Here is a 72,089-nt window from a genome sequence, read left to right as displayed (position 1 = left end):
GGTTAAAACTAAAGTAAACTAGTGGAAACAATTAAAAAAAACTACTGGCTCACAAAAAAAACAATAGCAATTAAAAAATGGTCAAAGTTTACAAATCACATTCATCAAAAATTTGTTGATTCCCAGATTATTGTAACCAAATTTTCAGAGGTCCAACACAAAGAGGGGATCCTAAATGTAGAAAGAAAATGGAATGTTTAACATATATTTAAGCTATAATATTCCTGGAAAAATCACTTCACAGAAAAATATGTATTAAAGAATGGAGTATAATGACATTTTCAGAGTCCTGAAGGGAATAAAATAACACCCAATATTACCACATCCAGAAACTTTGAAATCTCCTAGAAATAAAGGACAGGCTAACACTTTCCTATAGAAATAAAAGCTGTGGGATTTTTTTTTCATTTTAGGATTTTTTTCCTTTTTATTGAAAATAGATTATTTTCACATACACTACATCCTGATTATATTTTCCTCTCCATCTGCTCCTCCCATTTCCTTCCCACATCCCTTCCCATCAGGATCCATTCCCTTTCTGTTAACCAGATCTATTTTATAAAAATGCTGAAGGGAACTCTTCAGGAATAAAGAAAAGCATATTAATGGGCAATGTATAAGCATATGAAGGCAAAAAATTTACAGTAAATGAAATGTATTGTAAAGGTAAGAATACCCTAAACATTGTAACCATGATGTATTGTTTTTTTTATTTTTATTATAATAGCTGTGGTAATTGGCTAAGATCTTTATAACATAAAGTGAGAATATTAGAGTATATAAACACAAAATTAAGGAAGAGGATTTAAACAAATATTTAGAACTGTTTCCATTTGTAATCAGTGTAATGTTGCTTTCAATTTCAATCAATATAATTATGCATCGTAGAAGACTCATGGTAACCACAAAGAAAAATCCTGTGACAGATACAACAACAAAAACTAAAACACATTGCTACATAACATTTTTTCAGAAATGCAAATGGAAGATAAGAAGAAGGAACAAGCGAAAAACAATAGAGAAAAGGCAACAAAATATACAAATAAATCACTGTATTAATAATGATAATAGATGTATACGAATAAAATTCTCCATTTACAAAGCAAAGAATGGTTGAATTAAATTTGAAAGGGGCCAAATATATGTTACAGAAGACCTCCTTCAAGAGACTTATCCACTCTCCATGGCTGCTGAGGTCATGGATCCTAGAGAAGTGACTGCTGGTACTTCCCTAAAGCAGTATATTTCCTAAATGTATTCTAAATACCTATCTTTATATCTACAGATAAGTGTAGTTTTCATCCAACATCAAAGGAGCTTCATTTTACAACAGATGGAGGTCATATCAGAAAGCCACAACTGATCAAACTTCAGAGAAAAATTGGTAGCAGGTAGCATCTCTAACTGATACACTATCCCATAGCTAAGGGTCATGAAATTCCAAGAAAAGTGGAACAGAAAGATTGTAAAAAATGAGTACCAAAACATTTTCCAATATAATAGACATACATAAAAAGACCTGCATCATGTAAACTCTGGCTGACATGTCAACTTGGCTAGAGGAAATCTCATAAGGACCTACCTGTAGATGAAGATAGGTAATTGCTTGCTTCTAGGACAAGGATGATCCACTCCAGGGAAGAACACTCTGATAGGTTATACAATCAAACGTGTGTGTGTGTGTGTGTGTGTGTGTGTGTGTGTGTGTGTGTGTGTGTAACAATTATAATTAAAGAAGAAAGGTCATGAAATTTGAGAGGGAGTATGCAGTATGAGGGGTTAGGGAGAAAGGATAGTATAGTTATGATTCAAACACAATATTATTTATGAAATTTTCAATAAGCATAAAAATTAAAAGATAAATATATAGACTGTAAGTATAAAGGAACTGGAAAAGATTGCACAGGAGTAAAACCAAAGAAGCAACAAGAGCTCTATTTACATACTCCAAAATCTTCTGTAAGCTCAAACTAGAAAAGTGAGACAAGACTTTTTTATATATTGATAACCTGATCAATTCAACCTCTAAGTATATCAATAATCCAATATAGAATATAGAAAACCAATATTCATATACATATAAGGCTAAGTTAACAGTAAGTTAAAAATGGACGATTTACAGAAAATGTCATAAGCCAAAGTATGTTTACTTCCATGAGTTCTATTCAACATTGGACTGACAAGTTCCAGTGTCGTCAATTTTGAAGGATAAAATAAATGGAAAAATGATTGAAAGTCAAGAGACACTGGCATACCCATGTTTATTGCAGCACTATTTCCAATAACCAAGTTATAGAAAAAGCCTGAGTGCCATCAGCATATGAACAAATGTGTTACATATATACAATGAAGTTTTATTTAACCATAATAAAAAATAAACTTCTATCATCATTTGAAGGAAATGTATGCAATTAGATATTGTATTAAATATGTAAGATGCAGAAGGAAAAATATCACATTTGTTCTCATATAGAGATCCTTGAAAATTAGAGGTGTGTGGTATGTATGTATCTATGTATGTATGAAAATAGTGTAACTAGTTGATATTTGATAATATTTGGGAAATCAAGACAGGATAAAAGTCAGAAGCAGGATGGGGAGACAGAGATGGCAATAGAGGTATGATCAATTTATATAATACACTTTACATGAATGAAATGTCTATCTTTTTTGTTTTATTTAATTGAACAATGTCTGACCTTTTACCCCAGGAAGTCTTGGAACTCACCATGTAGTCCAGACTGTATTTAGATTTAGAGAACTTATAGTAATAATCTTGTCTCAAGCTCCTAAGTGGCAAAATTACATGCATGAGCCTTTTTGCCCGGCACAAATGAAAATATCTTAATGAAATACACAATGGTGTACAATAAATACAGGCTAACATAATCTATAAAAAAGAAAACAAAGAGATAAAACTCCCTATAAACATGTTTTGTAATTGTACATATGGAAAATCACAATATTTCTTTTCTTTCTTTCTTTCTTTTTTTTTTGAGACAGGGTTTCTCTGTGTAGTTTTGCACCTTTCCTAGAACTCACTCTATTTCCCAGGCTGGGCTCAAACTCACAGAGATCAGCCTGCCTCTGCCTCCTGAGTGCTGGGATTAAAGGCATGCACCACTACCACCCAGCAGAAAATTACAATATTTCATGAATAAATTCCACATGATTTCTACAAGGCTGAAGGACATAGAACAATACACAACAGCCAGGTTTAAACCTATCCGTGAGAAATGAATCCTACGAAATTTCAGAAGACAATTTAATTCACAATAGAATTCAAAAAGTAAACTTTAAAAATACTTATTTGAGAAGTTCATAAATACATATAACATATTTTGATCATACACATCCCTGATTGTTACAGGGTGCCCACCAGAAGTGACTACTCAGACATATCTTATAGTCAACTGAAAGTCTTTATTTCAGCCAGCTGAGTATAGACTCAGGTATTCAAACCTAAGTGTATCCCCAAGCATTTAGACCAAGGGGCGTTTATCTTGCTTAGCAGCTGCAGAAGCAGGTTTGTACAAGGGGGGAGTTTAATATAAGTTACAATAAATTAGCTGGGGCATCTTGGCTTCAGGTCCTAGGACAGAATTTGGTAATTTTCCACAGGATTCAACTTGGAGGAGATAAAATTCTATTTACACCTGGTTTGGCCTCAGGAAAAATACAAGATGGAGGAACCTCTGCACTGTCTTGCCCTGTAACACTCCCTACAAACTCCTCTATCCAAACTGGATCACTTCCCCAGTCACCTCCAAACTTCACAGTTTCTGCTCCTTCTCCCACTCCTTCTCCTCCCCCTCTCCTCATCCTCCTCCCTTCCCCCTCTTTTTCCTCCCCCTCCTATTCCTCCTCCTTCTCCTCCTCCTACTACTCATTTTCCTCCTCCTCTGAGTCCAATTAGAGTTTCTCGAACACACATTGATATTGGACAGAAAAAGGGACATTTTAAACAACAAATTTATGCAATTTTATACCATGAAAAGTAGATGTCTCAAAAAGCTGCAAGGGACTATTGGAATATCGACAAAAATAAGTGGAAAGGCACCCTATATTGTTGTGTAGCACTTTCCTCCAAGACTAAAACCTGCCATCTTGGAAGGAAATTTTCTATGACACGGGATGTTAAAGAGGAGGTTAAACAACATGATATATCGACATACAGGATTTTTACAGGTTGGTGAAACAACATGATGTCCTAAGAGCAGGTGAAACACTCCTACAGAAAAGCTCCTTTAGCTCAGGAAGTAAACAGCTTAAAATAGCTTCAAGTAGTACCTGAACCTGAGCATATTCACTAGGTATCTCACTCCCCAGCATATATAGCAGTAAAGACTGATGAGAGTCATGTTCAGAGAAAGTAAGACACCTGGAAGATGTTCAGACAGAAACAACTGTCTGTAGAGTGTACTCTTCAATCTGTTGAACTGCCTTCACATTGTTCCGTGTTCTCCAAGTTTCTAGCTCTTGGGATCTGTCACCCATGCTGGGATGGACTTTGAGTAATTCCTGTTCCTCTGTGTAAACCCTCACTGTTTTTCCTGTAACTGAAACAAAACTCATTGGTTCACCAAGTTGGATTTTGTAATGTCTGTGTTGAATTCTGCCATGGTTCCCCATGTTGGGTAAGTAGACTTTTGTTCATGTCTCCCCAGGAATAGTGCCACACAACATATGTTCATAAATGTAAGGCAGTGTGGTGAAGATGGAAATAGATTCCTTAGTGTTATAATGATCCTATACAATTATGATTGTGGTATCTACACTTTTTAAGCCAAAATAGAAAGCTTGATCTTAAAATTGGTATGGAATGTCAAAAGATGGATAAAAACCAAATCAACACTCTAAATGAAGCTCACAGCATATTCCCACTTACAGTTTTTAAAAATACTATAGTAATAAACAGTGATGCTTTCACAAGTGTAGACACATACATGAATGAGATATTGAAAGTCTAGAAGTAGAGACATATTTAAATCCCCCCTTTTAAAAATAATTATCAAAGAATGTATATTGAAAAATATACCATCTACAACAAGACTACTTTGTTAACAGGATAGTTACATGTAAAAGAGAAACGTGTGGCTATCTTCCATATATCAGATGATTAATTAGAAATGAATTAAAAGCCTAAATATAATTGCTGAAACTATAAAGGCTTTAGAAGAAAATAGATATTTATCTTTGCTATATTCAATTGGGCATATTTATGACACAAAAGTTTTATTAATTTATTTATTTTCTATATCAGCTGCTGCACCCCTATCCTCTCCTCCCAGGCTCTCTCAACCATTGACCCTTCCCATCCCCCAATTCCCTCCTCTTCTGTCTCTATCCAAGAAAGGGCACTTCGTTTACGAGTATCAAAAAAACATGGCATATCAAGTTGCAATAAGACTAAGCACCTCTCCATGTATTAAGGCTGGGCAAGGTGATTCAGTATGAAAAGCAGGGTCCCACAAGCCAGTAGAAGAGTCATAGACAGTCCCTGTTGTGGTGATATAGAGGAAAATTATTGAATATGAATATATATATATATATATATATATATATATATATATATGATAGGATAATAGGGTAGATTATTGAATCTACTCTGAAAAGAAAAAAAGAGAGAATATGGATACGATAAGATAAAAAGATAGATTACTGATTCTATTTTTAAAAAGCAACTACTAGTTTTAAATATTTTATATTGGATTGGATTTTTGTATATTGTATACAAATTGTGTATATTGACACAGAGTTGAGATTATTTTTGTTGGAACACAATGTACATGTATTTCTACTGTTGTTCAATATATTGTACCTATACAGTTCATTTAACAATGTAATGTACATTGCTAGTCTTTGAAAGTTATTATTACTACTAATTAGAATATAAAGAAATGAAAGTAGTTTGTTATTACAATCAAACTTGTAGTCATATTAGGTATGTTTTAAAGGTCAAACACCTGTCTATCTAAATCATTTTTGATCATCTTCAAACACTTCAGAGATCTACAAAATATGTCATTTAAACTGTTTTAATAACACAGATTCTTTTTTGATGGATGGGAGACGTATCTGCTTCTGGGAGCACCAATCTATTTCAGAGAAGATGATGGGCATCAAAGAAACTCCATATGGAGTTTACCTTCTTTGTGGCACAAAGGCAAGAAAGTGCCTTTGTCTCAACTGCTTACAGTATGCTGTACAAATGGACCAGCAGGACACAAAAGAAAGGACTGCCAATCCTTGTCAAGACAAAATAGGATAGCCCTTTAGAAAATCCCGCTTCACAGAAAAGTCTGTTAGATATGCTAAGCCTATAAGCCAAAGATGGATGCCTCAACATTGCAGAAGAACCTTGTATCCAGGCAGCCAGCTGTTTCTGTCATTTCTCACACTTTTGGAAGTCACTTGTTTGCATTTCCTGCTCACTCAGCTAATATTATTTCCTTCTTGGGTCTCTGAGGGAGTTGAAGCTTAGGTAGTTATAGTTTTCCTTGTTAACAAACTCAGAAAAGAAGCTCACTAAAGAGGTATAAAGTGTGTAAGCTTGAAAGACATCAAAAGATAGTTTTCAGTTGGTAATACAAGTTAGGATAGAAAATGAATTAGGTACAACATTTTGCATTCACCAAAATAAGATAAGCAATAGAGTATTTTTTCTCTATTTGTCAAATGTTCATGTAATTTTTGACTGTATATATTATATATACTTATTGTACTTATTATATATAGTTTTACTTATATTAGTTATAGCCTTCTTTTATTATTTTAGACAAAAAAGGGAAATGTGGTGATATATTGTGTACCCTAATAAAATTTAGCTGAAGATCAGAGAACAGAACAAGCCACTAGATTAAACATAGAGGCTAGACAGGAGTGACACACATTTTAATCCTGGGACTTGGGAGGCAAAAGCCACCTTGCACTATATGAGATTGACTCAGTCTAGGAGAGAAACAGAGCCAGGCAGTGGTGGCACTTGAGGTCTCATGCCTTTATTCCCAGTACTAGAGAGTTGAGACAGGAAATGATATGGTGGGCAGAGAACGGTATGTAACACATGAGGAGATAGGAACTACAAGCCTTTTCAGCTGAGGAAGCTCATTTGTCTAGATTCCTATTGGCTGAGGCATTTTATTTTTAGAGAATTTTTTTCTTTTATTTTACAATACTATTCAGTTCTACATTACTATTCAGTTCTACATAACAGCCACAGATTGCCTTGTTCTCCCTCTTCCTGCCCCCTCCCCTTCCCCCCCAGCTCACCCCCATTCCCACCACCTCCAGATCAAGGCCACCCCAGAGGACTGAGATCGACCTGATAGACTCAGTCCAGGCAGGTCCAGTCCCCTCCTCCCAGATTGAGCCAAGTGTCTCTGTATAAGTCCCAGGTTTCAAACAGCTATCTAATGCAGCGAGCCCAGGATCTGGTACCACTGCCTAGATGCCTCCCAAACAGATCAAGCCAATCAACTGTCTCACCTATTCAGAGGGCCTGATCCAGTTGGGGGCCCTTGGCTGAGGCAATTTTAGGCTGAGGATTTGGTGAGGTAAGAGGTGGTGGCTGTGGCTTGCTCTGCTTCTCTGATCTTCAGGCAAAGTTTATTAAGGTACAGAATATATCACCATACTCTGTTCCTGCTGTTAGGAGTCCCATAAAAGGATCAAGCCATACAACTGTAACATATATGCAGAGTGCCTAGGTCAGTCTCATGTAGGCTCCCTGGTTTTTGGTTCAGTATCTGTGAGTCCCTATGAGCACAGGTTAGTTCTTTATGTAAGCATTCCCATGGTGTCCTTGACTCCTCTGGTTCCTACACGCCTTTCTCCTCCTCCTCCTCTGCAGGACTCCTGAGTTCTGCCTACCTAATGTTTGGCTGTGGGTCTCTGCATCTGCCTCCATCAGTTGCTGGATGATACCTCTCTGATGACAACTGGGCCAGGCACCAATATGTTCACAGGAGATGGCCAGATCAGGCTACTTATCCACTAATGCTAGGAGTCTATGATGGGGTCCTCCCTGTGCTGTGGGATAATGCCCTTATACACTGGTTTAATTAAGTGCTGATTGGCCATTAGCCAGACAGGACTATAGGCGGGGTAAACAGACAAGGAGAATTTGAGGAAGAGGAAGTCAGGAGTCGCCAGCCAAACACAGAAGAAGCAAGATGACAAGGCAGAACTGAGAAAAGGAACCAAGCCATGTGGCTAAACAGAGATAAGAATTATGGGTTAATTTAAGTGTAAGAGCTAGTCAGTAATAAGCCTGAGCTAATGGCTGAACAGTTATAATTAATATAAGCCTCTGTGTGTTTGCTTGGGGGACTCGAGTAGGAGAGATTTGTCCCAATTGATGGTCAGCTGGGACACAGGAAAACTTCTAGCTATAGGGTGAAATGTTCTGCAGATATCTGTCAGGTCCATTTGAGTCATAACATGTTAGTTCCATTATTTCTCTGTTTAGTTTCTGTCTGGATGTTCTGTCCATTAGTGAGAGTGGGATGAATTTCCCACTATTATTGTGTGGGGTTCTCGGTATAATTTAAACTTTAGTAATGTTTCTTTTACAAATGTTGGTGCCCTTACATTTGGGGCATAGATGTTCAGAATTGAAACATCATCTTGGTGGATCTTTCCTTTGATGAATAATGCCCTTCTCCATCTCTTTTGATTAATTTTGGTTGAAAGTCTATTTTTTTAGAATTAGGATGGCTATATCATCTTGCTTCTTAGGTTCATTTTATTGGAAAATCTTTTCCCAAACTTTTACTCTGAAGTAATATCTATCTTTGATACTGAGGTGGGTTTCTTGTATGCCGCAAAATATTAGATCCTGTTTTTGTATCCAACCCAGTAGCCTGTGTCTTTTTACTGGTAAATTGAGTCCACTGATATTGAGGGATATTAATGACCAATGATTGTTAGTTCTTGTTATTTTGTTGTTGGTGTTGGTAGTGTGTGTGTGTGTGTGTGTGTGTGTGTGTGTGTGTGTGTGTGTGTGTGTGTGTCTTTGTGTATCCCTTCTTTGGGTTTTGCTGATATGAGATTGTCTATTGCTTCTGTTTTTGTGGGTGTAGTTGCTTTCCTTGGGTGGGAGATTTCCTTCTAGTGCCTTCCATAGTGCTGGGCTTATGGATAGATATTGTTTAAATTTGACTTTGCTATGATATATCTTGTTTTCTCCATCTATGATGATTGATAATTTTGCTGGATATAGTAGTCTGGGCTGGCATCCATGGTCTCTTAGAGTCTGCAAGACAGTCTAGGCTTTTCTGGATTTTAGTGTCTCCAGTGAGAAGTTGGGTGTGATTCTAATAGGTCTGACTTTATGTGTTACTTAGCCCTTTCCCATTGCCACCTTTAATTTTTCCTTTGTTACGTATATTTTGTTTTGATTATTATGTGGCCAAGGTTCTTTCTTTTCTGATCCAATCTGTTTTGTGTTCTCTAAGCTTCATGTACTTTTATAGGCATATCTTTATTTAGGTTGGGAAATTTTTCTTCTATCATTTTGTTAAACATATTATCTGGGTGTTTTAGTTGGGTTTCTTTTCCTTTTTCTATTCCCATTATTCTTACATTTTGTCTTTTCATATTTTCCCAGATTTTCTGGATGTTTTGTGTTAGGAATTTTTTGTATTTAACATTTTCTATGACTGATGAGTCTGTTTCCTCTATTGTGTCTTCAACACCTGAGATTCTCTCTTCCATGTCTTGTATTCTTTTGGTGATGCCTATGTCTGTAGTTTCTGTTTGCTTACCCAGATTTTCCATCTCTGGGATTACTTTCATTTGTATTTTCTTTACTGATTTTATTTCCATTTTCAGGTCTTGAGCAGTTTCTTTTATCTGTTTTTTTTCCTTGATTTTCTTTGAGGGATTTATTGATTTCTTACAATTTTTTATTTGTCTTTTCCTCAATATCTTTAAGAGATTTGTTCATATCCTCTTTAAGGACCTCTATTATCTTCATGAAGTATTTTTAAGGTGATTTTCTTGTGCTTCAGCTATGTTGGATTGTTCAGGTCTTGTTGTTGTAGGATACCTGGGCTCTACTGATGACATATTGCTGTTTCTGTTACTGACTGTGTTCTCACACTGGCATTTAGATGTCAACATTTGGGATGATTTTAGGGCTATGTGTTGAATCTTGCATTTGTCTTTGTTGGGTGGATGTTTTGTTTCTTGGTTTCTCTTTCCTCTCTGGTGTTCTGGCCTAAATGTTCAAGGGTTCTGGGGACTAGTATGTCTTCATGTTCAGTAGGGTGTCCCCTCTGGGTTTTTAGGGGTTAAGAGTCCATAGGTTTGACTTGGCTTTTGCTAAGGTCAAAGTCCCCTTCCAAATTTATAGGTCAGGATATGGAGACCAAGGGAAAGAATGCAGACTAGGGTCCCTAGATCTAGTCTGGCCTCTGGGATCCCTAGGACCAGCCTGGCCTCCAGTACAGCTGTGATAGCTGGTATCCCTAGATCTGTCCTGTGCTCTAGTAAGGCTGAATTCTACTGAAGTTTTAGGCATGGGGTTCCTTGATCCTGCCTGGTCTCTGGTAAAGCCAAAACCTTCTCCCAAAGGAGTAGGTCAGGATATGGGGCCCAGGAGTGGGGGTGCAGTCTGGAGTTGTTGGACAGGCTTAAAGGAATTTAGTGGGTGGTGGGTAGTGTCTTCCCTTGGGTCCTTAGGACTGCTTTGGCTTCCTATAGAGCTGCTCTCCAGCTGGAGGCCCTAGTGTGAATAATCCCAGATTTGATTTCATCTAATATAAATGTTTCTGTTTAAAAAGGTAACATTATGATAGTGAAAAATGGTAGAAAAACTGCAAAACATAAACTATAAGATCTAGTATTTAGAACATGTCATGAACTAAAACTTTAACAAGAAAAAGTTAAAAGTTTCAACTTTAGTAATGTGAAATGACATGTACAGTCTTATTCTCAAAGATACACAAATGAATTACAAGTGCATTAAGATGCATATTATCACTATTCACTATGAAATGCACATCAAAATCATGGACTAGTGAGAAATAAGCCACAAAAATATCTGAAGTCAATCCTAATGCATATAATGAATGGATAACATATAACGTTTTTCCACATAGAAATGGTCTTGTAGTAATGCATAATAAATCAAATAGTGACTGAAGAGATGTGAATTAAAAGGAAATATCATTGAAGAGATTGGCTGCTTTCCAATTAAATTGAAGATCTATAATAAGGAAATTGTGGAGTTCTACTTCACACAAGTTTGAGTAATTTTGATTCTTCTCAATGTGCTCAAAAGAATAGTGCATGGTTGGATGGTGGTGGCATACTACTTTAATCCCAGTACTTAGGAGGCAGAGGCAAATGGATCTCTGTGAGTTAAAGGTCAACCTGATTTAAAGAGTTAGTTCCAGGACACACACACCCAAAACCTGTCTCAGAAAAAAAAAAAAAGAACACAGCTTTATGCCAGAAGAGGGCATCAGCTGTCACTATAGATGGTTGTGAGCCACCACATGTTTGCTGGGAATCGAACTCAGGACCTTTGAAAGAGCAATAGATGCTCGTAACTCCTGAGCCTACAGGATCCCCATGAAACAGGACAACAGGTTATCCAGGAGGAGTCTCAGTATCCATAGAATAGCAGAAGCCAGACAAATTATCCATTGCAAAGAACACTTACAAGAAAAGATGTATGGACTAAGGGGTATACTATGCGTATATGACTTAGTGGGCCACATTACAGCCTCCACACCAATTTTTCTTTATCTAATTTCTCTCCTTTCTTTCTTTCTTTCTTTCTTTCTTTCTTTCTTTCTTTCTTTCTTTCTTTCTTTCTTTCTTTCTTTCATTTTTATGTTTTCTTTTTGTTTATGTTTTATTTGGTTTTAGGCTATACTTTTAAATTTTATTTTGTTTTGGGGTGTGGTCACAAGGGCAGAGGATAGAGGTGAGGGGATGGGGAAATGAGTTGGATTGGTATGCATGATGTAAAAAACTACAAAGAATAAAGAGTTAAAAAATAGAAGAATGTTTGTACATATACATACATGCATACAGTAACAGTTAATAAGAAAAGAGGCCATAGATTTGAAAGAAAGCAAGGAAGAGTATATAGCTTGGAGGGAGAAAAATGGAAGGAGAGATACGGTAATTATATTTTAATTTCATAAATTAACATTATAAAAATTATAAAAAGAATAAAGAATTTGGAAACCAAAAAGAATAAATCATTTAAATAGTCAATTGAATACATCATTCACACAAAAACTACAGTGACATGTTATTTTCAACTTTTTCCCTATTTACTTTTATTGTTGTTGAATGTTTAGAATGTCACTGGATACTAAACAGGGTGAGTCAGTGGAAACCATGTGACTCTTGAATGTTAAATGTGCTAGACTTAGACATAAGCACAGAGTATTAAAACTTGATTCTGATAGAGAGAATTTGGTGGGAATTGATACCAATATTGTTCTGAGGGATCCTGTGGAGAAGTATTGAACTGATTTGATAGTTTTTGTACGTTTGCAGCAGACTCTGCTTCAATAATCCTTTTCACTTTCCCCATGTGAGAAGAAGATAATAGATGCAAATGCATAATTCCTTAAAGCTTTCTGGTAACTTTAGCTTTTCCATTCTTCTTGACTTATATTAACAAAAAATAAATTAAACCCCAGGAGGAAAACTTAAATGCTTTTTTAGAAAAGCTGTATGTCCTAGTAGAGAAAGCAGAGATTTTCAAACCTTTTAGAACTTTCACAATATTATTCTGCTTGATTCTTTTCCCAAAAAACTCCTTACAAAACATTTGATTATTGCTGAAATTATTTTTGTGCTTGAATAAAAACTTTGGAATTATAAAAATGAATAAAGAAGAAAATATTAATAATCTATAATCTTGCATTTTTCTTGCAGTCTGCTTCTTCAATACAGTCAAATTAAAATCCATACAAAATGTTGTATATTGTTTTTCATTTACCCATATTTTTAAATGAAATTTAAGACACCATTAACATCTATAGAATTTGAGATTTAATTATATATGGTATTATAGCATAAAGGATGAGACTTAGAGAAAGAATCAACTTCAAGGAATAAGTTGTCAGAAGCTAAGATTTGGAAATGAATTTTTCCAGGTTATAAAACATTATTCATTTCATTGGGAACTCCTGAGTTCAATTAGTGCTAGCCATATGCACATCGGTGTGGTGCCATTGACTGGCACATAGACAACCTAGTAGTGTCTATATTCCCAAAGGGAAGTGAGCCTTTGTATTGGTCAGGATTCTCTAGAAGAACAGAACTTATAGAATGAATATGTATATAGAAATATATATATATATATATATATATATATAGAGAGAGAGAGAGAGAGACAGAGAGAGAGACAGAGAGAGAGACAGAGAGAGAGACAGAGAGACAGAGGAGGGGTGATTTATTAGAATGGCCTACAGACTGTGATCCAACTAGTTCAACATTAGCTGTCAACCAGCGGAAATTCAAAGAATCTAGTAGCTGTTCAGTACAGGAAACTGGATGTCTTAGCTGGTTTTCAGTATTTGTCAGAATCTTAAAGAAATAGGCTCTAATGACAGGGAAACAATGGCCTTGCTAACTAGATTGAGAGCAAGCCGGCAAAGAGACAGCAAGCTTCCATGTTCCATATCCTTTATATAGGCTGTCAGCAGAAGGTTATGGCCTAGATAAAAGATGGAATTTCCTACATCAAAAGATATGGATTAAAGATGTATTTTCCCACTGAAAGATCCACATTAGAAGTGGGCCTTTCCACTTCAACTGATTCAATAAAGAAAATTTTCTTCAGAGGTGTGCCCAGCCATTTGAGTTTTAGTTAATACCAGATGTAGTCAAGGTGACAACCAAGAAAAGAAATCACTCCTTCTCTTCTACAGCAGCAAATAACTTCCATTAAGTCCTCCAGATATAGGGTCTTGGTAGCTTCTCCTCCATCCATACTGACATTGTGACTGTCGGATCTTGTGTAGGTCTTTTACAAACAACCTACTACAACAACAACTACTACTATTGCTATTAATAGTAATAAGTAATGAATAATTATCAATAAATAGTAATATAAATAAAATAATAAAAAAGAGGACATGAAGTCAGGATAGAGATGGATTAGGGAGTCCCAGGGAAATTGGAAGGAAGGAAAGTGAAGTGGAAAATATCAAAGTACAATGTATAAATGCATGAAATTTTGAAAGAAATAGCAAAAATTATTATTAAGACAACATCTGTTTTATAACTAATTGTTAAAGGAATCATATCAGATTTTCTACTATTTTTAATCTAGACAAGGGAATAAACTTTACTTATGGATGAACACTATTTAAAATAAAACCATTCCAACATAGATGCCTACAGTTTGTAGGTTTGCAATCAAATGTTTAGTAGGATATCCCATGAATCATTTACCAGAACCAGCCTTCATTTTTACAGGAAATACAAAGGAAAATTAATTAATGCTATAAATAAGATTAAGAAGATAAATTGGATGAATTTTCCAAGGTATTTGCTCCCCAGCATCAGAATGTATTTTCTGATTAGATATAGATGTTTTTGAACAAGAACAAATTTTCCTATTTATAGGGGAATTTTTTTAGTTTTGAATTTGTACAATAATAGAAAAATAGAAATCATTAGGAATTTACTGTGCATAATAAATAATAAGTAGGCTCAGACTTCCTGTAGCTGCTTCAGAAGAAGCAAGAAATAACCAAATTAAATCCAAGACCCTATATTTATTGACCCCTCAATTCTACATTCAAAAAATAAAATAACACTGTTCATTTGTTTATTATGGGATGCCAATATTTCTCCTACAGTTATTTTTTAAAAATGCCCAAGATTGTGTGAGTCCTATGAAGAAATAAAAGCAAAGTGAATATATCTTAGATGTAGGCAAAATCAATGGAAGCCTCATCCAGCATCATTAGTTCATTAGGAGAGATCCTTGGAGAACACTCAGTCTGTATTAGTAGCACAAAATAGTTATATTTAAGTCAGGAAAGCATGTACAGAAAAATACACAAAAGTTTTCATCTTATTTTCTTTATGTGGTGATGTTTTTATGAGTTGCATGAATATTTTTTAATTTTTCCATCCAGGCTTAAACATGTTCACCTAATATAAAATTGTGATGTTGCACTCTGCTTTAGTTTTGTTTTTATTGCTGTAATCAAGTGTTGTTACAAGTACAAACCACGAGGAAAGATCACCAGATTCATAGTTCCAGGTTAAAATTCAGAATTATAGGAGGAGTAGCAGAGGAAACTGGTGACATTACACTCACAGTAAAGAGAAGAGTCAAAGGGAATAAATGCACCCCTTCTCCCAGATTGCTTTGTTCATTCTTAACAGAATTCAGGATCCCTTGCTTAGAGAATGATGCCATTCACAGTGGGAGAACCTTCCCACCTGAATTGATGTAACTAAGATAACCCCCCACAGATATTCCCACTGGCCAACCTGATACAGATAACCTTAATTGAGAATCTATTCCCAGGTGATTACAGCTTGTCAAGTTGACAAATCTAAGCATTGCTGTGTCTGTAGATACAGTTAATACCTGATTTAAAGTTGTGAGTAAAGATCCTTTCTGGAAGGTTAATGATTTACAGAAAAGTACATTAATTACAGTATCATAGGAGAGAAAAATAACAAAATAATCATGGATTTATAAATGAGGCAAAGAAATAATAGCCTAGATTCATTATAGCATCTTTTACTGAGTCCTAGTATTGACTGCCCATCAGAGTCTGAGAATGTGTAGTAAAAAATAATAGAGATATGGTTCCTGTCATGGGTTTTTCCTCACTTGATCCATTCTTATAAATGCACACTTCCTTGTGTTTAAATAAAATGCTGATTTCTATTTAAATGTGTTTGTACATGATCCACCTGCTTTCTTGCTCTTTTAAGTCATTCACCTCCTGTCTCACAAGTTCCTTTGGAACATTTTGGGAAGTGGTATTTAAACTCACCTACTTTGCTTTGCTTTTACTTCACTGCCTTTAAGTCTCATGACTCACAACTTCAGTCTGGGATGAGAAAAAGGAACTAGGCTACAATTCTTAAATGTGACTCATTTTTTGTACATGATTTCCTTACATATTCCATATTTACTCTGACACAACTTGTACTTCTAAAATAAAATGTGTCTCTTGTTCCCTTTTGCTTTTCATGTCTGGTAGAGAACAGACTTTTCTAGAAAGACAGGTGGTGGTTATTCATTAGGGCTTATTGGTGACTAAATGAAACAGGGTGTTTAATTACTTGTTTGCACTGTGGTGGGGAATGATTCTTACAGTATTGTTATGAACATGGGCAAACACAGAATACCCAGCACTGGACAGAAAAGAATGATAACAATAATTATTCATAGACACCGATAGCCTGTGAGTTATCATCATACAAAACTATGTTAACTTTGCAGTTGAGAAAAGAATGGATATTCATGAGCTTTGTAGTATTAAAAAGATGAGGCATCTCTGTTGTAGAAGGTGATTGAATTGCTCTGCATTGTTGATAGGGAACTAAAATCTGATATTCAGAGACAATCAAAATATTCTTCCTCAGGGAAGAGCACATTTATTGGTTATCTAATACCAAATGATCAGTCCTAAAAACATATATGCAAGTAACATTATACAAACTGAGCATGTTATATTTAAGAATACATATGTATGTATGTATTTTATAATCTCAAAAATAAAGAACAATGTCTGGTCTCCTAAGTAAGTAGAATTGTTTGGCTAAGGAACCCAAGAAAGACTGTGGAAGAAGCACTTGCATTAAAACTATTATCTTATCATTTTTCCCACATATCAAAGAAGTACAGCATATGTAATTAAAATAGAGCCACTGATGCCTTTACATCAACTTAAACCTTGGCAATATGATGGACTTACACAGAGTAGGAGGTGCTAGGAGGTGGTGGCACACGCCTTTAATTCCAGCATGCAAGAGGCAGAGACAGGCTTCCATGAGTTTGAGGCCAGCTCAGTCTACAAAGAGAGTTCCAGGACAGGCTCCAAAGTTACAGAGAAACCCTATTTTGAAAAAGCAACAAACAACAAAACAAGACAAAACAAAAAGAGTAGAAGGCATGACTCCTTTCAAGAAAATGATGCCATTAACAAATAGGGAGAGGATGAAATTATGATATGGCCATAAAGACAGTGAACCTAGTGAACCTTAATTATGTACTGTCCTGTGACTAATGAAGTCAACATGTGCAGAATTGGTAAAGAACATGCATATCCACAAATGGCATGCATTTAGACTAACAAATGCCTATGGCTATAGTAACATCCAGAATTTTGTACATTTGCCGCTTTGTAATTAAAATAGGAATTATTTAAGAAATAATGTATTTTACAATTAAATCTGTTGCTGAGGGCCTATAAGGGAAATTGAATTGAACTAAAAATACCTTATACAAAAGTAAACACTGTATGTTGCAATAGCTGATATGAATACCTCGAACATTATTTCCATTCCTGGATCTCTGTGTAAAGAAGAATGTTCTGTTAAGGTTTTATATCATGGCCTTACTTTACATAGAAATGCCTGTTACATTGATATATATATATATATATATATATATATATATATATATATATAATGTGTGAAGAAGTTCCCATGTTTCTTTACATAGTAAGAAATAATAACTTTTAGACAATAGTCCAAGAATATAAAAATGTATATGTGAATATAATTACTAGCTCTGATTCTCCTTTTCCTTAACCTCTAAAGGTATTAAGTGCATGTGCATCAAAAGAGGTCTCATTAGTAATACTAATAAGTAATAACATTAATTAATGATAAGCACAAAGAGGAAGAGTCTGATAAGAGAGGATGGTGCGGAATGGATATGATCAAAAGGCATTGTTAGCCAGCAAGATTACTATTTATTTATTCCCAAACTGAGGCATCTGGTGAGAAAGTGATTGAATGAAGTTTTGTTAATAGCCAAGAGAACATAGTTAAGGACCTGGTACATCTGTAGCAATATTCTGATTAAGTGATGAAAAAAACAGTTCTTCATAAATTGCATCTACATCCATTTATCCAGGTATATGAGCATTCTGTTATACAGTTGAGTTAATAGTTGCAAGAGGCGATATTCACAGACCCTATTACTCTCTGAGGATCTACATGCAGTTAATGATTTTTGAGTAAGGGGAAACATTTTGTGTTCAGTATTGTGGCCTCTAGCAAGTTGTCTATGGTCCTATAAATAACTGATTCCTTTATCCATGTTCATGTAATTAACCCTCATTAAATCATTCATTGGTATAAACACACACACACACACACAGAGAGAGAGAGAGAGAGAGAGAGAGAGAGAGAGAGAGAGAGAGAGAGAGAGAGAGAGAGAGAGAGAGAAAGGGGTCTAGTTACTAAGAGGAAGGAAATCAGAAACGGAAATTGATAAGAGAAGACAATGGGGAATGAATATCATCAAAATATATTATATTCTTGTAAGACATCATCATAATAAATCTCATTATTATGTATAATTAATACATATTAATAAAAATCTTAAATGTTAAAATTTGAAAACTTCATCTTCAGTTAATTATTAAACTATTAGAAAAGAACTTTCAGGAATGAAATGTATGACATCATGAAAGAGGTTGAATTGTTTCTCTTTTATGCCCTCCTATCACTGTAACATGAATTGCTAAATGGTCTTATTAATTAAAAAAAACCCAGAGCCAGATATTGGGGTAAAAGCTGAAAGATCAGAGAGGCAGAGCAGCAATCCACTAGTTCTTACCTCTACGAAATCCTCTGCTGAAAATAAGCAAGCTCCTCTCTCCACTCTGCCTTATCACTTCCTCTCTCTGCCCAGCTCTATCACTTCCTGTCTGCTGTACAGACCTCCAGACCTTTATGGTTAACTAGTGGCTAATTTCCCCTTCTGATTTTCAGGCAAGCTTTGTTTGTTAGAGCACAAATAAATGTCACTACATATCACCATAAGCTGATACAGAATTTAGAATCTATGCATAGAAAATAAAAAGAAATTTACCAGCTATAGACTTAGTCAGTGCCATGATTCTTCCTCTTAACCTTGTTTTGAGAAATATATTTCTATTATTTATGAAAAATAGTATTCATAACTTTCATATATCACAGCAGGTCTAGAGATTTTCGAATGCATGAAAGATCACTAAAACTTTATAGATGGAATAGGTTTAGGGGCCTTAGTAGAAGTGCCTAATGAATAGCAATTTTAGCATATTATTATGTGTTTATTAGAGGAAGTGTCATTGCCCTTGAACTAATTACCAGTAAAAAAAAATACATAAATGAGACTGAAAGAGAGAAATATATTGCTTACAAGAACCATCAAATAAGCAGCAAAGATGTTTGACTTGGCTGGTTTCATATTGTGGTGCTAAAATTGTTAGTAATTGTGTGTTGTGAGTGATAACAAAGTAGTAGCTTTTGGTATGTGAAGTGATTTTTATGTATTTAGCCAGGATGAGATGACCCACACATTAAATATGGAACCATTGTCCACCTACTTTGAGTGCTTTTGTATCGTAAGTCTGAATAGGGCTGTCAAAGGATTTTTTTCTTCTCAAAGCATGGCATCCATGTTATGTCATATATGTGTCCTTCAAGAATGGTAAGTGAATATGGTTAAGACACTGCCTTTCAATATTGTATGATACTGCTGCCTAGGATGTGAGCCTCCAGCAGTGCAGGGCTCAACGGGAATCCAAAGAGTCAGGGTGTACTATGACTTTTTATCTGAAGGGGTTAGGGAAAAAGACACTCACACACTCTCTTGATGCTTTCCTTCAGATCTTTTCTTTATTCTTCTTTTTCATTCCCTAGTCTTTATTTTCCTGGTGATTTCTTTCTCTCATTCTTGATGTTTTCCTTCTAACTCATTTTAACTCTATCTTTATTCTTTCCCTTACAGCTTATATACCCCAGCAAAACCTTTCAGGCAACATAAAAATTACAATGTGGTTACATTCTGTTTTTCAAGTGAATTATTACAATTAATACAAGTAAACAACAGGTTGTTTTTCATAACACGTACACGATTTTACATATTATAGGTGTAAAACAAATTATCCAAAGAAGCCATGTACATTAATACCCAAGCAACTGGTTATAGATTAACAGTGTGTAAGCAAGCAAGCTGCATTTTGCAGTTACAAAGAAAGGACCAATAACTTTATTAGTAATCTTGAAAGGTAATCTTATAAGGAATCACAAATCTAAACTCATATATGAAAAAGAATCAGTCAGCACTACTTTAAATTTTTGGGGTACATACCCACTCATCAGTAGTTTTTTTATATCAGGAGATTGAGGGCAGAAATGGGTACAAGGAATTGATCATCACCTTTAATCATTAACCAACCCTAGCAAGATTGGCATTTCAGCTAACGATAATTAGGCTTTGTTTTTGTTCCCTGACCTTAATAAGTTCTTCATTCAACTATGTGTCTTTCTAAAACTTTAGATTGTCATCTTGGGTTTTTAACCTCAAAGCTACTTAACAAAAACATCTTAGTCTAACTTTAAATTATTTTCAAAACTTCAATTCAGCTATGATGCACCCCAAAACCTGTGAACATATCTCCCAACATTAAGATTAAAAGAATTTGGGCCAGCCTGGCTCCTGGGACTCAATTGTTTTCTTTAATCATTAACCTGGACTGTGATCTATGCAGCTCATTAGGTGAAATTCCTGTGCCCTAGCTGTGTGACATTTCCTTGCATATATTTTTATTCATCAAAACGTTGTATAAACTAACATTATTATTATCAGTTAAATAGTACAGCTTAAGAAGAAATCATCTTCCTAATAATCCGCAGGTAAAAATGCCCAGTAGAGCAGGACATTGCCATGAAATTAAACACACTACATCACAGGGAGTGGGGATCTCCCCACATCCATTGACACCATGCCAAATGTCAGAGAAAGATGGCAGCAGCAAACATGTAAAGAAGCAAAAGGCATTCTGGAGTCCATGATCTCAGAGCCTTGCCTATCCTAGATTTTTCCTTCAGGGTTTTATTTCCTGGTGGGCCAATTCCCTGAAGCCAATTGCCATCTGTTGCTCCTCTGACATGGCCACTTGCAGTATGATGTAAATATTACTTCTCTTTATATGTGAGGGAGGCTTTTGACAGAATGTTGATGAAAATGCTATATAGAATATATTGATTATACATATATATATGAATATATATATATCAATATATACCTGTATATGACTATAAGAATTAACAATTTTAATAATAGAGTATATGGGACATAAATTCTTTAATTTATGTGACCACATGTTTAATGTTCTAATATGCTTTACAGTGTATGTCATTCAAAAAAAATTTTTTTTTGTTTAATAACAGAAAATCGGACTGTCAGAAGGAAGAAATGTAGAAGTAATTATCCTTTCACTTATAAAGTTTAGTATAATGGATTTCATTCCTTTACATGGAAGCCTTGATTTATATTGGGACTTATTAAGTATTTTATCTGGGGATAGGGTTCATCAAGACACCCTTTTTACCTAAAGACTTAAGAACTTTGAATCATTGCATATTGTGTCAAAATATTTATGCCCGTTATAAATATTCTCTGAAAGTAGGGTAGCGGGCACCATGAATATCAGAAATTTAGGTATGTAAGAGTTAAATTTAGCAAGGTCCATCTTCTGAGTCTCAATATTGATTCTGGCTAACAAACCTTGCTAATTGATTAATTTGGATAGATCTAAAGATATTGCAAACTCTTTGTTGCACAGGTGCAAAAGCAAACTAGCATTGTTTTGCTTTTTGAGTTTTTCACTTTCTCTGTATTTATTCTTTGTGTCTTTCACATCATGCCTCCCAATCCCACCCATCTCCTTCCCACCACCAAGACAAACAAAATTTAGAGAAAAAAGAGGGGAAAGGAGAAAATCTCATCTTGGAAGCTGCAGTGTGACACAGTGTGTCACCCAGTGAACTCCTTTATTCATATATTTTTACATGCAGGCATTCATTGCAAAGAATCATTGGTCTGGTTCAAGGACCCTGGTCTCTGCTACAACATCAAAGCTGGGCCCTCACTGGAACTCTTCTGGACATCTTTTTGCTGCCCTGTGTGGTGGAGTTCCTGTAGCCCTGGGTCCACAGGACCAACCCCAACCCTGTGGTCCATCAGATCACAGTTGGAGTAGATATAGGGGTGAGTCAACACATAATCCTGAGGAAATCCAGAGGATTATCAGGTCATATTTCAAAAACCTCTACTCCAAAAAACTGGAAAACCTAAAAGAAATGGACAATTTTCTGGATAGGTACCACATACCTAAGTTAAAGCAAGACCAGATGAACTATTTAAATAGTCCAATAACCCCTAAGGAAATAGAAACAGTCATTAAAAGTCTCCCAACCAAAAAAAGCCCAGGACCAGATGGTTTCAGCGCAGAATTCTACCAGGTCTTCAAAGAAGAGTTAATACCAATACTCTCTAAATTGGCTATTTGTCCCTGTGCTTTACCCAACCTTGGTTTCAACAATTCTCGCTCATATAAACCCTCCTCTTTCTCACTAATTAGACTCCCAGCGCTCCACCCAGGGCCTAGCCGTGGATGTCTGCATCCAGATTCCTCAGTCCTTGGATGGGTTTTATGGCACAACTATTAGGGTGTTTGGCCATCCCATCACCAGAGTAGGTCAGTCCCGGCTGTCTCTCGGCCATTGCCAGCAGTCTTTTGTGGGGGTATCTTTGTGGATTCCTGTGGGCCTCTTTAGCACTTTGTTTCTTCCTTTTCTCATGTGGTCTTCATTTACCATGGTCTCCTATTCCTTGTTCTCCCTCTCTGTTCTTGATCCAGCTGGGATCTCCCGCTCTCTTTCCCTCGACCCTCACCCTTCATTGCTCCCACTCATGTCCAGGCTGTTCATGTAGATCTCATCCATTTCTCTGTCATTGGGTGATCCCCGTGTCTTTCTTGGGGTCCTGTTTTACAGGTAGCCACTCACCTCACATCTCCCCCAGATTCATTCCCCCTCCATTTCTCTTAAACAAAAGAGGAGGCCTCCAAGAGACAACAAACAAACAGGACCAAACAAGATAAAGTAAGACAAGGCAAAGGCCCTCATATAGGAGGAAGAGTTCCAAGAGCAGACAAGAGTCAGAGACACAATTGCTCCCACTCTCAGGAGTCCCACAAAACAAAACACCAAGCTTCGCAATCATTACAGATATGCAGGGGACCTAGTACAGACCCATGCAGGCCCCCATACTTGACTCTTCAACCTCTGTAAGCCCATATGAGGCCTGTTAATTTGACTCAGTGGGCCATGTTCTCCTGGTGTCCTCCATCCCCTGTGTCTCCTACAATAATTTCTCCCCCTCTTCCACAGGGTTTCCTGATCTTTGAGAGGAGCAACCCAATGGAGACCTCTAATTTAGACTCTTTCTCTGCATAATTCCTGTCTCTGTGCCTCTCTGTACCTGCTCCCATATGCTGCTGGAGGAAACCTCTCTGATGATGACCAGACAAGGCAAAAATTTGTGAGTATAGCAGAATATTATTAGGAATCATTTCATTGTTTTTCTTTTACCAGCCATGACTGGTTCTATTTTAGGTCTCTGGGATATCTAATACTAGTTCCTGACCATCCAGGCAGTATAGAGCATGGGTTCCTTCTTGTGGGGTAAGCCTCAAGTTAAATCAGATATTGGCTGGCCACTTCTTCAAGTTCTGCACCACCATTGCTTCAGCATATTTTGCAGTTGGGACAGATGGTATGTTAGAGATTTTGTGGCTGGGTTGGTGTCCAGGTTTCTCTTTCTTGCACCAGGGAGACTGGAATACAGAAGTGAAGGCTTCTTACAGGGCCAGCCCCACCTCTCTATGTTGAATGGGCTGTGTGGATGTTGTCCTTGGCCATAGGACCCTGTTGTCAGCTGAGGAAAGTGATCCTCTGCCCTAGCATTACCCTAGGTTATTTAGGGATCTCCACAGGACCCCCTGGGCCAACAACTCAGTGGAATGCAGCACAGTTCCACAAATGGAAATCTTACCTAGCTACAAAAGATGGCCAGTTCAAACTCACTGGAGTCTCCCTCACAGATTCCAGGAAGTTTCCACTGCACTAGGTTTCCATATTGACCCCCAAATGTCCCCCAATTTCACCTCTCTCTCTCTGTACACTCTATCCACCCCCACCTGATCTCTCCCATTCCCAGCTCCATCTGCTCCCAGTCCTCCTGCAAAATTTATTCTATTTCCCCTTCCCAAGGAGAATCATGTGTCCTTCCTATATTCCTCCTCTTTACCTAACCTCTCTGGGTCTATGGATTGTGACTTGATTATCATTTACTTAACAGCTAATATGCTTACAAGTCAATACATATCATATTTGTCTTTTGGGGTCTTGGTTATCTCACTATGGATGATTTTTTTAGTTGCAACCGTTTGCTTGCAAATTTCATAGTATCATTTTCTTAAATGCTGAGTACAATTCAATTGTGTAAATAAGCCACCTTTTCTTTATCCATTCTTTGGTAGAAGGATATCTAGGTTGTTTCTAGTTTCTGGCTATTATAAATAAAGCCACAATGAACATAACTGAACAAGTGCCCTTGTGGTAAGATGGAATATCCTCTGGGTATATGCCCAAGAAAAGTATAGTGAACACTCCTCCATTGCTGGTAGGAATGTAAACTTGTACATCCACTATGGAATCAATATGGCAGTTTCTCAGAAAATTGGGAATTGATCTACCTCAAAACACAGCGTTTTTTTTTTTTCAATTGAGGTTCCTTCCTCTCAAATGACTATACCTTGTGTCAATTTGACATGAAACTAACCAGCACAATTCAGAACTCCCATCCACCACAACAAGGGGTTTCACACTAAGGGAATTAAGTTATCAACCTGTGGAAAACTAATTATCCTTTTTCTCCTTTCTAATTAACACTTGGCCATGGGCTACCATGAATATGTACCTTAATTCTTTAAGAAGGCTACCCTACATTGCCTGAATAAGTTTCTTTTGAGCATTTTGGATACCACTTTTATTTCTCTCTTGTAGTAATTAGGTCCTAGTTTTCTACAAACCTCACAGATAGTCTTTCTTAGGTAACTCTAAGAGGTACATAATTCCATGCAATATCCATTTGGTAATGGTCATGGTGACAGAGACATGATGACAATGGGGACTGTGCCAGTCCATTGTAAAGTAGAAGACATCATGTGTCCTTTTGGGTTACTTGTAAAATGTATTTTGTGATTAAAGCATTTTAGGTTGGAAAGAGACATTCAACAAAGACAACAGACTCATTCACTTGAAAATATAAGTTCATAAGCAATGGTTAGGTTCACTGCAGGTAGTGTTCACCATGTTTTAGAGTCAGGTAACTTGCAAAATCAAATAGTCCTTAATAAGTGTCTCTGGACATGTTTGGGCCATTTTGTTCATGAGTAAAATTGTTTCAACTGTCTTCTATTTATTTCTTTAAGAAACAGATTTCTGCCTCTGTCTAGCATTTCTGAATTGTCAAATATACAGAGCTATGTAGAAGGGTTTGTATGACAGTTCAGTGGTGTCATAAGTAGGCCACAGAGAAGACAACATAGCATGTCTTTGCTCATGGGAATAGGCTAAACAAACACAGGCTGTGGAAACAGAGATTTATATTAAGATGGTGAAATGATCCATTGTACAGGAAAATGTGATTCGCTTATTTGAGTAGTTCTGTGGTCTGTCATCAAAATGGATCTGATTGCTCAGGGCTAAAGCAGGAACTTATACTTGTTGTTGTTGTTTTGTTTTGTTTTGCTTTGTTTTGTTTTTTGACAAAAAGGATTGATTAGCTTTAATGCCTAACTTAGTGAATGATTAGGGAGGGAAACTTAAAGTCAGACCAGACCATTTCAAATATATGCCAGAGCAGAACATTATGCCAACCCATAAATTTAATCCTTATACAAGAAGGGAGAAGAAAATACAATTGAGCACTAGAAAGAGAAAAATTTTAATAAATGTAAGAAGTTTTTGATGAAAGTGTTGACTTGGTGGGCAATTGAAATCCCTCACACAATAATACTCTTTTAGGTATTACCTATACTTTTTCCATCCAGACATGACTGGTTTACTTGTGAAGGTGGATACAACTGACATCTTCTCCTTGATCTAACTGTAGAATCATTGATTGGGAGTGCTCATAAATATAGCATTCTGTCCCAAAACTGAAAAATAAATTAATGAGTCCAGTACTTCATCTAACAGAAATAATGAATTAGTGAACTGATCTACAAAGTAATTAAATTTTAGTATTCACTTATCTGGATACCCCTTTCTTTCCTTGACACAGTGCTTGCATTCTGTATAGCTGCTGTTGATTACTCCCATTTACCGCTCATTAAATGGTACAGTTCCATCTTTTTTCTTCTTACAGTATTTCTGGGTCTCTTGAGAGAATGATTACTTAATTTAAAAACTGATTTGATTATATCAACCCTCTTTGCATTCCAATCTGACAAAGAGAAAAGAAAACAGGGCCTCTTCCCTTTCCATTTCTATTTTGCAGAACACTTTCTCCAATTTTGCTAATAAGATGAGGAATGAGTGCTGCTCACTGGTTAGACATCGTCCAGCTTGTGTTTTGAAGCTATTGGATATAGATCTGGATCTATTATGGTTCATATGACATTAGACAACTTGGAGTTTTTGTGGATTCATTTCTATATTTGGAATGGAGAGAAATAATAGCTAACATTTATCAAGCACTTATATGTGCCTGCCCAATCCATATATAATCTTATTTAATCTTTACAACATTTCTATGGGGGTAATTATTCCTTTCCCACATATGAGAAAAACTTTTATTGATATATATAGTCACATGACCCTATATTTAAAATAATATAGCTGACATATATTAAGGACTTGTTATGTGCTAAAAATTATTCTAAGAGTTTTCATGCACTTCTTTGTAATACTTATAACTGCTAAATACATTTCCAGAACGATAGGGCAATTGCCCTCTCCAAGGTTCTATTTCACCATTAGTAGGAAAGAGATATTGGTATTCACTCTATAGAGTTGAGATAGTTTGGAAACCTCACAAAGCTAATGAGATCATAAAATATGATTTGGGTAATGTAAAGCTTGACTACATGGCACATTCTCAATAAATCGTAGCTATCATTTCATTCCATGGTTTATTCTCCCTGGGAGTATTAGACTATTTGGGTTGCTGAAGCAAAATCACATAAAGAGTGCACATTTATTTCTCAGAGTTCTGGAGCCTACATAGTCCAAAATGAAGATATCAGAACATTTGGTGTTTGAAGAGGGCTCACTTCTTCAAGAGAATCATGGCCTGCCTATCTTCTTATATGAAAGAGGTCTTAAAGACTACTACTCTTCTTTTTCCTTAAGGACCTAATTGCATCTGTAAAGCATCCATACACATAGCCTGTAGACAAATTTCTAAAAGGTCTTATTAAATAAAAAGCATGGAGCCAAATATAGGGGTGAAAGCCTTAGATCAGGGAAGTAGGGAAAGCCAACTCTGCAGCTTCCAAATGAGAGTTACTTCCTGTCTACCCATGCCTTTATTGCCTTGTTGTTCTTCCCTCTCTTTGGCTATCTTAGCCCAGCTCCCTCACTTCTTATTCCTACATAGCTCTTTCACTTTCTGTCTTTCTGTAAAGACCTCCAGGTCTCTATGGTTGGTACTGGGATTAAAGGCATATGTCACTAGGCTTGGCTCTGTTCCCTAGTATGGCCTTGAACACACAGAGACCCTGTCTGTTAAGTGATAGGATTAAGGGCGTGTGCTACCACTGCCTGACTTCTATGTTTACTTAAAAGTTTACTTAAAAATGGGCTTTCTATTTCCTCTGATCTCCAGGAAAATTTTATTAAAGTACAAATAAAATATCACCACAATAGCCCAATATCCTCTCAAAGGCCCTGCCTCCTAATAGCTTCAGTTTTGGGTTAGGATTTTAAAATATGAATATTGAAGACATATAAGCCTCAGACCATAGCATTTGGTAGATGCTTACATGGTAAGCTTGTACATGACATTGTATTTTCCCAATACCTATCACTATTCAGACACCTCTGCTCAACTGTTATGCTTTCCAGTATGACAGAATGACCTGAAATCACAACATCCATATGAGACAATTATTTATATAGTAGTTGTTTAATTTTCAATAATTGATGTAATCTTATTTTAATAGTAAGTTCACGAAAGTTCAATGAAAAGAAGAATCAGAATGCTTTGAGAATGATGCCTGATAACTCTGAGATTATTCTAAAGAAAACATTTCTTTAATCACTTTTAATATATTACTCATGGTGTTTAGAGAATCTGATATCAACAATCCTTGTGTGCTTATTATGTGTCAGATGCCATAAAATTACTCCTAGGTATACTGGGCATTATTATCACATTTTATTTCAGAGATGATAAAGTATATACAGCTGTGTTATGTAACTTGACCAATGTCTCAAGCTTAAAAAAGCTAGTTTTTCTATCAGATTCAAATTCCTAAGTTTATATTTTCTATTCTTTTACTCAAAACTTACTTGGTTCCAATCTTCTTTTCCAATACATTACTTAAGTAAACAAAAGCTCATAAATAAAACAAAGCCATTACTTTTTCCTAAAACATTGAAATAAATTTGCTTCTCAAGCTCTGAGAATACTATCAAAACTCATTTTAACACTTCGAATTGTGAATCACAAAAGGGCAATGAGTTTATTGTTTCATGTTATAGAGTTTTAATTTAATGTACCTTAAAAAGTATTTAAGTAGAACATCAGATTTATGGAATAACATTTGAAAACCCTTTTCTATGTTTAAATTTCTGTTGAAAACTCTACAAACTATATCTCCATTGCATCTACTATCCATTAATGTTTTACAAGAAGTCTCACCTTAAAGTAGTCTATTTCACTGTGAATAATTTGAAATACAATTGGAAATTAAAATACCCCCTTTTGTTTTATTTTGTTTTTCTATAGATTGAGACGACCTGGAAATTGGTATGTGGCTCACACTGGCCTCAAACTCTTGACTTCTTATTGCAGCCTCTTCAATTCTGGAATTAAAGCTTTGTACCACCAAGCAGGGCTTTACTTAGCTGGTTTTTAATTTGACATTATTTCATGACTCTATTATGTTACTGTGTAAAATACTTCTTCATTGTTATTTTAAAATTGTAGCATCTTCCATCTCATATATTTACTTTAATTTATTTAGCCAGTTTCCTATAGTTGGTAAAATAGCTGGTAACTCTATTCCTTATACTGGGTTGCCTGGCCCAGCCTTAATACAAGGGGAGGTGCTTAGTCTTAGTACAACTGGATAGGCCATGTTTTGTTGATACCCATGGGAGGTTTGCCCCTTTTTGAACAGAAACAGAAGAGGAGTGGATTGGGAATGTGGGGTGGGGAAGGTGCATGGGGAGGTGGGGTGAAGGACTGGGATATGGGGAGGGAGGGAAATTGCAGTTGGGATATAAAATAAATAAATAAATTTATAATATACTTTAATATACAAAGGAGCTAGTGTTATGGAGAATGTGATTTAGGAATGAATGACTTATTTTGATAACAATGGTTTGTGATTTCTTGGAGAGACCTGACACTCATGCCAGAAATTATTATAGTTTGTGATTAATATACAAATATTATGCTTGCTAGGGTAATCATATACTATTTTGTATTATAATCTACTTTTCTGAAAGACCATCTTTACCAGCACCATTTTCTCACAGTGTGAGGAAGAATAATCATACCATATTGTACTGTTCCCAGAGAATGTACTTCATATAATTTCAGTACTTTTAAACTTACTGAGCTTTGCCTTCTTGCCTCATATATGATTTATCCTTGATAATGTTCTTCATAAAATTGAAAGACTTTATATGCTATTTTTGTAAGGTGATTTATCTATATGAATTATATCTTTCCTCATCTCTATAGTTGTTTTGTCAATTATAAAATAAGGGATGTTAAAATTTCTGATTAGTTTTGTTTTTTCATTAGGTTATGTCAGGTTTTACTTTATTTATTTTATGTTCTGTTGTTATGAATAAAGATGCTTATAATTTTTTGTTTTCCTCATAGACCAGCAATTTTATTCATAATATTAACTAGTTGTTATTAAAGTTTATTTATGTAACTAAGCCACTTTAGTATTCTAGGGCTATTATTAACACGTTACATTTTTCTAGTAAATTATATTTTAATCTAAATTCTGTTTTAGTATACTATTTTTAAAAACAAACATACAAAATATAGGTTTCAACATGAAAATTTATGTTCTCATATTCAATTCACCATTATATTTTCTTTTACTTTGTTCTCTTCATACTACTAATTTTCCATCTCCAAAATACTATTACTTCTACTTTATATCCTATACCTCAGATTCCACATTTGATAGAAACTGCAATATTGATCATTTATATTTTACTCTTTTGTAGTCTACTATGTTAATTCCCTTTTCATTTCTTATAACACATGTTTAGTAATGGTTTCCATATGCAATGAAATTAACTTTTTAAATTATTCTAGTCTATTTCATATTAATATCAAATTACTATAAGTACTATACAAAACATTGTTCTTATATTGACTCACTTAAATTCCTGCTCTTCTATGGTCTTGTTATACAGACTATAGAGATATTTTGGATCTTTTCAATATATTTGTAATTTATGAAGCTATCTACTTAGATCAAAACAATTATTATAAACAAATTTGTATTTGTATCATATTTAAAATATTTCTTTATTTTTATTTTATATGTATGTCTTACTTGTTTGAATGTATTTCTTATACCACATGCATGCCATGCCTACAGAGACCAGAAGAGGGTGTGGGATTCACTGCAAGTGAAGCTACTGGGAGTTGGGGGCAGCATTTGAATGCTGACAATTGAATCTGAGTTCTAGGCAAAAACAGCTAGTGTTCTTAAACACTGAGATATATCACCAGCCCCCATTTATGTAAACTTTTATATTGGTCAATGGAATTAATGCTTCCAGTGACATTTATCTTTTATTTTTTTGATTTAATTTTTCAATGTCTTACCTTTTCTGCTAAACACATTCCATTTAGTACTATTTATACAGCAAGTTTTCTGGTAATGGTTTTTCATAGTTTTTATCTGTTTAGGAACATCTTACATATTTATTCCTTTGTGGAGTATAGTTTTGATGGATGTAAAATTTTTATTTCTGTTTGATGTTTATGATTTCCAAAGATAAACTGACTGTAAGCATAGTGAATATAAATGGTGATATATTTTGTACCCCAATAAAGCTTACCTGGTAATCAGAGGACAGAGCCACCCACTAAATTAGATATAGAGGTCAGGCAATGGTGGCACACACACCTTTAATCCTATCACTCAGGAGGCAGACATCTCTCTGGATCTCTGTGAGTTCTAGGCCACACTGGGCTACATGAGAGAAACAGAACAAGGCAGTGGTGACACATGCCTTTAATCCCAGGAAGTAATATGTCAGGACACAGAAAGGTATATAAGTTGTAAGTAAACGGGAACTCACTCTCTTGAGGCTGAGGATTTCTTGAGGTAAGTTAGTGGCTGGCTGTTTTGATTCTCTCATCTTTCAGCTTTCACTCTGATATCCGGCTCTGTTTTTTTATTTATTATTATAACACCTTTTAAGATTCATGTTACAGGCCAGACAGTGATGGCGCACACCTTTAATGCCAGCATTCAGGAGACAGAGCCAGACGGATCTCCATAAGTTCAAGGCCAACCTGGGCTACCAAGTGAGTTCAAGGAAAGGTGCAAAGCTACACAGGGAAACCCTGTCTCGACAAACAAACAAACAAACAAAAAGATTCATGTTACAACTATACCTCATATGTGATAAGATAAGCATGATGAATATTCCTTATATGATAAAACGGTTCCTTATTTCTTCTCTGAAGATTTTGTCTTTGTGTTTTGACTCTTATATTTTGGGTCTAGGTTTGGATTCTTTCAGATTATTCCACGTGGAATTTGTTTGACTTTTTGATATTAAATTCATATTATCCCTCATAATTGGGAAATTTTATGGTATTGTTTTTCCATTTTTTTCACACTCCTCTTCTGTGACTTTCTTCACCTTTTTGTTTGTGTTCTTGATGGTACTTCTTAGGTCTCTCAGGCAAGCTTCATTTTTCTTTACTCTTCTTGTCCCATGGCCTATTTTCACATTTCTGATTCCTCTGCCTTCTATGGTGAATTTTCCACTGTACATATTACATTTATAGAATTTAAATTTCTATTTGGCTCCTTTTAACTATCTAATTATGTAAATTATCATTTTGCTGAGAATGATGTCTCATCTTTAGTCTTATGTGGGTTACTTTTAGTTAATTGAAAATATTTAATTATCTGAATGACTCCAATGCCTCAGCTTTCACAAAGACAGTTATTATGAATGGCTTTTGTTATGAACATTAATCTTGAATTCTCATTTCCTTGTATGTTTGTGGTTTCTATTGAAAACTGGGCTTTTTAAATAATATAACAGTTCAATATGACAGCTCTTCAATGTTCTTCATAGATAATATTTTGGCTGTTTCCAATTGCCTTTTTGGTGACTTTTCCAAATAAATTTTTTTGTGGTCATTGAGATTACATCTAGTGCAGCTTAGTATTATGCAAATTACTGATTGTATGAGGAGTCCCTTAAATGTCCCTTCTTTTAAGTTCCTTGGTATTTGCCAAATAGTTCTGAATCTTTACTGAGACATACCATCAACACTCAAGCATGTTTTGAAAACTCTTTCCTATTTATTTCTTCCTTGTTCATAGCCTCAATTCCAGTCAATGTTGAGAAATGAGGGCCTTCTGAGACCTTTCTTGAATGAGCACACAGGCCTGAAAACACACACACAAACCCATAAGCAAATGTGTTCTACAGTCTCAAGAATGTATTAAAACTTTATAAGTTACTATGTGTAGGTCATTTGAAAGCTTGCCATTTTAAGGCTGTTTCTGACAGCCTGGTGTTTGATATAATGTTTTATCTTTTGCATTAGGAAGTAACAACAGCAAACAATTCCTTCAATTGCTTTGACCACAGACCCCAGGGAAATATGTTTCATATAAGTTTGTGCTTGTTAGTAAATTGCAAAACTCTCAGCTTGGTTTCCAGGTTTCAGCACCAAAATGTTAGTAAATTGATGGCTGAAACTGCACGGAGACAGTTCAGCCCTGAAGGTGAGGTGTCCCGGACACCTGGAGCTGTGTAGCATAGCTCTGATGGCTGAACTGCAAGGAGATAGTTCAACCCTGGAGGGTGAGGTATCCCCTACACCTCAAGCTGCTCACAACAAGAGCTCTGCCCTGAAAGTGTCTGGGACACCTGGAGCTGTGTAGCACAACTCTGACAACTGGGACTGCAAAGAAACAGACCAATGTCAGAAAGGAAATTTTTCTGACTTCTCAGGGGAGTCAGGCCTGGAACTACTTCAGCAGGGAAGGGTATCCTGACTTTTTGGGAAAGTTAAGGTATACCTGGTATGATGGGGGATGGTCTCCCCACAGGATATAGCAATCTAGCTCTTCTCTTGGAGAGCCTCTATAACTGAGTTTTGCTCAGCCCCCACTTAAGAGGGCTTCCTAGCAGAGCTCTGCTTCTTTGGCCTAAGATGTTGCTTCTTTTGCTTCACTCTGCTAATGGGGAAACTGCTGTGGATATCACTCTATATAAATAAAACACTGATTGGCCAGTGGCCAGGCAGGAAGTATAGGCAGGACAAGGAGAGAGGAGAATTCTGGGAAGTGAAAGGCTGAGGAGGGAGACACTGCCAGCTGCTGCCATGGCAAGCAGCATGTGAAGATGCCAGTAAGCCACGAGCCAAGTGGCAAGGTACAGATTTATAGAAATGGGTTAATTTAAGATATAAAAACAGTTAACAAAAAGCCTGAGCCATTAAGCCAAACAGTTTAAATAACATAAGTGTCTTTGTGTTTATTTTGTAAGTGGGCTGTGGGACTGCCAGTGCTTGGTGGGAGCTGGAGAGAAAACTCTCCAGCTACAAATGGTGCCCAAGGTGGGGCAAGAGTTTCTACTTAAAATCTGAGTGAAAAGATTCTAGAACAAAGCTAAGAATAATTCCTGGTTGTCTCTTTCAAGTTGGCGGCAGCTTGTGTGTTTGGGCTGCTATCTACTGTGGCGGGTTCCTGGCATGTGTGCAGGACCTATAGTATGACAGGAATGAGGCCTCTACAAATGGCTCATTAAGCTGTGTGGTGGACTTAGCCTTTGCTAGTACAAAACAAAAAGAGGTTTCTGGGCTACATGCTGCTTTGATACAAGCATAGACCCACTATTTCTGAGAGTTGATGGCTCCCAGAGCTGGCGGAAGGTGTACCACCACCATGTTGGGAAGCTGAGATGGGCAGAGCCAGCAGCCACAGTGCCTTTTTAGTCTTAGAATGCTGCATTAAAGCAATAGGTTCACAATAAGACTGATTCAGATGGAATAGTTTACAATGTATGTAAAAATGAATCTAGGCTTAAAAGAGAGAGAAAAATATATATACAATTATAAAAACAAATAGTTTTTAAAAATAAAGTCTTTAAAAAACAGTAAAGTTAATAAGCCATGTAAAGATGGCTATCACACAGAGAATCTGGATTATGTTGTCTTTGATATTCATAACTGAAGAAAAACATTTGATTGTAAAAGCTGTTGAGTTATGCCAAAATGTATACTTTAAAGGTACCTTGACTTCAAAATTTGGATTTAAGGATATGTTACTTTGGAAAAGAGGCTCTGCTTTTGTTTCCACAGAAAGCCAGAGGCTATGGATTAAGATACATCAGGTTTGACCAGCCAAGACCACCTGAAAGGTCTCCAATGACACCATGGCCCAGATGATACAATATCCAGAACCGTTTCAAGGCAACTGTCTCAGACAATACACCCTCACAGACTACCCCATAATCCTAAAATTTTCTTTGTGTCCCCATAAGATACAGCACCCCCTTCCAACAGGAAGTAGTAAGAGAAGCTATGCACAAATTCCCAAATATACTAAGCTGGCTTTAGAGATGGAATTGGCTCATTCCTGCTCTAATCCTAGGCATAATGCTAAAATAAAAGGTTGAGATCATTGTATCCCATATCAAAAGAGCCCTCTGGTATGGGACAGAGAAAAACCAATATTTTTATTTAAAACAGGTTGATTATAAATGCAATCTCTTTCTAAAAAAGGGAGGGATATGATATAGATATATACGATATAGATATAATAGGATAAAAGGGTAGATTAATGAACCTACTTTTAAAGAACAACAACTTATTTAAAATGTTTTACATTGGTTTGGGTTTTAGTTTATTGATACAAGTTTAAATTTAATTTTATTATACTGTATATATTTCTATTCTCATTTGAGATATTATGTTTATGTAATTCATTTAGATTGTAATGGATAATTAAAAAAATACAGATTAATAATTAGTCTTTTATGATAGTCAAACTTGTAGCCATGTTAGTTAAGTTTTCTAGGTATACATAGATATACTTCAGATAGATAGGCAATCTTCAATCACTTCAAAGACCTACACAATATGGCATTTAAAATGTTTTAAAAATTTAGACTTTCTGGACAGTGAAACATGTCTGTTCCTGGTAATACCAGATTTACTTCAGAGAGGAGGATGGGCATCGAAGACACTCTGTATGGAGTTTATCTTCTTCTTGGCAAAAATAGCCATTGGGGCAAAAAACTGTTCTTGCCTGGACTGCTTGATCAACTAGATATGCAGGACCCATAAGAAGGTAACCAGTGAACTTTGCTTGGCAAAATGGTCCTTCAGAGGAAACTGCCAGACATTCTACAGGACACTAAAAAAGAAAAAAAAAAAAATGACTGAGAGACTCTAGGCCTGTGGGCTAAAGACAGATGCCCCAACTTTACAAAAAAACTTTGGATGACTATCCAGGCTGACTGCTGTCTCTGTCTACTCTGCAAGACTCTTGAAAGATGCCAGTAAGCCACGAGCCACGTGGCAAGGTACAGATTTATAGAAATGGGTTAATTTAAGATATAAAAATGGTTAACAAAAAGCCTGAGCCATTAGGCTAAACAGTTTAAATAATATAAGCGTCTGTATGTTTATTTTATAAGTGGGCTGTCAGACTGCCGGGGCTTGATGGGGCCTGGAGAGAAAACTCTCCAGCTACAGGAAACTCCTGCAGAAATGTAGCAATCTCCTCCGGCTAGGAGAAAAGTGTTACTTAGAGTTCTCTCTGTCCACTGAGGGACATCTTAGCAAAGATCTTCTGTTCAGTTCCTCCTTGCTGCACTCTTTCAGCTCTCTCTCTTGTTTTATCCACTGGGGGATGTCTCAGCAAGGATCTTCTCTACACCAATGAATGAAGATCTTCACATCCCAAAAACTCTTTTGAGGAAGAGGTTTATTGGGAAGGAGGAGTCCAGGAGAGTAGCTGCCTCTACCAGGGTGGAGAGAATAGCCTTCCTTTTTCAAACTGACTAGGCAGGGCAGGGTTTTTATAGGAAGTCTAGTGGGTGGAGTCAACCCTGGGCCTAGGGTTCTACTATCCTGCTCTATGATTGTTTGGTTTCACAAGTCAGTTGGACAGGGGCAGAGATGGCTCTGATCTGAGCTTAACTTGTTTCTCTCATTGGCCTCATCTGAGCCATCCTTCCCTAATTCTGGGCTCCAGGGTCAGGGTGGGTTTCTTTAGCCATCCCCTTTTCCCTACAGTGCTCCTAACATAAAGGTATGTTGTATGTCCCATCTTTGAAGAAAAAGGGCAAAATAAGGATAATTTGGGATGGGATGAACTTTAGAAGGATCTCCAGCTTAATACTCTTTCTTGCACACACCTTTCAGGCTGCTGCTATGTTCAGCATGATTATATGGTATTGTTTTCAAGAGGATTGCCAATCTGGGAAAGAGTAGATTATGATAGAGTAAGTTCAAATACCACACATCTTTTCTATCGTTGCTGAGATTCTGGCTGATATTTTTTCTAGAATAAGTACTAGATTCTAGTGACTAGAATAGCCTTAAATGTTTGATTGATTTTTTCAGAGACTTGAGACATGTAATATGACAATGTTTTGCCAAGTATCTCATTGGTTGTTTTGAGATAGATTTTGTAGAGGTTTATTTACTCTGTTTGTTTCACTAGTATCACCTTGAAATAGCATGTTTTCCTTCTAGACAAGCTAGCATATTCACCTGATAGATCTGACAATATATTTTCCCCTTTTACATTTTCTTAACATGACCTTGGTATGACAGTGTTTTTAGTATAAACTTTTAGGACAACCTATTATTTGTCCCTAACTGGTATTCTGTGCAGTAGGAATTAAATCTTAGATTTATTTGTTAACTGTGAAATAAATAATATTTTATCCATGCTTTTAAAATATTTATTTGTTTTTAATTTTATGTGTATGAGTATTTGTCCTCTCTGTATATAAGTGTACCATGTATATGTCTGGTGCCTATGAAGGCCATAAGAGAGTGATGAATCTTCTGAAACTGGGGTTATAGATGGTTATGAGTCACCCTGTGGGTTCTGGAACCCAGATCCTCTGCAAGAGCAGCAAGCGCTCTTAACCAAGGACCCACCTCTCCAATCCTACTTGAGTTTTATAAGTAAGTTTTAAAATATTTTAAAAATTAAAATAAAATAGCAAGATTCTTATTACAGTAACTAGTTATAATATTCAGTTGCCAAGACTCAATATCCATGTGTACTGAACGTAAAAATTTAACATGAAGTTCAAATAACTGATTGAAATAATATTATGCTCCAATTACCTCAAGACAATTTATTATGAGTTAGTGATATCCAAATCTACAAATCATTAGAAAATTATTTTAATAGCATATGCCTCGCATGTAATCCAATAATGCTGATAAAAGGCCCTTGGCATCCTTTCTAGACTTATAATTCAATTACATATTTAAGTAAGAACCATGAGAAAAAACACAATAATGTGCTATATCTAGGTAACATTGAAACGTTGAATGGAGTAAAAGAAAAAACAATTGTAATAACGATTCATAGATTAAAGAATGTATGACTTGTTCCAATATATGAATTTTTAATAAGCCTGAAATAACTTAGAATAAAGACAAACAGACTTGAAATTTCTTACTCTGTGAGCACAATGTATAAAAACTTGGTTCTCAATGAATACCATGTATTACTTTCGTGTGTGTGTGTGTGTGTGTGTGTGTGTATTAGAGACTGGGCCATAATTGTTTACCCAGATTGCAGTATTATAGATAGTAGCAAACGACCCTGTATTGATTGTTTTTGCTGTTGCCCCATAATAGAAGTTCAGAGAATGATATACAAGTTGCTTTATCTTTCCATCATTCATTTGGAATCAAATGAAGTAAGTATATAAGATATAAAACTAAACCTTAATAAATTTAAAAATGAATAAAATCATGATATTAGTCAAGGTTATTTATAGTTTACAATTATGATTTTCTTAACAGCATAAAATAAAGATGCATTTATTAGAAAAATTTGTGGAGGATTCTTAATTTGATGCTTAATTAGTACCAAATATTTACTCTTGGAGATCAAGCTTATTTCTGGTCCTATTCTTTTCCATTTAGCCAATTGAGTCCTGTTAGAAAAAGAATAGATGATTTTGTTTCTTTAAGAAGTCATTTGTTTTCACTTCCAATGGAGATTTCTTCTTTTAAAACTCATTTTTATTTGAGAATTTTGTACCTGTATGCAATGTATTTTTAGTCTTCTCTCATATATTACATCCCCATCACAGTTTCCCCTTCCTCCTGTCCTCCTAGTCCCTCCCCTCTCCCCAAGATCCACTCCTCCTCCATTTCCCTTCAGACAAGGGAAGGCCTCCGAAGGATAGCAACTAAACAAGAGATATCAATTTGCAATAAGAATAGGCACCTCCCCTCATATCAAGGCTGAATGTATGAGGGAAACTGAAAACAAAAGAGTCAGAGACAGCCTCTGCTCCCACTGTTAGGAGTCCCGCAAGGATAGAACCAAACACTTCCAGAAAAAAATCAATGAAATGATTCCTAATGGTACTGCTGGACTCATAGACCAAAGCCTAATCCTCATCAGAGAAGCTTCATCCAGCAACTCCTGGGAGCAGATGCAGAGACCCACAGGCAAACATTAGGAGGAGCTGGGGGAATCCTGTAGAAAAGGAAAAAGGATTGTGGAAGCCAGAAGGGTCAAGGAAAACCCACAAAATCAGCTAACCTGGGCCCATAGGTTCTTGCAGCAACTAGAGCTACAATCAGGGATTCTGCATGGGTTTGACCTAGGCCACCTGTATACAATGTATCCATCCCCAGTCCGCCCTCCTACTTTCTGCAATGTCCATACCATGCCCTCTCTAAACTTCCTATCCTATTTTTTTTAACCCATAGAGTATTTTTATATATACACAAGTGTAAGATCATCTACGGGATTGTCAGTAGCCTCTCAGTGACCACATTTCCAAAGGAAACTTACTATTCCCTCACAAGCAGTCATCAATTGCCAATAACTCCTCAGTAGGGAAAACTTTATGAGTCTTTCAAATGTCTATGCTAGAACATCATCTGTCGTGATCTGATGTACAAGTGCCTACTTCTTAAACAAATGACAATTCAAAATGAGAGTTCTCTTTTCTGTTACACTAAAGATATTTGAAAAAGCCATGAAAAATCTTTTTGTTTTCAAGACAGGGCCTCACTATGAAGCTCTGCCTGTCCTGGAACTATGTAGACCAGTCTGGCCTCAAAATTACAGAGATTCTTCTGTCTCCACCTCCCAAGTTCTGGGATTAAAGGCCTGCACCCTTATGCCTGGCAGTATTATTTTATGTACCTAAAATTATATATAATACCTATAAGTGTATGTATATACATAAACATATAATTTAAGTTATGTCACTTGAACTGGCAGTGCTCTCCCCAAAACCCATAGATTATCTAACAAAAGTCCCAGTACCAATCATAAAAAAATCCTTTTCGCCGGGCGGTGGTGGCGCACGCCTTTAATCCCAGCACTTGGGAGGCAGAGCCAGGCGGATCTCTGTGAGTTCGAGGCCAGCCTGGGCTACCAAGTGAGCTCCAGGAAAGGCGCAAAGCTACACAGAGAAACCCTGTCTCGAAAAACCAAAAAAAAAATAAATAAATAAATAAATAAATAAATAAATAAATAAATAAATAAAAAAATCCTTTTCAAATTGTTGGTTAGGGAAGACTAAGAGACTCCCAAAACTATACAGGTGATTGCAGTTACCCTTGGTTGCCTCACAGAAGTTGAAAGTAACTTAGTATTATTGAAGACACCATTCATTTTGTACATAGGCCTCAGAGGATTGAAACTGGATAGAACCTGAAAGCCTACTCACTGAGGTCAAACAACGATGCTAGGCAAACTGCAAAGGGAAGGAAGCCCTATCTAGCTATGATGCCCATGAACCACAACAATGACCAGCATGGCAAGATATTCCTATGGTGCATTAGTTGTACTCAAAACTTGGCAATTAGTAACAGCTACCTGATTGGATTTAAGGCCTGCTCATCAGGAGGGAAATCTTACCTTGTACTGAAAACAAAACATGCTAGCCCAGGTTAATGAGGTAGTGAAACTTTGAGAAGAAACTACTGTATGTATTTCAATTACCTAGGTCATCTTCAAACTCTTCAAAGACCTACAGAATATGGCGTTTAAAATGTTTTAAGAACTTTGACTTTTCTAGATATTGAGACATGTCTGCTCCTGGCAGCACCAACCTACTTCAGAGAAGATGATGGGCATCAAAGAAACTCCATTTGGAGTTTGATTTCCTAATGGCAAAAGTTAGCCATTTGGGAAAGAAACTGTTATTGTCTGGACTGCTTGACAAAATGTTGTACTGACTATACATGCAGGACCCATGAAAAAATGACCACTAAATTTTGTCAAGACAAGGCAAAATGGTCCTTCACATTCCTGTTTCGCAGAGAAGACTGCCAGACATTCTACAAGACACAAGGCAACATGACTGAGAGACTCTACTCCTATAGGCTGAAGAGAGATGCCCCAATGTTGCAGAGGAACTTTGAGTGATTGTCCCAGCAGCCAGCTGACTCTGTCATTCTAGATGTTTGGAAGTTGCTTAAAATGCTCTTCATGTTTACTTAGGTAATATTATATCCTTCTGAAGTCTTTGATGTAGTTGAAGACTAGAGAGTTATAATTATAATTTTCCTTGGTTATGACAAAAGATAAATTAGATATGTAAATTTAAACTCACAAATACAGGTTAGATGATAAAATATTTTCTTTAATTTTGCCAAATACAAATAGAATAGATATTGTAACTGTAATTCTTGCTTGATAATTGTTTGTTATATATAATTTTACTTTATTAAAGTTAAACCTTCCTTTTTGATTAGATAAAAAGGGGAAGTGCTGGGGGATGTCTTTCTGTACTCTGTGAATATATGTTGTTCTCATTGGTTAATAAATAAGCTGCTTTGGCCTATAGCAAGGCAGCTTGGAAGGAGGCAGGAAATCCAAGGATAGAGACAGGAAAGAGAAAGGCAAAGTCTAGGGAAATGCCAGCTGTCAATAAAGCCATAGATCATGTGGCAAAACATAAGTTAATAGAAGTGGGCTAATTTAAGATAAAAGATTTAGCTCTCAAGAAGCCCGCCATAGACCATACAGTTTGTAAATAATACAAGCCTCTGTGTATTTATTTGGGGCCAAACCACTGTAGAATGCAGGGCCAAGCAGGACCAGAGAAACCTCTGACTACACTGCCACATTTCCTATCAATATTATTTCTAACTATATTCAAATACTTATCCTTATACCCATAGGCAAGTATAGCTCTCACCCTTCATCAAAGACACTTCTCTTTGCATCAGATGGAGACCATTGCAGAAAGCCACAACTGGTTAAAATGCAGTGAAGAAATGATTGTGGGTTGTCTGGCTTCATCAGACACATCTACAACACAATTCCTGTACCTAAGGCTCAGAGAACATCATAGAAGAGGGGATTGAAAAACTATAAGAGCCAGAGAACCAGGAAGTCTGTTTTGAAATGTTTTTCCTAGATATTATAGAGAAGCTTCACCCATAATACCTCAACTATATGTTTTTGTACACAAGAGCTGGACAAAGACAATGCAAATAGACATTTAATGTAGAAAGGGGAAATCTCTAATCTCATGGGGTCCAAATTTTAGTCAAAGAACTAAAGACACATAATGATTCTGAGAGAGGGGTAGATTTCCGATACCAAGCAGTCAGCTTTGAAATCATATATGTACGAAAAATACTGATCATATTCAGTTAGTAGTGTGTGTGTGTGTGTGTGTGTGTGTGTGTGTGTGTGTGTCCATATAAAATAACAATTAAAGAAAAAGGGGACTGGACCTGCCTGGACTGAGTCTATCAGGTCGATCTCAGTCCTTGGGGGTGGCCTTGATCTGGAGGTGGTGAGAAAGGGGGTGGGCTGTCGGGAAGGGGAGGGGGGCAGGAAGGGGGAGAACAAGGAAATCTGTGGCTGTTATGTAGAACTGAATAGTACTGTAAAATAAAATAAATAAAATTATAAAAAAAAAACATCTGATACAATGTAAAAAAAAAAAAGAAAGAAAAAGAGCCCAGGAATCTGAGAGGAGAGAGAACATGGGAAGGGGAGAGGGAAGAAAGAGGAGGGAAAAATGATATAACTATATTTTAATTTAAAATTTTAAAATATATAAATTTTAATACCCTAGAATGTCAGTACATAATTTGACAGCTATAATTTTAACTATTAGGAAACTACAGATTCCAATATGAGTTTTTACTTTCTGTATAGATGAAAACATAGATGTCCCAAGACATTGTGGAATGTATATTAAGCCAAAACAGAACAATTTGTGAGAAGTAATTTTTGATGTTTGACAGTTTTATAATTTAACATTTTTTTCTAATAATATAAGTAGTTTTTCCATGGAATTTTCTAAAATAGATTTTCAAAACCATTGATTGTAATATTTGCCAATTATTTCCTAAACAATAAGATAAAATATATTAAAATAATATTTGTTATATTAATACTGACTTTAAAGATTATATTAAATATATTATAGGTAAAAAAGGAAAATCATTTTATGATGTTTGTCACGATAAATGCAAAAACCTCAAAACATAACAATGAAAAAAACTATCAATAAATTTTCTTAACATTAAATGGAATGCTTTAAGTAGTCATATACTTTAAAAACTTAGTTTTATTAAGGTGTAATTACAGTAGTATTCTATCTATTTAGAGTATATATAACTATGTTTGTTGTTCATATAGAGCATGGTAACCATGTAACCTTAATTCAAATAAGTTAGGAAATCATTTTTATTATTCTCTAAATTCCCTTTATCCTACTTTGAAATTAATGATCTAATCCACTTTCAGCCTTTGATCTGATTTCTTGTCCTATAATATACTTATTACAGATATCATCAAAATGGGGTGGTATAAATATCCTTTTAAGATTAAAGAAATGGGGAGTAAGGTACTTGAGATTCATCATTACTATTATATGAATGGTAGTTTATTACTTTGTATTAGAACATACTGAGTTATATTGACCTATCATAATTTATACATCCATTCCTTCAACTGAGCAACACTTGGTTATTTCAGTTTTTGAGGTTATGTAACTATTCAGATATCACTGGGTGGATTGAGATAAAAATTCAAGACAAGGGAGAATTTACTATTATTATTTTGCTAAATGGACATAATATCAAATGGTTTTTAAATACTTATCTTTGTACTTGTGTATTAATCTGCTCTCAGCCTTCATCAGAGGGGCTTGTTTTGGCTATGGATGATGAGTAATAAAGAAACAACTGATAAAACTGTAAAGAATTGATGACATTGGAGTCCCTATCCCCAAAGAGGTGATTTATATCACCATCTTACCCCAAAACTCACAGAAAATTACAGAAGGGGGGAGGAAAGGCTATAAGATCCATAAGTTGAAGAACGGTTGCATACAGATTAAGAGATAATAAACAAAACTGACCCCTTTTACATGTCTTGACAATGTAAAAAGCTCCAATAAATTCTTTATAAATACTCATAAAACTATCATGTGAGGCTTGGAGAGATAGATCAGCAGTTAAGAGTAGTGGCTACTATTTCAGAAGGCCCAAGTTCTACTTCCAGCAACCACATAATATCTCACAACTTTATGTAACTCTGGTCCTAGAAGATCTGATGTCCTCTTCTGGCTTCCATGGATACCAGGCATACACATGGTACATAGAGATACATGCAGGTAAAACACATGTACGCATAAAATAAAATGAAAATCATAATTTAAAGACTTAAAAAACCTAATATGTGCATTTGCTAATGTCACAGGACAGTATATAACAATAATATTTCGGTATAAAAATAATAATAAAATACATAATTTATCTAGTCATCTGAGAAAACATGGATGCAGCACAACTAAACTTAATGAAAGGACAGAGAAAACTTTTGAAAATGGAAAGATATTATTTTCAGAAATGGGCAGTCAAAATTAAATACCATCATGATTATTTTGAAATTTGTATAAACAAGCAAATGATCTAAAATAGCTAAGTGAATTTGAAAATACTAATGTAGGGATAATTGGTCTTTATTTTCAATGTTATCACATAGTTACAGTAACAAAGATTTGATCTTAGTTGTGGAGCAGTTGATATGTAAATAATTAAGAACAAAAGAGAAAATTCAACAGTGCACCAATGATGCAAGTATGGAAAACTAATTTAGGGTAATAGATTAAGTATTTGAGCAACTGGATGTCCATAAACAAAGGAAATGAAATGTCACTTAAACCTTACATGTTAAAAGTTAAAAGCTAATTTATGATAAAATAATTAAGGTACAAATGTGGGACTATGCAACTTTAGGAAGAAAATTAAAAAAAAAACCTTGGGATTTCACGCAATAAGAAAGTTCTCAGAATGACATCAAATACAATCTGCTCCCAAAATATCAATAAAGTGGTCTTTATCAACATAAAAATCACTCCATAAAGAACCCCTTTATGATGACAGGACAACATAAGCACTGGGACAAAACTTGTGTAAATCTCACACTAAATGAAGGCTATTGTGTAGAATCTACAATAAAACTCAGCAGAAAAAATTCACTTAAGAATCAAGTTGGAGAACTGAGCAAAGAGCAAAGATAATGTGAGATTATCAATCTTGTTAATATTAAGTTAATGTAAATTAAAACTACAATGTGATTTCTAGATATCTACCAGGATGACTATATTTAAAATAAAAATGTCAATGGCAAATACTATTTTGAGAATATGGAGATTGCAAAAATGGTCAAGTCATTCTGAAAAGTACACCAACAAGATTTACAAAACGAATCATTCTTTCTATACAGGAAACAATTGCTCTCTTGGCATGTATCTAATAAATCTAAAAATATGTTTACAGAAAATCTGTACATGAATGTTTATAGCAGATTTATTTTTAACATCTCTGAACTACAAATAATCCAGAAGATCTTCAGTAGGTGATTAGTTATATAAACTGTAATACAGTCAATCCATAAAATACTTTTTAGCATTTAAAAGGAAAAAACCTATTGATTCACAGAATTTACTCACTCAAAATGATTACCCACACAAGATTTAAATAAAATTGGGCCAATCAGTATTCCATCATAGGAGAGGGAGGACTCACAAGCTGGCTACCCACGCTGAAGGTCTATTGGCAACTAATGGTTGACAGGGGAGAGACATACATTTTCTTTTTTTTTTTTATTTAGAGGAGACATACATTTTCTTTGGTGGGGTAGCCTCTGAGAAGATGTACACGGTCTTGTAAATAGCCTCTCACTCATACTACTGTGAGCGCCCAGCTGAAACTCATTGCCTCACAAAATCAATTAGTTGATTAATTAATTATATGAAAGTAGAAATGGGGTCTTGTTGGGAGGAAGAGGATCCCAGAGTGGGACAGGGACAGGAGATGGTAATGTGTCACTGGCTCTGCAGCTTGGGTCTTGCTGTCTCTGATACCCAGGCAGGGGATAAGTAGATGCAGAGTCAATGACACAGACTCTGGGAGTTTTCAAGCAATCTCTCATTTATTAAACAAAAGCTGATATATATAATATATATATTGCCATGGTGTTTCTTGGTAGGATCTGGGTTGTACATCATCATTTTCCAGTTTGGAGTTTATGGGTCAGGTTTCCTCTGGCCAGAGTACTCTCTGTGCATGTCACAGCACATTGTTTGCTTAAGGTGTGGCCTGGTGCTTCGGTCTTACTTGCCTCAGTAATGGGTATGAGCATGACCAAAATACAATAAATGCATGTGTGAAAATTTCATAATGAGAGCCATTTTTATTTATAATGGTGATAATTAATAAATGATAATAATGTAAAACACAAATATTTTATACCACTGAAATTATATTAGAATGTCTATACCACTTCAAAATAACGTTGACATGAAAGTGATTATTGGGGTTTTAGGAAGACATGAAGAAGGAAAAAGTGAAAATGGTCTTTTCAGAGATGATTAATACATAGTGAATGTGTGTCTGTAAACACCATACTTAACCTTGCTAACATAAATGGTTAATATGAGTTATTAGTAGATAATTTTTCAGTTCTGGCCACAAAATATTGATAATACTTTATTTTCTTGGTGATTTATAACTATTTCAGAGCAGCAACTATTGTGTTCTTCCAATCAGGTTTCTACTAGCTTTTACATTAATGTCAATAATTGAAAAGACTATCTCAGTGTAGAAATTTTAAGGACACTGAAAAAGAGAAAATAAATCATGTATGTTCACATGAGAGTGTAAATGAAATTTAAAGGCTGCTAAAGAGTCTCTGAGAATTATTAAATAGTAGATTGCATGAGACAATGTTCAAATCTTTGAAAAGTACACATAATTAAGGAATATCTGTTGCAGAGAAGATATTAAAATATAATGAAAGAAATCACACTTCAAAAAATTGATATAAAACAATGGTAATTTATTTTTCCAAACAGACTTATAAATTAAGTCCTTATCACATAAAGCAAGGGGAAAGTTAACATGAATTGAAAGAGTACACTTTTATAAAGAAGTGAAATAAAGAACTGATTTTGTCTAATTTTAGAACAATTTTATGTAGAGCAACTGTCAGTCATTTAATTGAAACAGAATGATAAAGGAACTCAAGTGATTTATTTTTGTTCATTTTTATTCTAACTTAACTTTAGCAGGAGTGTTACAGAATGGCCATCTGTCAGATGAGTTTAGACAATAGTGGTATACAATAATAGACATGCTTATGAAAGAAACCAATAAAAGTTACTATAAAAGTAAAATTTATATCAGCAATTGGGACACACAAAATACTGTGGAAAATTTATGGAAAGACATTGTATACGTCTAAATTTAAACTGTATATCAAATGGTGACATCAAGAAAGTGAAAATACATCCTATATAAAGCAGAAAATATTTGTTACATGAAACCTTATAAGGGTATAATACTCACAACACATAAGAGACTATTACAATTCAATACCCAGTAAGATACCTATTATCATAATTATTGATATTGACATCACAATAATAATAATAACAATAATAATAATTCAGAAACCAAATAGCAAGTATTTATGCAGATGTGGAGAAATTGCAACTCTCATACATTGCAAAATGAGATGCAAAATGATGACCTCACTATGGAAAATACTGTGATAACTTCTAATTAATTTAAATATAGAATTACTATATAGCCAGCAATCTCACACTTAGATATGTATTTCAGAGAATTGATGAAAAACATGTTCAAACAAATTCTGTGGATAAGCATTCACAGAGGCACTATTCATAACATCCAAAAATATAGACAGTTCAAAGGTCCATTCAATAATTCACAGAAAAACAAATACTTTATATCTATAAAATATACCCAAAGAAAATCATGAAGTCCCAATTCATGCTGGAACATGAGGAAATTTGAAAACAGTATGCTACATATGAATGCCCAAACCACAAAAAGCCACATTTTTTTCTGATTACAGTTACAAAAAGTATCTAGAATAAGTAAATCAATGGTGATAGAAAGTAAATTAAGGATTCCACACTCCAGAAAATAGTGTGATACTTTCTGAGGAGGGGGAAAAACAAGAAAATACTTCCATAAAATTGGCTCATAGGCAATCCTATTAAGTATTTTCTTAATTTGTGACTCAAGTTGGAGGGACTAGCCCATTTTAGGTGGCGCCACCCCTGGACAGGTGGTCTTGGGGTTTATGTAAAAGCAGGTTGTGTACGCCATACATATGTTGCAGGAAATTTAGCAGCATTTCTCCATGGTTTCTGCTTTAGTTTCTGCCTTCAGGTTCTGTATTGAGTTCTTACCATGACTTCCCTCAATGATGGATTGTAAGCTGAAAGATCAAATAAACCATTCTTCCAAAAGTCGCTTTTGGTCATGGTCTTTATCACAGAAATAAGACAGTGGATATAACCTTTATTTTGTACATTGTGAAAACATTTGTATAAATGGAAGCAGCTGTACAAAATTGAGAGCATATGAAATACACTCTCTTATCACCACTGAAATAAAAGTATAATTTAAAATGATAAATGTTTAACTTTATATTATGTGGATTTTAACTCAATAAATGATGAGGCATATAATTTTATAGGAAGTTCTCAAATAAGGAACAAATACTTTAGATTCATGGTTTACCTAAAATTCCTTAACCTGTATTAATTTATGAATCCTAGATCTCCCAACATTGAGCTATGTAATCGAAGGTTGGTCACATAACTCACATACCTCCTTTCTGTCTTGGATTTATCTGCTGTAAATGATTATCATTAATGTGACTGATTTTTTTTTCCTGTTTGTTTTTCAAGACAGGTTTCTCTGTGTAACAGCTCTGGTTGTTCCAGAACTCACTTTGTAGACCAAGCTGGTCTTGAACTCACAGAGATCCACCAGGCTGACTCCCAAGCACTGAGATTAAAGGCCTCTGTCACCAGGCCTGGCTGACTGATTTTTTTGTAATGCACAGAAAGAAGTATTATGGCTACCACTGAAAAGAATGAATACAATGAAATTCAGAAAATGAGCCCAAGATGTGGAAGACATAGAAATCCAGACTTTTCACACATGATGAAAGGAAAGGGGCAATGAAACTGACAAACTTTTCTTTCTCTCCATGGTCATTGGGTCTGTTTCCTATGAGCTACAAGTACGTGACAGAAGATAACTACAAGAAGTCTAGTGTTTGCAGAAGCATGACATGATCTTGTTAAAAAGAATTTCCCTAATTGTTTATTCAACCTAAAAGAATATTTTGAGGCATTGTCAAATATATCCTTAAATGATTACATCTAGTGAATCTTTCTCATTGCTGCCAATTTTTTTTGAGAATCAATTAGAATATTTAAATAATTAAATATCAATTTCTTTGATATTTAATGAACATTTTAATCAGTTTTCCTAGTGTTTTTAACTTTGACCTGGCTGCATGGGGAGAGTAACCAGGCAATTAGCCCATTGTGAATATATTTATTTATATATGAGCTTATCTATAAAGTGCATCAGTTATTTTTCCTCTGACTTTCTCCATCCATTTTGTTGGATCATGTTTGAAATTTTCTGTAAGTATTGTATATGTGTCCAGAGGCCATTGATAATGTTGAGTACATTTATGAAAACAATTATAACTAAGTAAACACCTCCCTTCTACTGTTTTGAATAGTAACAGACTCCTTTCCTATTCTAAACATGTGGAGTGTTGTATTGTGCTTTCAAATAGCTTCTGGGTCCAAACCCAGAGGTGGCCACATTTCAATGGAGAGTGACAAGATTAAAATGTATATTCAGGAAATGTGATCCTACAATCAGTTTTTACAAATAACTCCCAGTGAAGTTAATGGGAGATGGTGCATGGACAGATTACAGATCTCATGCAATTATGCAGTTTGTTGAGTGATTTTTGTATTCTTTTAGTGGATAAATATAACATTCTACACTTTTTATGCTATTCTTAAAGAGATTGTAGTGTAGTATATTTTGCAATAAAGCTGAGTTACATATTGAGTTGTATAAAAGATGAAATATAATAAGCAGATAGAAAAAGCATACTTATGCTGTATTATGACAGAGATGAAGATATATAGTGATATAATTGGAGATATTAGCAGATTTCATGTAAATTAGTCTTGGGCTTTGAATTTATGTTATTCTAAAATCAAAATCATATTTTGTTCAGTTATGAAGGAAAAATATAGAGCTTAATCTAAAAGTGGCTTGAGCTATTGAAACCAACTTTGAAAATATAGTTTACAGAAAAAAATGAAAGTCCAGTTTTGTTAAGAAACTTCAAGACTACAAATTGAATTGCATGTTCAAAGAAAAGTCTAGATGTGTAGGGACATTTTCAAAGGACAAGAATCATTTAGACAAAGCATGCTATAGCTTCTGTGGTAGGTTCCTGTTTTTTATCCTTTGGAAAACAAACTTGTAAAGGAGGAAAGAAATGCTGTGATTACAGAAGAATATAAATAAAAATATAAAGAAATATGCAGTAAGTTTTATATGAGTAAAAGCTAAACAACTTATAATAAAAAACAGCATGAAAGGAAAAACACCCTCTAAGAAACTACTTTACAGCTTTCAAACATACATATTTTTTTTAATTTCCCTAAAATATCAGGTTTATCTATGTTATATTCCTCTGGTAAAGAATGGTACAAAGTGTGAAAGTATATATTAACATAGTGATCTGAAATAACATTTTCTTCTGTAATTTATACTTTTGCATCCATTTACTATTTTAAACTTATAAGTATACATTTAAGTGCTTGAAATTATTATATTAAAAAGTTTACATTTTCTCCCAGGAGTGTGAAAGCACTTGATTTTTAAAATAATTTATTATGAAATGGCATCTCATTTTCTCATTTCTGATTACTCTATCCTTGTGACAGCCAGAAACCACATTTATTACAGGGGGTTCACAAGTTATAAATTTGCTTAAGAAGGTTTTTGTTTCTCATACAAACTCATTCACCTGGGCATATTTTATTGACCATTTTCCAAATTCAAACCACCTCATTCTTTTCTAATGCTACAGACATTTTCACTTCTGCTCAGGGCCTCATATTCTATGTTTGTAAAATTAAAGTATTATTAATGTCTGTTTAATACCTTAAGGTATGTACATAGTTGAGCATGTTCAGCCTTGGTGCAGTGGGAAGGGGCTTGGGCCTGCCTAGGCTCAGTGTCCTGGGCTCTGCTGACTCCCCATGGGAGACCTTTATTTGGGGGATGTGGGAATGTGGGGTGGCTTGAGAGAGAGCCCTGGGGGTGGGAGGAGGGAGGAGGAGGGATCTGTGGGTGGCATATAAGTAAGTAGAAAATTTCTTAATAAAGAAAAATAAAAAAAAAAATAAAATTGTAAGACCTAATCTGTATTACATTTAAAAAATACCTTAAGGTATTCTCAATGATCCTAAATATACGTTGCAAAGATTTAGTCTCATGGTAAATTGCTCAATGTAAAATAATTTTTGTTGTTTTGCTTATGTGTTTTTGTTTTGTTTTGCTTTCTTGATTCAATTTCTTATAGCCCAGCTGGTTTCAAACTCTACTGATAACTTAAAATTTCTGATTCTGCCTCTACATCCCAAGTTCTGGTATTATAGGAACGTGCCAATGTGCCCTTACACCTGGCTGCATAATGTAAAAATTTACTGATTCTATGCTGAGGTTGTATTATGGTTATTTATTTGTTTATTTATTTATTTATTTACTTATGTGTGTGTATGTTCATCTTTGTGTTTTGCCATTATCAAAATTTACATCAAAGTAATGCAAGACTAGGAATGAAGTGCCAAAGAGTGAAAACGTGTTCTTCAGTAGCCGATATCATGTGGAGCAACTGTAAGGATTTCATAATATTAAATATTCAGTAGAAATACATACAAGGAGAGATAATATTTATACTTACTTTATTTTCATTCAAGTTTTTACCTTGGTGACAGGATATCCAATAAATTTCATAAGATAATGTTAAAGAAAGTAACAAGAACTCTTATACTAGCTAATTAAGTCAGTCTGCAAACACAGAGCACACACAGAAACTAGATAGGTAACATTGTCTAACTTACAGCTATGGCTAATAATGTTTCCTTTTCAGCTTTCTGGGCATCTAAAAGTGGCTTCTTAAAGATAACATGTACCTCTGCTTTACCCCAAGCCTTTACACAGCACTATTACTTTCATACATTTCCTTTGAAACAGAAGCAGCTGTCTGCTTCTGTAGGAACAGGTCTATTTATAATTACAGAATCATGGCCTTTGCTGGATGAAATATTCATGTGTGCTCCACTGCCAAACTGCACTTATGGCCTAGTAAACTGCAGACATTATCATATTAAAAGCGATTTAGAAACATGGTTCATGCCAACTTAATAAAAATGTCATTTTCAATATTGTTTAAGAGCACTAGTTTAACAACTTTTACAACATTTGGCCACCAAAATGTATTTATTATCTACAGGATATTTACAAAACTGAAAATGGAAATGAAAGGGAAATCGTTGAACTCAGTCATGTATCTCCTGAGTAATGAAAAAGTGTTAATAAATGGTCTCTATCCATTTATAGGAAACCTTAGAATATGGAATTAAGCTGAAGAATTTGGACTGACAACTAACCCTCAGCTGGTAATCCCTGGCACTTTCATACACTGCATTGCCTTGCTCTCTATTAAACTGTAAAAAGGCAACAATGGATATTTGACCTGTTTGATGGGAATATATTTATCAAATATTAGTACCAGGATGTGTTATTCTCTATACTGACACCCTGAGTATATGTCTTTTTGTTGCTCAAACATGTCAAATAAAACTTTATATAACCATATACATATTTAAATTTGAAGATTTTAATGTGGATAATCCATATACAGGTGTGACTTTTTGGATCATTTGATACAATTTTAATCTTGTTTCTGTACCCATGTGAATGAGTTTGCATTTAAACTAAGTGTTATCTTGAGGAAAATTATGCATTGCAAAACATGTGTAATGACTTCAGGGTACCTGGCATTCACAAGGATAGAATCATCCACAATGAGAAAATGAGATACTATTTCATAATAAGTTATTTCAAAAGTTAAGTGTTTTCACACTACTGGGTGAAAAATGTAATGCCACACACTTTTAGTGAGAGCATTTCTATTTCCCTTGCTTTTGTCCTTTTCTTCATTTCATTTTATTTCCTTTGTTGGGAGCACTTAGGCAATAGAGTACACAGTTATTCACTGTACAATAGAAGATGATAGACAAAAAGCAAGCTTATGTTTGTGGATTGTATATTGAACAAGACAAGTATAGTATTATGTCTTCAATTACTTTTGTGAAAATATCTTTAAAATTTTTAAATTTTATTTTATGTGTATAGTTATTTTACCTACAAGTATTTCTGTTAACCAAGTGCATGCATTTTTCCCACTGAGGCCAGAAAAGTGGATTGGATCTCTTGCAACTGGAGTTACAGGTGTTTATGAGCTACAATGTGGGTGCTGGGAATTGAACCCATGTCTTTGGAAAGAACAGCAAGCATTCTCAACCACAGAGCTATCTCTTCAGCCATTTGCTGAGATATCTAAATAAGAAATAACCATAATCCAAGTGCTATAGTTTCAAAGATTACCTGATCAGATAGTTTCACTTATATAAATTTTGACTACCAAAAATTTGCTGTTTTAGTTGTTTCTCAAGATTCTAGAATTACAATGTTCTGACAAGCAAATTCATGTTTCAGAAATGGAAATAATTTTTTTTCTTAATTGCTCTGGAATAATCCTCCTGTACACTGTAAAGATTTGTCATTCAAATTGATTTAATAAGGCACTGATTGGCCAGTAGCCAGGTAGGAAGTATAGGCAGGTCAACCAAACTAAGAATGCTGGGAAGAGGAAGGGCAGAGTCAGGAGTAATCAGCCAGAAGCAGAGGAAGCAAGATAAGAATGCCAAACTGAGAAAAGCTACCATGCCACGTGGCTAAACATAGATAAGAATTATGTGTTTATTTAAGTGTAAGAGCTAGTTAGTAATAAGCCTGAGCTACCAGCTGAGCATTTATAATTAATATTCAGCCTCTGAGTCAATTATTTAGGAAGCTACTGCTCAGTATTTGGAAGTTGCTAGTGGATCAGAAGCTTCTGTATACATTTAATTCAAACTAAACATGTTATATGGAACATAAGATTGTATTTAATACATGACAGATTTAATAAATAATCATTTTAAATTGATCACAGTAGTGAATTATTATACTTCAGTATTGACTCAACAACTTTGGAATCACAGAAAGTGTGGTGTTTAATAGATACAGTGAAAGTTTGTTCTATATAGCTTTCATGTTTTACATTTCAAAAAGAATCATGTGTTTAATAAGCAAAAGCAAAATTAAATTGACCTCTACAAATTTGACTCATAAATAATGTGATGTCAAGATCAATGTCCTGAATTATTACTGTGATAGCATATTATTTCTAGTAACATGAAAAGAAAATCCAGGAATATAGTAGGGTAATATAATTCTAACTTACATATACATTTATTTACATACTAAGTAGATGATATTCCTTTAAATGGGGAATGGAGTATGAATTTCTCCACAAATAATAGTAAAATTATTAGGAGTAAAGACAGAGTGCCGAAAAGATGCAGGTTCTTATTTTCTACCCTAACACTAAGTTTCTGTAGCTATTTTGCCTATTTAAGTGTCAGATCCTTCAATTCTAAAAGCAAAAAATTCAGATGTAACCATCTTTAAGATCTCTGCCAGTTGGCTATGGTTTGCATCTGAAATGTTCCCCAAATACCTGTTTGTAAAAGTCTTTGACCCTAGCTTGGCACTTTTGGTAAGTGGTAGAAATTTGGGGCTTAATAGAATATCTTTAAGATATTTACTGTAATTGTTGTTTAGAAGAAAGTCACTAGTCCCACCTACATCCTAAGCAAGGAGATTCTATACGGATATCACAAAAGAAATATGAAAGGTAAATTGTGCTTTGCTATTTTTTCCTTCTGTCCCTTTCTTTTCTTCATCTCTATTTCCACCTTTTTTTGTCCTCATCTCCACTCTGTTTTCCCATACCTGTACTCCCTTTTCTTTCTAATCCTTTTATCTATTATTAAAATGTCATTGTGGTGTCGGGTGGATGCACGTGGGGCCTGTGCATGAAGATTTCAGGGTCTTCTGGGGGGTCTTGGAGAAAGGGAGCCTTCCCAGTAGGGGTGGGGGTGGGGGGATCCTGCCTGATGGCCAGAACCTGGGGCCAAGTTGGGCAGGTCTTCCCCGGAATGGCGGGTGCCCAGGATGGGATCTAGGCTGAGCCCAGGCACTCACCTCTTGTCCAGATGGGAGATCGGGGCAGGATCTTAGGAAATCAATATGGTGTTTTCTTAGAAAATTGGGAATCAATCTCCCCCAAGATCCAGCTATACCACTCTTGGGCATATACCCAAGGAATGCTCAAGAATGCTGAGATTAAAGGCATGTGCTACCACAGTCCAACCGATTACATAATTTTTAAATGGAAAAGGTGCAAGTACATCTATAACACATAAGGCAATTCATTTAAAGAAAATCTAAATAACATAAGATAATCATTAATTTTAAAAGTAGTTAATATATCTAACACATGCAAAAATAACTATAGTGATGTCATATTTATGGGTATATTTCAATGAAGGGCAGTCTTCAGCCTCTCTGTATTTTTTAAGATATTAGTAAGTCAGAGTCAGTTCAAACAGTAAGAAACTTAACATTCAAGATGTAATAGCATATGACAGCAATATTTTATATTTTTATGCTAATTCAGTAAAGGAAAAGAAGAAAATGCAGCAAGCATCTCCTTTCTTCCTCCCCAGCAGCATATGTTATATCTGGCCATTTTTTGTTTTGTTCTTGTGTTTTAGAAATAGAGTGTATCATTTTTTTTTTCAAATTCATGGTCCTATGTTTGCTTTCTATCCCTGTTATAAAACATCATGACCAAAAGCAACTTTTGGAGGAAAGGGCTTATTTCAGCTTCCAATTGAAGTCCAACACCTAGAAAAATCAAGGCAGGAACTTAAGACAGGAGCCTGGAAGCAGGAACTGAAGCAGAAATCATGGACGAATGCTACTTACTGGCTTGATCAGGCCATGCTTTATACCACCCAGGACCACTTAAGTGGACTTAAGTGGGCTGGGTGATCCCTCACCAACCTTTAATCAAGAAAGTGCTTCAGTTAGATTTCCCTTAGGTACATATGCAAACAATTTCTCAATTGAGGTACTCTCCTGTCAGATAACCTTATTTCAGATCAAGTTGAAAGAAAAATAATCTAACCAGGAAATCGTGTGAACTTCTAAAAGTTACCTCTTTATCAATAATCTTGAACCTTGAAACACAGCTTTCCAATGGTATTTTATAAAATTGTATGGTGACATTGCCTCATAAGTTCATTTATTCTTATTTATGTTTATTTTTGACATTAACACACAGATGTGGCCAATAACAGCATCCTTACCACACATTATAGTGTATTCTACTTTTTTAAGTTTATATTTAAAGTTACTATTTTCGGCATAGTGTTTTCTGGAATTTTGCTTTTGTTTTGATTGGTTTGCAAAAAAACAAAATGCACTCTGGTTGTGGACAGCTATAATTCAACATATGGGAGACTGAAAGAAGATTGAGATCATGCCTCAAATTCTTCCTAAAGTCCTTTCCATATTGATGACATTCATATGGACTCTCATTACATCAATTAAATGATGATAATATCTAAAAGTTCTTACACAGTGATGATAAATATTTGGTTTCTTTCTTGGTTGACTTAACACATGTGGATTCAAACTTGAGTTGTGTAGAGATTGTCCCTGATATGTAGCATTTGGAGGGTTCTCTTCATTGTTAAATCATACCTACAGACAGGTTTGTCCTCCCTGAAAGTTTCCTTTACAAGTGGCATTTCATTTTTTCTGGTTTCATCTTTGTGTTTTAAATTACCATTCTGGCAAATCCTCTTTCTTCCTCCCCAGCAGGATCCATGCCTCCTCAGTGAAGTCTATAGTCACATCCTTGAAGGCCAGTAAGTATTATGGGTATACTCTCAAGAACTCCATGCTGTCTGTTATGTATTCATCATCACTTGGAGGGCCTCTGAATTCCAAACAGGAAAATAAGATCAAGAGAGGTGGAGAATGGAGGAGTAGACATCTATGTAGTAGACACATTTATGCAGAACTTCTTTCTGGGAAAGCCTAAGTCAACTTCATAAATTATCAAACAAAAATCTGGTAATAACTACTATTTTAAGTATTTTATTTTAGGAAACAGATATATTAATTGCTTCTTAAAATTGGCCTTTTAAATGGTATGTATACATTTTAAATAGAAATTTATTATTTTTTAAAATTGCACTTTTATTAGTTCTTTGAGAATTTCATACAGTGTATTCACCACCTTCACCCCTTCTCCTCAAACTTCTCCCATTTCTACATTCTCTCCTCTCTCTTCTATACTCATACAACTTCTTGGGGGTATTTTTTTGTTTATTTCCTATTAACTCCAGTTTATGTTGCCCAAATACTCCAAGAAGTGAAGCCTGCCCTGGGGTATGTTGTCCTACAAGGGGTGATTGAGTTTTTGTTTAAGATAGTCTCCTCTGTCTTCACTAATCATTCTACTGGAATATTCTTTCAATTAAAAATAAGCTAAAGGAAATTGTTTATTATGAACAAGATTATATAATCTGTCTTCATTAGCTAAAAATATTCACAAGGGCACAATTGGTAAACTGCAGTGCATGAATATTGCCATAAATCCATATTTTTGGCTTTGAAGGCTTATTTGTTGCTGGAGGGCTTCTCTCCAGGTTCCCCAAGCCCCGCAGTCCCACAATCCACGTATAAAATAATCACTCAGATGCTTATATCACTTATAAACTGTATGGCCATGGCAGGCTTCTTGCTAACTGTTCTTATATCTTAAATTAACCCATTTTTATAAATCTCTACCTTGCCACGTGGCTGGTGGCTTACCAGCGTCTTCACATGCTGCTTGTCCTGGCGGTGGCTCCAGTGTCTCTCCTCAGCCTTCCACTTCCTAGAATTCTCCTCTCTCCTTGTCCCACCTACTTCCTGCCTGGCCACCTACTTCCTGCCTGGTCACTGGCCATCAGTGTTTTATTTATATAGAATGGTATCCACAGCACTTATTTATTTCTAGTAGTAATTTTTGGTTAAATGCTGATCATTATTTAAATGTCTATGGTAGCAAAAGATTTCTCATGGATACAGTTGATAGAAAAACAAAAACAGAGAAGTATATTTGTAACCATCATGCCTAAGGCAGAAAATTATCAAATGAGAAAAATATCATAAAAAAAAAGACTTTAAAATAGTTGTTTAAGAAATAAGCATTTGTTAGTATAGTTGCTATCAATTTTATGAAGTTAGTTAGGGAAAATAATTTTCATTAATACATGAAAAATTGAAGCTGTGTATAATTCTTAAGAGGGAATATTAAAATATAATTATTATATTAGAAAATAGATGTATTTTTAGTCCAACAGGGTTATAAACATTGACAAATAAAAAAAAATCTCTGCAAACCAGTCACCAGGGAAAAGAGATCCTCTGATATTTGCAAAGTGTATTTATAATGCATGCTAAAATTAATATTGAGCAAACTACATAAAAAGTTAGTGTGCAGTTGAAGGTTTATTTGATTTAATATTTCTGTGGTCATTTCAAAGTTCTTTATAAATAAATAAGGTAATAATTACTGAAAAAAGTGTAAGCATCCCAGTGCCTTCCTCTGGAAAATGTGTTAATTATTATGAATTATTATGTGTCTATCTGATTTCATGTTTGTGAATAATAATAATAAATAATAATAATAATATATATATACATTACTGAAAAGTAGTTGAAAGGCACAGGAGAGGACTTTCTGAACAGAACACTGATACAACAGGCACTAAGATCAACAATTAACAAATGGGACCTCATGATACTGAAAAGCTTTTGTAAGGCAAAGGGCATTGTCAATTAGACAAAACAGCAGCCAACAAAATGGGAAAAGATTTTCACTAACTTCACATCTGACAGAGGCATAATATAAAAAATACATAAGTATGGTGATATTTTAATTGTACTGAAATATGATTTTATTTGTATGTTAATAAATAAAGTTGCTTGTGGGTCAGAGCTAATACCAAGCCATAGCGGAGCTGGGTGTTCGTGGCACACACCTTTAATCCCAGCACTTGGTAGGCAGAGCTAGGTAGATCTCTGTGTGTTCAAGGATACAGCCAGCATTGGAGACACATGCCTTTAATCTCAATACCATAGAAGACCTGGAGGGCTGTACAACAGACAGTGATGAGGCAGTCTTGTGGTTGGTTTTACAACCAATGAGAAGGCAGAACAGAAAGTCTATATAAAGACAAACAGATAGGAAGTAGGTCTCTTTTCAGAGAGGTCTCTTGGTTCAAGAGGCTAGCTGCAACAGGCGGGTAAGGCTCTTAGCTCTGATCTCTTGGCTTTTTTCTTTGCATTGGTTCTGTGTTTCTTATTTAATAAGATGGTTGGTTTCATCTACACATAAGAACTAAAGAAACTACACATCAACAAGCCAAACAACCAAATTAAAAAATTGAGGTACAAATCTAAACAAAATTCTCAACAGAAGAATCTCAAATGGCTGACAACACTTAAAGAAATGTTCAAAATCCTCACTCATCACAGAAATGCAAATCAAAATAACTCAGATTCCACTTTACACCTGTCAGGATTGCTAAGATCAATAACACAAATGACAGCTCATGATGGCAAGGATGTGGAACAAGGTGGGAGCACAAATTTGTATAGCCACTTTAGAAATCAATATGGAGATTTCTCAGAGAATTGAGACTCTATCTACTTTAAGAAACAGCTATACCCCTTTTGGGAAAAGGACAAGCTATATCCAAAGGACACTCCATCCTACCACAAGGATACTTGCTTCGTTATGTTCATAATGGCTTTATTCATAGTAGTCAGAAACTGAAAACAACTTAGATGTCCCTCGACAGAAAAATGAATAAAGAAAATGTGGGACATGTATACAATAGAGTATTTCTCAGCCGTTAAAAACAATGACATCATGAAATTTGAAAGCAAATGAGTAAGTAGAAAAAAATCATGCTAAATTAGATAACCCAGACTGAGAAAGACAAATACAGTATGTATTCACCAATAAACTATAAGAAAGCTATCATTTGCAGACCTACACTGATTAGATAAAGAGGAGGCCTCTAGTTGGTACACATGGATTTCCCTGGGAAGGGGAAATAGAATAAATTTTCTGAGTGGACTGGGGGCCAGTGGGGATTGTAGAAAAGTGTTCAAGTGTGGGGTTGATGGGATGGAGCAAGAAAGTATGGGGAAATATATTTGGAATTGAGAGGGCCGGGAAATTGAGGGCCTGTGTGGAAACCTAGTGCAGTGTAAACTTCCTGGAATCTATGAGGGTGATCCAAATAAGAACTAGTATTAGGGGGAAAGGAGTCTTAACTGTCCATGTCTTGTAGTGAGGCAAGGCTGTCAGTGTCAGGACTGCTTTGCATTTGATTGAGTTGTGGGCCAAGGGGGTCCTGTGGAGATCCCTGAAAAACCCAGGCTGATGCCAGGAGGGTTGCTGTCTGAAAATGTATAGCAGACCCTATTGCCAAGAACAACATCAACACAGCTCATTGAATGAAAGAGCTTGAGCTGGTGCCTGCATGGAGCCTTCATACCTATGTGCTAGTCTCTTTGGTCTGGAAAGGTACTTTTCAGGCTAGAGGAAAAAATCTGGACACTAACCCAGCCACAACCTGTTCTGCCTACAAGATATGCTATGACAATGGTAGCCCAGAACTTGGGGAATGGACAACCAATATCTGATTTAATTTGAGGCCCACTCCACAAGAGGGAGACTATGCCCAACACTGCTTGCATGGTCTGGAACAGGAGATTGCATAGATCAGAGACATAGGGTAGAAACAATCTTGACTGATCTAAAGAAAAACAAACAAAAAAAATCAATGAAATGATTTCTAATGATATTCCTCCCTACTCATAGATCAGTACCTTGTCAAGTAATCACCAGAGAGGCTTACTCCAGCAGTAGATGGAAGGGGTTGCAGAGACCCACAGCCAGACATGCAGAGAGCGAGTCTAAATGGGAGGTCTCCATCAGTTACCCCTGCTTGGGGCTCATGGAACTTTATGCAAGAGAGGGAGAAAAGATTGTTGGAGCCAGAGGGAATGGAGGAGTACACCAAGAGAATATGTACTGTGGATATCAATCGCTCTGTATGCTGTGAATGTGTTGCTCTGATTTGGCTGATTGCCCAGTAGCCAGGCAGGAAGTATAGTATAGGCAGGACAAGCAGAGAGGAGAATTCTGGTAGGTGGAAGGCTGAGTCAGGAGATGCTGCCAGCCCCTGTTGCCATGAGAAGAAAGATGTAAAGTACCGGTAAGCCACAAGCCACGTGGCAACTTATAGATTAATAGAAATGGGTTAATTTAAGATGTAAGCTCTAGATAACATGAAGCCTGCCACAGCCATACACTTTATAAGTACTATAAGTCTCTGTGTGTTTACTTGGGTCTGAGTGGCTGAGTGACTACAAACATGGCCCACTGAATCAAGTAAGCAGACCTCATATGGACTCACAAAGACTGACAAGGGAAGAACAGGTCCTCTGCAGATATGTTGTGGCTGTTAGCTTGGTGTTTATGTGGAAGTCATTTCCTGCTTTTGGGATTTTTTTTCCTCCTGTTGGGTTGCATTGTCCAGCATTTGTGCCTTGTCATACCATTTCTTGTTTTAAAATTTCTCTTTTGAGAATTTATAGATGTATAAAAAAATATGATATTTACTTCTTTCTTTCCCTCTTGTACTCTACTCATCTACCTAACACGTTTCCAATCTCAATCTTGTGTTGTGTTTTGAAAACCCATTGATTCCTGTTAATGTTTCCAGTATAAGCATAGCTATGAGAACATTTATCAGAGCATGAGAAACCTAAGAGTTTCCGCATCCTCCAAAAAAAAAAAAAAAAAAAAAAGAAAGAAAAAAAAAAAAGAAAAAAACTGGTTGACCAGTCTAATTCTTCTGTTATCATTTCTACTTTTTATTGTGGGGTAAAGTTTCCATTCATAATCACTGGACTTTTCCTATATTTCTTAAATATTCCCTAAATGAATGTATCCACACATGTGTGTGTTTTAGATGACAAAAGCTTATTTCTCTTAAGTTCTGTCACCCTAAGTTTCAGATTCCCTCAATATAGCAACATATTTTGTTAAGGAGACATTTAATGCTTGTTTTTGTGTCTATTCAAGTAGGACTCACTACTAAGCCAATAGTATACTATAATTTTATCCTTGTCTATCTTTTTCTTAATCCTTGTAGTTAAATATTGTCTCATTTCTCCATTTGTGTCATTTCTGCATGCTATTATTTCCTTTAAATTTGTTTAACAGGAATTTAAAGTTGCTACCATCCCTAAATTGATGAATGTTAGTATTCAATTCATTAATCCACTTTCTCTTGAGTATCTTCTATTCTAATATGGACAATTACATTTATAAGTTTCCTGCACATATATCTTTCAAGACACTTCCATTAATGATTTTTCTGTCAATCATCTTTACTACCCTAAAGTAGCTGTGTAATATTTGATCATCCAATATTGTTCCAAAATCACTCAGTAATGATGTGTGTTTGTCTCCCTTTGGAGACTGAGAACACTGTCGAAGAGGGCAGAAAAAAATTGCAGATATCAGAGTGGATGGACACCAGGAGAACATGTTCCATGGTATTAACTAAGCAGGGCTCACCAGGGCCTACATGGTGAACCTCTGCATATGTGTTATGGCTATTAACTTGGTGTTTTTGTGGGAATCCTAACAGTGGATGCAGTTGTGTCTCCAACTATTTTATCTGCTCTTGAGACTCTTTTCATCCTACTGGGTTGCCTTGTTCATCTTCAATAGGAGGGCTCTTATCTTGTTTTACATTGTCTTTTTTTTTTATTGTGTCTGGTTGTTGTTTCTTGGAGGCCTGTGGTGATATTTTATTTGTGCTGAAGTGTGGTGATATTTCATTCATATGTTAATAATAAATAAATTTTGCCTGGATATCAGAGAATTTAGCAAGCCATTAACACAAAAGTCAGGCTGTGGTAGCACATGTCCTTAATCTGATTACTTGAAAGGCAGGGTCTCTGTGTGTTCAAGGTAACACTGGGAACAGAGCCAAGCTTGGTAACACATGCCTATAATCTCAGTACCAACCATAGAGACCTGGAGGTCTATACAGACAGGCAGTAACAAGGAAGTAAAGTAGTGGGGCAAAGAGCCAATGAGAGGGCAGAACAGCAAGGTGATAAAGGTGCTGGTAGACAGGAAGTAACTCTTTTTTGATAGCTGCAGAGCTGGAGAGGTAAGGTTGGTGGTTATTACTATTTCCCTGATCTTTAAGGCTTTCACCCCTATATTTGGCTCTGTGTTTCTTATTCAATAAGACTGTTTAGAAATTTGGCTACAGAGGCCTACTCTTTTCTGAGGACTGGGAGGGGATGTGGGTCTGGAGGAGACAGGAGGACAGAGGAACTGGAAGGAGTGAATGGAGGAGAAACTGTAGTCGGGATGTGATGTATGAAGGGAAGAATCTATATTTAATAAAAAAGAAATAAAGAAAAAGAAAAGCAGTTGGTAAAGTACTAATTGTCTTACCAATGTTTGTTTAAGAGGAGAAATAGTAACAGCACATTATATCCCACCAGTAACTACTGCTTTATTTAAAGTAATTTCTCTTCTCCTAGCCTTTTTGTAATTTATTAGGACATCCAAAAATATAGTAATTTACCGGTTCTCACTGCCATTCAACACAGTAGCATATAAAAATTACTTTGAGAACTAAAAAATTGAGTAGAAGCAAACTTCTCTAATATTATCTTTCTACTTACTTTCCTAGTATTTCTCTAAAATCTTCAAAAATGATGAAGACAAAGAAAAGTGAATATGATGACCTCTGGCATTTATACCTCAGGCTCATTCTTATTCCGATTTTAGATAACACCAGGTTTGGGATTTTTAAATAAATTATAGAATTTATTTTGCATTTCAAAGAAAACTTCCTCATGATTCAGATTGAAATATACACTGTTTTTACTTTAGTTAAGTGCCCTCAACTTGGTAAAAGCAATAAAGCAAAGTGGTTGAGTGATGCATGAAGGGCTAAGCAATTCACGAGAAGCTTTAGTGTGCTTCAGCATCTAAAGTAAATATCTGTCAGAATTTATAAGCCTTTAATCGGAATATCTGTCTACAAGCTTCACTTAAGTTCCACGATTTGGAAACTTTTATTTATTTTATAAATTCAGTTTGTTCTATGTAGTTAGAATAAGACTTACTTCCTTACCCAGGATAGATGAGGGAAATATCAGCATGTGAACATACCTACCTAGGTGAACAGATTCTTATTTGATCTCTTTCCTCCTAATTGAATTAGTGAACTTGTCTTCAATTGGTGTCAGTACCTTCTTTTATGTATTCATGTCCTTATTTTTATGATGATGGTTATTTTTATCCCATTTTCTCTTTTCCCCCTCTCCCTTAATGTGTATTTTGTGATGATCCTGTCTTTTGAAATGCAAAGCACCTGAACCCTCAATGCATTAGCATTTTCACGTGTGTCAACAGCTGATTTTGACCATCTCTTCCCTTGAAAAAGTCTGTGTGGAGGGACTAATTATCCAGGTTTCCTTCTAGTCTGTTTTCACTTGTGCCTTTCATTGTCTTGCATAAAGTATGGTTCCTTTGCCGATATTATGCATAATAAAAGGCCTCAGTGAAGACCTTGGTAATGTATTTCCTAGGCTGGTCTTTCTATAATTAACATAATGTCACTTACTGAAGACAACCGCATACTCATAAAAAGGAGCAGGAAAGGAGAGAAGTAACTATCATCAAACTGCTAGATTTTTGTTACTTCAGCTGTTACAGTTATTTCTACTTCATGTGAGAGCACAAATGGTATGAACAGTAGAAAGAAATATCAGGTCTCACACATTACATATGTATATTTTAAAAAATGTATTTACTTAAAGATAAAATTATATTTTTATGTAAAAATTAATTTAATTGACTCAAAAAGTTACCTAATAAAATTGAAACATGTATATTCATGTTGACATGTTACTATATTGAATCAATATTCTTAGCATAACTCTTAGTTTTGATCTGTTTAAATAAATATATAGCAAGCTTTTATAATCACCTTGTTTTCTGTAATACCAGCAATGCCCTATCCAATACATAAGAGAGCTTTGATAATCCAGAAAGTATTTTGACAAAGATAGTAGGTTATATGCACCTTTAGCCATTAATAAACATATATAAATAATTTCTTTATTTCGATTAAATTATTTTTATTTTTAAGATAAAGCACAGATATAGAACACAACACAAATTTAATGCATTGTTTAATGTATTATCTTATGCATACCATCCAACTACATCAAGAAATGAAATTGTCAACAATCTTACAAGCCATGTGGCCCCACAAAATGACCCTTTTCTGGTGCCCTAAGTAACTGTCTTGACTTTTAACTTGACCAATGTTTCTATAGGCAGTTTTATCACCCCTGAGTATATTCACAGACATGAGAGTTCTAGCTGTGTTAAAACCAAATGTCTTTTACATCTCTTAAAATTTGGAGGCCCTGCTATTCTTGCCCCCTTTTAAGTTATTGTTAAAGATCCTGAAACACTTGAATGGTATTTCTCAAAGCCTGATTTTTAATTTTTTTAAAAAAATATATTATATGTTATTGGGGGTGGGCACAGGGATGCAGAGTATTCATGAATGCTATGACATGCAGGTGAGGTAAGAAGACACTGTATAGAGAATCTGTTCTTTAGTCCCACACCTTGTAGACTGCCAGGATTGAATTTAAGTTGTCAGGTTCACCAAAAGGCGCCTTTACAAGATGAGCCATATTTCTGCCCACAAAAGTCTACATTTTGAGAATTATATCCTCTTTTTAAAGTAAGTGCTTTTTTGAATAAAATTTTGTTTCATTTATTCTTCGTGTCTTTCATATCATGCATCTCAATCCCATTCATTTAAACATCCCTCGCATACACCTTCTGCCCTGTCTACCCTCAGCCCTTGCAGCACTCAGAAATTGGGCCCTGCATCTCACCTGGGCAGTACAGTATTGACCCTATTTATTGGGAGTAGGGTGGGAAGGGGCTGTGAACCAGCCCCTAAAATGTGAGCATGGGAGATCTGGCCCTGCCCTTCATCTGCCATATGGTGGTGTGGGTAGGGGAGAGATGTTCTCCCCTCTTCCCCTCACCACTTGTGGCAGGTGGGAGAGCTGGCCCTGAAGTCAAAATAGATGGAGAAATGTCTGTGCCCCTTGCTCATCACTGCAAGGAGTGAGCAAGCTAGGGCAATGCTGGCAAGCTCACCCTGGTGGTGAGGAGAGGAAAGAGCTGGCCACCAGACAAACCCTGCAACTACCCAGGCCCAGAAGTAGCATTACGAGTTGGTCTATGAACTTGTGGAGCATGTGAAGGGGCCAGTCCTTAAGACCCAAAGCTGCAGGATCTCCAGACATAGGGCTACAACAGTCTATGCAAGAGGAGTCCCAGTGAGGGGCCAACGTCAATAGTGTAACAGAAACCAGAGGCCTCGACTCAGACAAATGACTCTGCAATGAACACTTGCAAGTAAAGATATATGGATAAAAGTGTTTATAGTGTGACTCTTGGTGTCACACTACAGTTTCTATGACAAGATTTTTTTCTTTTTTCTCTTAAATACTTTATAATTAAACAAAAAAAATCCTAATAAGATCACATGTTTGAAAAGATTCTTTCATTTATGTATAAATTGGTTGGATAATTCTCCTGTTCAATAGGTTTTGATTTGGGTCTTGCACACACACACACACACACACACACACACACACACACACACACACACACGTGAGTCTATGATGCTTGATTCACTTCAGGTTTTGATTTGTGGTTAAACAGCTAAGTATTTGAGATTATACATAAAAGAGCCTCTGAGACAAAGATGCAGTTTGTTCATAACAACTGAACAGAAAAGTTACAAAAAAGGGGGCTGGAGAAGCAGTTTAGCTATTAAAGATTAATATATTGTTAAAAACTATAAAGTCCAAATTATCATCAAAAACAAAAACACAGAAACCACAGAAAGAAAATGAGAATAAATTAAATGAAAACTGCAAAAACAGGATTAACATGTAAATATTTTTAGATCTGAGTACTCCACCACCAAATTGTTCTTGTTTTTAAAAAGTGTTTCCCCAAGGCACAAAGCTACACAGAGAAACCCTGTTTCAAAAAAAACAAACAAACAAAAAAAAGTGTTTCCCCATTCAAGGTCATTGATATCACTGAAGCTCTTATAGCAATGTAACTTCCTCTCAAGATTTTTGGGATCCCTGGGGGGTAGGGGGAGATAAAGAAGTACAAAAATACAAAATTTCAAGTAGAGCAAATGTTTGCCTAAAACTTTCAAGAAGAAAAAACTTGGTAATAAAAAATACATAGATAATCTTTTTTGCTACAAAGTATTATGTGTGTAATGTAGATTCAACACTCATTTAGCAAAATAAAATAAAAAGAAGCAGTAAGTAGGTATGAGAGAAAAATTGAGAATATAAGGTACGAAGTTATATTTTGGTTTAAAAGGACCTTTGTATTCTCTTTATCTTTAACTTTAAACTTGTTCACATGCCTTTTCTCACCAAACAGCATTTTTAACTTATTTTGCTGTCTTACCCTGTTGATCTTAAGAAGAGGAAGAAACAGTCACCATGCCAAACAGCTTGGGTGTTATACTGTCTTAAAATTTCTTTAACCAAGCAACTTATTTCTGAATTAATTTTTAAGCAAATTTTCAGGATAAAAGTAGAAGACTGACAGGGTCTTTTCTAGAAACTAACCTGAATGGCCTCAAGTTCAGTTGCAAATAGTCTTGTGTTCCTCTCTGAAATATTGTGAGCATAGTTTTCATTTTATTCATTTCCATCATCATTATGATATTATAAACTCATTCTTAAATGATCCATTAAACTCTGCTTATAATATTTTAAACCTTCTCAAGCTCACAGCTCTGAATCATATGCATTTCTCCACAAACTAGTTCCAAAGGCACATAAAGCATATGATTAGGGTTGGTATAACAGTGCCTTAACTCCTGAAACCAATTTTCTATTTGAATTATTTCTTTCATTGTTGTGACCAAATATCTGACAGAAAGCAATTTGTGGTAGGAAATATTTGTTTTAATAAATGGTTGGAGATTGCACAGTCTATCATAATAGAGGAAGACATGACAGAGTTCATGGTGGGAGAAACATGCAGTGGGCCTTCTAAAATCTGGGCAGGCCAGAAAGCACAGAAACATCAATTATGAGGTTCATTTAGTTTTCTTATCTTTTAATTTTGAATTAGTCTGGAACCCCAGACCTTGGGATGGTACACCCATATTTACGGCAGTCTTTTTATTGTTGGTTAAATTTCTCTGGAATTTCCCTCATAGATATGGCCAGAGTTGTGCCTCACAAAATTCTAAATACAGGAAAAAATGGTGATGAAGAGTAGTTTAACAACTAAGGATTGTCTTTTTTTTCTGTAAAGACTGTAATTTCGAGCCAGGCAGTGATAGCACATGTCTTTAATCCCAGCACTTGGGAGGCAGAGCCAGGCAAATCTCTGTGAGTTCGAGGCCAGCCTGGTCTATATCGTGAGATCCAGGACAGGTACCAAAACTACACAGAGAAACCCTGTCTCAAGAAAACAAACAAACAAACAAAAAATCAAAAAAGACTGTAATTTCTGGTAGAAATATTATCCCTACATAGTTCTTACTTTGATAAAATATTTGTTATTATCTCAAATTTATATTATTTCTTCATCATTGACATTGTCTTAACTAGGATTTCTATTGCTTTGAAGGGACACCATCACCCCAACAACTCTTATAAAGGAAAATGTTTAATTTGGTAGCTTACATTTCAGAATTATGGTGGCTCATAGTGGCATGCAAGCAGACATAGTACTGGAGAAGGAGCTGAGAATTGTATATCTTGATCCACAACCAATGAGAAGTGCACTGTCACACTGAGCTTGGCTTGAAAGTCACCTCCACAGTGACACACCTCCTCCAAGACTACACCTTCTTCATTGAGGCCACATCTCCTAATAGTGTCACTCCCTTTGGGGACCATTTTCTTTCAAACCACCACAGAAATGTTCCCAATTTAAAAATGTATTATTATTATTATTATTATTATTGTTGTTGTTGTTTGATAACTGTCTTAGGGTTTCTATTGTTGTGAAGAGATACCATGAACATGGCAGATCTTATGAAGAGAAACTTTTAATTGAGTGGCTTACAGTTTCAGAGGTTTGTCAGTTATAATCATATCATGACATAGCAGCATGCAGCCATACAAAATGCTGGAAAAGGAGCTCAGAGTGGAAAAGGAGCTACATCTTGATCCTGCAAGCAACAGGAAGTGGTCTGAGATACCAGATGTGGCTTGAGCATATATGAGACCTCATAGCCCATCCCCAGTAACATACTTCCCTCCAACAAAGCCATACCTATTCCAACAAAGCCACACTACCCAATAGTGCCACTCCTTTTGGGGGGCCATTTTCCTTCTAACCACCACAAAAACCCTTACTAATTCTTGTATAACATGACTGAGGCTTAATTTTAAAGTATTGGACTATGTTGTTGGGCAGTAAAATTTTTAAAATAGCATAAATTCAGGCTGTGACATGGTTTACTGCTCACTACATTTAGTCATCTCTACTATATAAGAGAGCAAAAATATATGAAATATGTGAAGATTGGCTAAGAAAGCAGTGTGAAAGAGTGTAAAGTTTCAGGTAAGACAGATATGGAGAACAAAACTACAATTGTGTAAAATATAAATACTATTAAAGGAAAATTCTCACTCAGAGTTAGGATAATAAAGAGGGTTTCTTGAGGGTGAGACTCCACCTGTAGGCTTCAGTTTATAAAATTAAAATTCTTTTCTAAGAAAATATTCCAAAGTAAAGAATGTCACCCAAGTAATATTCTTCACCAAAATGGTTATCTCAGAATATGTTTCCTAGGTTCATCATCAAAGGCACTCAAATGAACCAAGAGCTGCAGTCCAAGACTACCAAATTAGATATCAAGTTAGCACTAAAACTTAGAAGCGTCATCCCAATTGTACTGTTCATTCAGTTATATAAAATGTAAGTATTATGGTGTCAAGGAGGCTTTCATCAAACTTTTAGAAAACTGCTAAAGCCAGTTAGTGTAGTATATTGTCAAAAACTTTACAAGGAAATCACAATAAACTGTTTTTTGAAACTGTGAAGGGGTGTTGGGGATTTAGCTCAGTGGTAGAGTGCTTGCCTAGCAATCACAAGGCCCTGGGTTCAGTCCTCAGCTCTGGAAAAAAAGAAAGAAATTGTGAAGGTGAAGACTAAATTTCAATAGGAAACCCAGGATGTTGTAAAATAAAGGACTGTGAGGTGCCTAACAAGGAAAGCTTCAGTCTAAAAGTATACCCAGGCCACAAAAGATGCTATGCATGTTGCAGTTAAAATAACTCTGGGGACAGGGCTAACCGAGGGCATTGGAGGCCATCTGACTCCATCAAAAGCTAAGTGGAAGTGTTAGTTGGGTTCAAACTTTTCTTGCTATATACCTATTGTTATTTATTGAAATGGCAATAGTTAACCTAATCCACTATATAGTGGATGTAAATAACTTGTATTTTCATTTTAGAGGGGCTCACAGTTAAGACATTGCCTTGAGTTTTAGAAGAAACTTTTACTTTAGATTTTTGCAGTGTTGAAACTATCAGGACTCTGGAGGGATACTTTTAAAATATAAATTACATGCATCTTATATTATGAGATAGCCATAATATTTTGAGACCCAGGGGTAGGGGTTACTGTGGCTTGAAGTAGTGTGTGTGTCAAGTTTACATGGAGTGTTCTTGTGATGGTTAATCTTTGGATTTATATTCATGTTGGAAACATACTTCTTAGTGTGTTTGTAAGGGTATTTCCAGAGATAATTAACTTAAGGGAGATAAGCAACCCTAAATATGAAAGGCATATTATCCTATATACTTGGATATTTGACTGAATAACAATGAGCCCTAGAATTCCTGCTCAGATTCCTCATCTGCCTAGAAGTTGTCACAATTAGATGTTCCTATGGCCATGCACTTGGTCATATGTTCCCAATATGATGAACTATTGAATCTTTTGTTGGTTTGTTTCCATTTTTTTTGAGACATGGTTTCTCTGTGTAACAGCCCTGGCTGTCCTGGAACTCTGAAGACCATGCTGGCTTTGAACTCACAGAGATCTACCTGCCTCTGCCTCCCAAGTGCTAGGATTAAAGGCAAGTGCTATTGGACTATCTAATATTAAAAACATGAACCAAAATAAATCCTCTTTCCCTTAAGTTGCTTTGAGGTATTGGGTCACAGGAATGAGAAAAAATATATAATAAATTAAATACAAAGGTGTCTTCAATTCAGACTCTAGTTTGATGCTTTTGCAAAATATGTACTAGACATTGAACTAATAATGATAAATATTTTTGCTAGGAATACTTGAATGCAATATCATTAAAATATTTCTCAAGTGAAACAGTATGCTTTAGAGCTTATTTTTCAGCTTGAAGGATTACCAAAATTTCAAAAATGATCACAGTTTAGTCAATTGTACATTTTTATTTTAATGAGTACACACCCATGTGATATTCTTGAAAGCTCTGTACTGTAATCAGGACTTGAAAGCTAATCCAATCTGATATGTACTTTATCTCACTCTACTTTATCTCACTCTAGCTGCAGTATG

The sequence above is a fragment of the Peromyscus maniculatus genome, chromosome X (genome assembly GCF_049852395.1).
Source record: "Peromyscus maniculatus bairdii isolate BWxNUB_F1_BW_parent chromosome X, HU_Pman_BW_mat_3.1, whole genome shotgun sequence".
Classification (NCBI taxonomy): Eukaryota; Metazoa; Chordata; class Mammalia; order Rodentia; family Cricetidae; genus Peromyscus; species Peromyscus maniculatus.
Note: the sequence above shows the minus strand (reverse complement) of the source record.